Source organism: Chelon labrosus, assembly GCF_963514085.1.
Source record: "Chelon labrosus genome assembly, chromosome: 9".
Lineage (NCBI taxonomy): Eukaryota > Metazoa > Chordata > Actinopteri > Mugiliformes > Mugilidae > Chelon > Chelon labrosus.
Window position 1 is genome coordinate 2953318 of NC_140359.1, and position 72089 is coordinate 3025406.

Sequence of the window (72089 nt, forward strand, 5' to 3'; positions counted from 1 at the left end):
GTTCTTTACTTTTAGAAAAACAAGGATTGTCACATATCAGAGGAATGATGATGTTTATCTCCTCTAATATTTAATGAATGACTGATCTCTCCCTAACTTGTGGTGAGCTCTGGCCGGAGCAGTGCGCTATGTCTTCTGCTGTGTCCCTCGGTATTGACGCGTCGCCGGATGAAGCGGGAGGACTCGTCTCTGCCTCCAGAGGTCATTCTCACCACAGCTGCCACTTGTTGCCAAGAGCAGTCTGGGGCTCCGGCGTTCAGACACACTTCAAGTAAAGCCCTCTTCTTCAGCCCGGGACCCAAAGAGGCCACCTGGATGTTGACTGCGGGACGTTACCTGGACTGAAGAGAAGACTCCTCTAGATCCTGTTAGTGACATTTCAGCGCGTCTCACTGAGAGAAGCATGGTCGACAACACAAGTATAGCAACTAACTCTGCTCTGGTAAGCTTTATTTCTCTTTATTTATCACATTGGACTGTTATAACTTTAAAGTGGACTCAACCAATGTCACCCTCTGGGTAACTTTGCATTTGCGCACTTCATTTATGCACGGATATTAAGCCACATGTTGTTTTTCCTACTTCAAAGTAAGAAAACATGAACTTCATTGAGAGTTTGAATCCTCTAAAGTAATATTTAACATCTTTTTCTCTTCGCAGCAAGGCTCTTTCTCTTCCGCCAGCAGCCTTCCCCTCCAGGCTCCCTCCGCCTCCTCCCACTGCCCGTTCCCCGGGTCACAGTCTCACCAGCCCGGCGGCGGCGGCATGAAGCTCGAGGCGGTCATGGAAAACCTGCAGCGGCAACAGGCGGCGCGGCTGGCCCTGGAGGAGAAGCTCCGGCAAGCGGAGAAAGAGAAGGACCTCCGCTCCATGGTGGAGACCCAGATCCACCAGCAAGCCCTGGCTTTCCGCCACTACCAGGCGGCGGTGCGCGGTGCCCTGGCCGCCGGAGTTGGCGGCTCGTCCCCGGGGTTGACGTTTTCTCACATGGAGGTCCGCAGATCCGACGAGCGCGGCGGCTCCAACCCGGGCAGCGGCGACAAGGAGCGGGGCGAGGAGGGAGACGACGCAGAGGAGCAGGAGATCGCGGATGAAGAGGAGGAGGAGGATGAGGCGGAGGAGGACGGGGTCGCGGTCGGGTTAAACCACTACCAGCACCGGCAACCCTCGGTGGCTTGTCTCTCTCCGAAGAGTGCCACGATGAATCTCATGGCCAGAGTCCCGGCGGCCTTTGCCTCGGCCCGGCGCGGAGAGTCTCCACCGGCGCACCCCCAGTCCCAGCACCATGAGTGGACCTATGAGGAGCAGTTCAAGCAGGTAAGGCACCGCTGATCCACGGAACATCTTCACCTCCTGCACAACACCTCAGTCTGGGAAGTTTCTGCACGAGTGGCCCAAATAAGACTTATGAATATGGCACAGTTTGTAAAGTAACTTGAGGCGTTGGTCAAAGGTTATAAAGTCATTAACTAATAAGAACTGAATAACCACATAACCATTCCGTTTTTACATTTCTCTTTGACTGGACATTACAAACATTAACCTCCAAAAAAATCTGCAAAGGATGAACATAAATATAACCTGATTAGGATTTAATCAAGGATCCATCATTCAATCATTTATACAGCAGGCACTAAAAGAGTGTGATTTGTGTCAGCCCTTTTAATTTGTCAGTCATAAACACATATAATAATAATGTGGATTTAATTTAAAACTTAATTCCTGAAGCTTAATAGTAATAAGATTATTTAATAACCTGGTGACTAAAAGTCATTTTACTTGTCCTTCTTGTTATTATTGGCTTATAATTGGCATAGAAAGCATAAGTGAATAAACTGTTAACCAATATTAAAGCAGTTATAAATCCTTAATAATTGTAGTGTCTCTTGTGAACATAGGCTTCACTCCAGGCCTTTCTCCTGAAGGGCTCTTTTTGCTCTGTTAGTGGCTAGTTAATAACAGTAAGTTATTTGATTGCCATACAGTTGTCTGAGTATGTTTCCCGCCCGCGGCAGACAGATCTATACTCTCTGAGCGATTGTGGATGCTCCATGTCATCTTTTATTTATGGCGGATCATTCGCAGGCTGCCCCACAAATGTGATGTGCACATTAGCGACTGCATTAGCTCTGCACATTAAAGAAAACCCCAATGCATGGAAATGCAATTTAAATAGGGGCAGAAACCAATAGCCTCAATAAAGGGTCAATTGTGCTTGGAGGATAGCGAGATGTGGACAGAGCGCTCATCCTTCAGTTCCTTTGTCTTCTCTTTGCAACTTTGATTGGTTAAAGGCGTATTTAGAATTGTTCTTCACGGCATCAGCATCATCCGTGTTTTATTTAGGAGTTCCATGCTCAAATTATTCAGTCATCAGTAGAGCTACTGTAGAATAATTTAAGATGCACATTGTTGTCTTTAGAAAGCATTATTTTTTGTTTGTTGAAAACTCACATTTTTAACAAGTATGCATGCTCCTGGTAAAAGTAGGGCATGCGCCTCAAAGATTCCTCAGGATGTGCAGTCATTGTGGGGGTCATTTGTATGTAGTCATTGAGTGTAATGGTCATGGGACAATAAAAGGATGCTTATGGCTGCTCGGCAGACAGAGTGGAGCCAGCATAGTAAGCATGCTAAAGCTGCAAAACAAAACCACATTTGAAGGCAGTAAATGCATCTTTGGAAATAGGAACAAGATGTGGGCTAAATATAAAAAAGGGCCCCACAGAGGCGGAGAAATTTTAATCTGATCGGAACCAAACACGGAGTGGCTCATGGATCACTTCTGTAGACTTCAAAAACATTATCAGTGCTGGGAAATGCACATTTTATTGTTAAAAATCTTCAGCTTATTGACATCTGCTTTTTTATGCCCAACATTCTACAGTGCAAAAATGGTGACGGGCAGGTTTTAATGACACAGCCGGAGACGACGTGCCACATAGTCTAAAGAGAAGAGACGATGGGATATAAAAGAAATTCTTGGAAAAAACAAAAGGAAGTTGCCTGGTAGAGATAACAATAAAAAAAGAGCCACTGCGTGGTAGTTCTGGCAGCGGCTCAGAAAATAAAAGACCCAACGGTGTTGCACTCTGGCACCCACCCAAAAGTGCAGGGATCTCCCAGTCTGGCTGCGTGTTGTGTCTGAGTGTGTGTGTGTGTGTGTGGCTGAGAGGCGGCTCGTTGCCAAGCTATTACAAAACACAAACAGAAATCCCGTGCTGTCACACACCCGGCCATGCTCTCTCCCTCTTAAGAAGCGTGTTCGTGTGCATGTGTGAGCCTGCAGGAATTTGCAAAAAGCTGTATTCTTGTGTTAATGTGACATGCCTGTTTCAATTTTTCCTTGTTGACTATTTTGTATTAAACTGAGATTAAAGCAGATGTGGTGTTCACTGCGTGGGAATTATGGAAGCAGGCGGTAAATCTCTGCAAGTTGTACAGAAAGCATCATGCCGCGCTTAAAGCAAGGTTCAGAAATCACCCATAGTGTGTGTGTAGTGCTTTTGTCATTTGCTTTAAAATTCTGGACAGATTCAGTTGAGTATTTTCGGATATATAGTAACTATATATATATATATATTTCCGTTTAGCACTTCTGTGGTGCTCTAAGGACAATGCGCATACACAAGAAAATGCTGTGACTGTGCACTGTGCTCCTAATCCGATGTGTGAGTGGCCAAAGGATCTGCTCGGCCAGCTAAATCATTTGGGTGGGCTTTATGTGGTGAAAGACAAAAGAGTAACAGCGACGTAGTCATACACGTAATCTGAGTGCTGTGGAGTTGAATTTGTTCACAACAAAAATGCTCTGATTGCTTGTAGCGCTATCCAGTTACGTGTAGAGGTATTCATTTCTCTGTATCGGTTGAAACATGCCCCCTAATGAAATCCAAATGGCGTGCTACCAGACTCATGTTCTGATAAGAAATGAGTCTTTCTACATTCGGCTAGATTTGTCATGTTGCCGCTGCAAGCAGCTGTTGCAATGAGGATGTCAAATAAAGAGGGAGGGAGGACATCCTTGTCTTGTCTCCCAGGTGAAGTATGAATCTTTGTGACATGACCCAGCGTTCAAAAAGAAATTCCCATTTAACATATGTGATCTTCATCAAACAAATGCCGCAGATAACAGAAACAGTAAAATAAATTCCCTGGATTGCCTGTATTGATTTGTTTTGTTTTTTTTGCCCACATTTTCAGTACGTGTTTTGTTAATTGCTTTATTTCCGAGTTTGGAATGCGTTCGTTTGCATCTGTGTGTTCTGTCTCGTGTGTGAATCCTGCTCTGTTTGGTTCATCGTATCGGATTTGGAGAGTATTTTAGGAATGTTTTGTGTTTCAGTGTCTGGTTTGGTTTACTGACACCTTATCAGGGATACAGTGACCTATTTCGGTTTTTGTTCTTGGTGTTCACACGGTTTATCCACCTTTGCCATGACTGATGCAGACTATACTGTCTGTCAGTGACAATTATTTCCTGAATTTCAGTTTTGTTAATGTTCTGATGTACCTTATACCACATAAAATTATAGAAAAAATTATTTGCTTGCATCTTAAGTTTCTCATGCGAATGGTATTTAAGACAAAACAGCGGTGGTAGAGGGATTTTCCTGCATTTTAGGGCTCAACATAAAGAACTGACAGCTGAATGGTAGCGTGTTCTGTTTTGTCGTGTTTGGTGATGATTCTCCCGTTTGGACAACTCTGTCTTTTTGGTTCCACACTTGAATTTTGAAGGAACTAACTTATATTCAAAAGTGATTGTGTCAGCTACACAGATCCAAATTGATAAAATCGTGCTTTAAGATTTTTCCATGGTCAGTGTTACAGTAGATGACAATGAAATCCAACAAAACAAGTCCTTGCTTTATATTATTGCTTAAAATTCTTCACAGACATTAAAGCAAACTCGGGCAGCATTAGACACTCATGCTACCATCACATGATTAACATGTCAGTATGAGGGCTTGTGTTTGGGGAGCCGCTCCTTTTTGTGGATTGTACGTCCTCCAGCTTGTTTTTCCAGCAACTATAGAGAAGCGGTGGAGGAGGGAGCTCCGGCTCTGCTGGTGTATGATTTCACTCCCCCTCCCCCTGCCACTCAAATCAGCCACACTGCAAAACTATCTATCGTCACACATTATGTGGTGTACGAGGGCCTTTTGAGGCATATTCTCTGGAAATAAAATGTCACATCTCAAGGCTTTTTTTTAGAAAAGCACAGTGATCCTCTTGTGTGTGTTTGAAAATGCTGACAATTAACACTTCATATTTCACTAAAAGCAGGTTTTAAGAGACCAGTATCAGAGTAAAGGTCAAGACTAGTTCATATGTCTTTGTCAGTGTGGTGTAATTTTCAGTCCAAAAGCTAAAGTATTAGTTTTCATGATCTATAAAATGTGATATTCAAAAATGGTGTTTCACAGCAAACTAAAAGCTGTAATAATAAACTGGTAATAAGGAATAAAAAATAAAATAAAAAAATAAAAAAATATAATAATAATAAAAAAGACAGAACAGCTATATATAACATAGGGTCAATGTCATCTGTCCCTGGCATTCGTATCATCTGTGAAGGTTAGAAATAGTTGCAATACGCCATAAAACCTCTGAGCACAGTCAACATTTCTGCCCATCTGCAGTTTGCTAAACATGATGTGGACAAGTGAGAAGACTATTAGGAAGATATTTGGTGGACAGATGAGGCCAAAGTAGAATTGTTTGGTTTCAATAAGGGGCACCATGTTTGTAGATGAAAGAACACTGCATTCCAGCATCAGTACCTCATCCCGTCCGTGAAACATGTGGGTAGTAATGTCCTTGTTTGGGCCTGTTTTGCTGCATCTGGGCCAGGGCGTGTTATCTTCATTGATGAACCAGCTTGAATTTGACAAGCAGATGACATTACCTCTGTTCCAGACCGAAGAATGGGCGAAAATTCCTTCAAGCCGCTGTGGATGACTGATCAGCAGTTACCGGAAATGTTTAGTTGCTGTTATTGCAGCACAAGGGGGTCATACCAGATACTGAAAATGAGGGTTCGCTTACTTTTGCATCTCACAGATTCATTTTCATACATTCATTTTGGGTTCTCTTTGTCTAGTTTCAGGTCTCGTGTGGAAATCTGCACCACTGAGTTATTTTTATTCAGAAATATAGAAAATTCTAAAGGGTGCACAAACTGTAAAGTAGCACTGTTGGTTGTCTTGCTAAAATAGATGCAAAGACTGTTTTTTCCTGCTCTTCCAATTATTGCAGTAAGTACCATGGGTACTTCCAGGGCCCCTGATAGGGTTTTAAATATTGACTGCCAGACGATTTGGACAAAATCAGAACATGTGTGTAAGCATGGCTGGTGATCACCTGCATCGATCACACAAAAAGTCCACATTAGGGATGAATTTAGCTGGTTTTACCATAGATCAGTGAAGACAATGCATGACCTTGAACTGACCAACCATATGTCCCTAACACATTGAGAGGAATGGAAGATATAGGCCTTCCCTTCAACCATCTTTATATCCCCAAGTTTTCCTCCCACTGACTCTTTAACAAGTTGTCCAAATTATCCAGATTTAGCAATGAGTAGATTACTCCAGTAGACCGTTTGGAACATTCCTAAAGCTTTAAAATCATGTCGAGATGTGAAATCTGTCACTGATGTTGTTCTCTTATATTTGGCTGAAAACATGAAAACACTGAAAGGTTTCATCTTGAAAAACAATCAGCCCCACCCTCCTCCTTTCCCATGCACCCCTGCACCACCCGATTTAATGTGACCATAAAACCTGCCAGGGACGTCCTCTTAGAAAGAGGCACATTTCTGTTGCGCCACAACTCCTTCCACTGTCATGAAGCTGTTGGAAAACATATGACTGAAAGTTCTGCATCAAGCGCTGCAGCTGCAGCCCCTCACCAGGAACTGACAGTTGATTTTTTTGTTGAATTTGTTAACAACAAAATGGCTCTGATTGGTTGAAGGACTATCCAGTTGCGTGCACAGATATTTTTTTTTCTCTGAAATCCAGATGGAGTGTTACCAGACTCATATTCTAATGAGAACTGACTGAGTCTGGCAACAGCAGACTAGTCCCCAATGTCAGTTAAGTTAGGCTCTGTGATAGTGTGCATTACAGTCCTGAGACATAGCAAGATGAAGGTCAGTAGAGCTTTGATCCCAAAGCAGAAGAATGAGGTCTTAACTGATACAGAGATATTTTTTCAGACATGTACTTTGGGAACTCAGGAAGTGATGCATCAGTAATGTCTTTTGAATGGAAAGTTCAGCTTCAAATTCCTGCCAGATGCTTCTCCAAACATGCTTCTTCTTGCTGACCAACCACACAGCTGATACAGACAGCCTTCCACCCCTCACCAGAGGCAGACCATACTGGATATATTTTGAACGCGCAGTACCAGAGGCTATTGTGGACTGGATGGTTGCAATAATAACACACCTTTACATAATCGTCCACTTCTATGTTAATAAAAGGATTAAAAACCTGAACAATATCCCTTCATGTAGAACAAAAACAAAAGGTTCATGTAGAACAGAAACAAAAAATGTGCGATTAATTTGTGATTAATTGCGGGTTAACTATAGACGATCATGGGATTAATTGCAATTAAATATATGAATTGATTGACAGCCCTAATAAATATTACTTTTTTGAGACCTTCGATCATTTAAAAGATTTTGTGCCATTTTTATGGATGAGATTAGTTGTTTTGATTTTAAATACATTTTCCAGCACATGTCTGACTAATTGCTGAAACCATGTGAGTCTACAGTTTCCAGTGATATGGAACATAAAAATACCTTTGGAAGCTAGAAATCAGTGACTATAGATTATCAAGATTATCTGTAATCATTATCAACAAAACGCTAAGGCTATTTTTCTTACATTTTAGGTGTTTTCAAACTTTTCAATTGTCCGATGATCTTCTGTTGCACACTCGCATTTATAGGCTCTTTGAGGGTAAACATCTTAATCCATGTCAACTTCACAGACACATCCCCATGCGAGTTCCTGTGCCGAGTCGCCAGCGTGCCTGGATTTCGCTCTCTATCAGTGCAGGAAGGGACTTGGAATTTGTCATGAAGTGAAATGTGGGCTTGGCACAATGTGCCATTGAGACATACTTGTTTTTACTGCAAATGGCTCCTCTCTTTTCATTAAAACAGGGGCAGGGTCAGCTTGTTCAAACACCCTCCCCATCCTCGATGTGGGTGTTACTTTTTAATGGCAGTGGCCTGGAATTTACCACAGCTGCTTGCAAAAGCCCCCCTCACTGTTTACGAGACCTGACATTGGGCAAACATTGCCTCACTGCTGCATATCGGACTTGCTTTTGGCAATGTTGGCCTTCAGGATCACCATGGTGATGTGTTATCTTGTGCCGGCATGCATATTTACATCAGTTTTTAGATCATGTTATTGCTGCAAACATTATTAAAGTAGATGGAATGCAGTAGATTGATGTACTGCCTCCCAACATGGGTTATGGCACCTAAGTGGAATGACTTATGCACACATATCAGCATGATATAGTTTGTATGTGCACCGGCGATTTGGCAGCATTTGTCATGTGATAAAAAAAGGATAACGTATAAATGTATAAATGTGTGGGAATCTGAAAAATTCACTTCCTCACAAACTTGATTCATTTAGAGATATTTTAGTTTTGAAACTATTTTGCTTAGTAATTAAAGACATTTTTACCAAACTAACAAGAGATTTGCGGTAGTTCAACAATATTTTACTGCTAGTTTCACATCTTGTATATGGCTTCACTTTTGTCCAGCTCTTCTCTGTTGTCACACTCCGCCATGGTTTTGAAACTCCTCACTGGTGGACTAATCTTAATCCAGTGGTTTTGCATGATTTCCAAGAGACTGCAAGAAATGGCATATATTAAAATAATTGATTTGAGGATTTTATAAATCAATATCGGATCATTCAAATCAAGATCAACTTGAATCTGAATTTCTTATTTTTTAGTTTTTTTTTTATTTAAACTTCCTAAACTCAGCCCTACTGTGGAAAGTGAAAATTGCTGTGGAAAGACGCTGGACCATATTTCACTCTGTGTTATTATGAAATTATGAATAAATAGACTTTTTCTGTGACATTTCCTTAGTCGAGTGCAACTAGGGCTATCCCAGCCACTGTTTGAAATATTTGAAGAAACTCACCAGTGTTGACAAAAAAAGTTAAAGGCAGCTCAACTTTTATATTGCGCATAGTGACAAAGAGATTTAAAATCCTCAGAATGTAATGAGTTGCAAAAGGCAGTGGGACACCTTCCTATGTAGCTTCAAAATAGAGCTAAATCAGTCATATAATACATCTTGCAGGCTTCAGAACATTTAATAACTGTGTTTTTCGTTAAAATCTAATTTATTTAAGAGGAAATCTGAGGAAAACTCTTCCATTGAAGACACGCCGGCAGCTAAACTCCTCATCTTACAAGAATTGGTACGGCAGAGCCTCGTCAATACAACACAGAGACCTTGACTTACAAACACAGGCTTTATTGCAGAATCTAATTTGCTAGCTTGGCATTTGTCTATCAATGTCTAGGCGGCTCAGTCTTGTTAGCTCAGGGCAGTTACCCAAGTGGCACATGCAAATCTCAAGTCATTGACTGCACAGCTTTGATCACAGACACTGGACCAAAAGAAAATTGCTGAATAGGCCGTTATTGTGAATGCAAATGAGGTTGAAGGTCACGTATATTGAGGAATCAGTGAATTTTCTGCCCTGGATTTGTTATCTGCAGCCGCTACACACAGGGTCAATGTAGCGGCTTTAATAGTCTTTCGGGGAAAAACATAATACTGATTACACAGGAGAAAAGATGACTGAATAGTTGACTAAATAACAAGGCTTGCTGTGTGTCTCACAGCTGTAAAAATCTGCCTACTGCTGCAGGGACATTTAAATGGCTGTTAAAACAGCAACATGATCAAAAACCTAAACCTCTACCATGGCTAACCTCTCCCCTAATTTATTAATCTGCAGATGAACTTGGCAGGATATAGCATTAAGAGTTTAAGAGAATTAAACAACATCAAATAAAGGATGCAGCTACTTGACTAAAGATTTTGCTAACAAATGTAGTTCTAAGGCTGCAACATACGATTATTTTTTAAGCCAACGAATCTATTGATTGAAAAAATGATTACTGTTCAACTAAGGTTTAGATTTATTGAGCGTAATTAGAAAAGGTGTTTTTGCCATTAATTAGCATACACTGAATATGATTTAACTTCTAGGACTTGTGCTGATTGTAATCAGAAATACATCAGTATTATCCTGTATAGTCCTGTCCTGACGTGGTGCCGCGTCAACTCCAAACCCCAAACATGAACTGAAACATCAACTGGTAGAGTATTTTGGAAGCAAGAGGGACATGGACGATAATACAAAAAAAAGGCAACTAGCTAAGAAAGAGATACACCATACCAGTTCATCTGTTCTACCTCCTGTCATAGATTAGCGTGTTTGTGCAGGTGTGTGTGCACGCACATAATACATGCCGTTACATTCCTATTGAAGCTGGAGGGGCCTCTCTGTATCAGTGCACTGCTGTCGTACACACTCACCCGTCAGATAGCGGAACAGACGCGTGTTTGCAGATTAGCAGCCTCGTTGAAGTGTTTCTGCTGCCGCTGCTGCTCCAGATTGAGGGTAATCTTGACCTATCCGAGATGATCTGCCCGGGCCAGTGGGCCACAGTTATCAGGTATAACATAAGTCAGTTAACCTCTCGCTTAATGCCGCTCTCTGAGGATTTTCATAGTGTCTTGCATACACCTTTGCTCCCTTGACATAATGTGGTGGATAGTGGGAAAAATACGAGAAGAGTGACATCAACTGTGTGCGGGAAAACAAAGCAGACAGACAGAAAGACACTGGAAAAAAATAGGAGTTTGAATTTGTTCAAATTGTGTTTTCATTTTCCTTGATGTCAGCTTTCTTTGCATGTGCTTTGCATCGGGTACTCCATAGATATTTTGCATTGATTTTGTTTTTTAATACCCTTCAGTGGTTACATTTGAGGAGTGTATGGAGTTGTTGGTCACAGCTTTTATTACATGTATTCTTTTGGCAGAATTCCTCGATTCCTGACACGTGATTAAAAACACAATTGTTTTGCTTCTTATCCAAGAAGCAAATGCAAAATGAAAGGACTTAGTGATTTCTTTCTTTGTCTGTCATTATTTTGCTACTGTGCAGTGAGATCTGCCTTCAAGATAAATTAAAAAAATAATAAACTGGATTTGGAAAATCTAGTTACAAATGGCAGTTCAGAGCTTCGGATTCACAAGGTCAGTAACCCCAACCCTCCGTCCCTTCCCCCAATCCAAGTGACAGGGCAACATCAGCCTAACAATAGCTTCTGGTCATGTTTCATGCCCTCCTCTCGCACCCCTGAAGCCTGACGGGAAGACAATATTCTCTCTGGTTGATAGAGAAGTGTGAGGTGACACTGTGAGAGAGCTTCCCCGGTCAGTCCGCTAAGAAAGGGAAGCCATCAAGTGGAGATGGAGACAAAGTGTCCAGTTACAGCTCACTTCAAGTGCAAGAAAATAAATTAGCAGCAGACTCCAGTATACCTGACCAATACAATGCAACAGTGACAGTGAGTAGACCTTAATGCTTTTACAACACCTGCAAACAGTAGGCACCATAGCCTGTGAACATGTTAAAGCCCAAAAACAAATAGAGTGCATTCATCAGGTGGTCACAAATACCACTCCCAGTGAACGATACTGTGTCTGCTGGATTTGTAAAGGGGTATTTACAGTTAGCTCAAACTGCAAAACAGATGGTCAAAGAGCATTAGAAACTTCTTTCCAATGCAGGCTAGAGTTGGCTGTTTGGTTTTTAAAACCAATGGTAATCAGAAGTGCAATCAGAACCATACAGAGCTGAGAGAAGTGCTGGATGTTGGAATATTTTTTTTTGAATTTCAGTCCTTCTGAGTGAATGAAAGATCTCCTTAATTTAGTTATTTCTGTTTGTGCAAGAAAAATAAGCGTATAAGCTTTGAAATCCGTTGTTCACATAAGATAACCCGCGTGCTGCTATAAAAAATGTAAATCAATTAAAATGCTGAGGATTATAAGCTTCCGAAAATGAATGACATAAAATTGTTGAACTAATTTGCTTTTCTAACTGATCGACAGCCCTGATGAGGGGCTCAGAAGACAGTCACTATCTAATGATTGTGTTACCTGACCTTCATCCAACAATGAGCTGAAAGCCAGGGTGTGTTTGCTTGTACAAATGATTAAACCAACATCACTCCACAACGGTCTTCATCTGCAGAAACTGTTGTTTGATGGTAATCTTCAAGCAATTCTGCTCAGTTGTATTTGTTCAAACAGCTCTACATTATTCTCTTCATACAACACTTCTGTTTTCAGTCACAATAATAGCTAGAGGTTGTGTGAGCATTCTTCAAACAAAAGACTTACTTATGAAGTAAGAGGAGTCATTTATTTCATTTTGGTCGATTTCAACTTGTGGCTGGTTGGAAATTTACAAGAGTGAAGCTGTGATAGCGAAGGAGTTGGTGTTCACAAGTGAACAATGCAGCAGAGGATGGACAGGTGGTTTGTATTGGACTGTCGTGGAGAAGAGGGAGCTGGAATGTGTTGCTAGGGAGAGGGATGTCTTGAATTCCCTGCTTGGCCTGTTCCCAACGTGACCTGACCTCGGTTAAGCATACGAAAATGTATGGATGGATGACAACTGAGATATTTGAATACAAGTAAATGCTGTGACAAGTGACACATCCTAGACTCTAACCCTACCCTAAGGGAAGCTATTTCTGACTTCTTCATGTGCAGTCAGCAGTAGTAATGCAATGGTGCGTTCATACTAGCAGTATTAGAACAACAAGCCACAATTCATTTTTAACAGAGGTCTAATATGAAGCATCAAACTGACGTCCGGCTGTTGTTGCCACGTGACTTCACCTTGTCACTCTAATGACACTGTGACACATCAGCCAATCATATAGGCTTGTTTCATCTGTTGACTTTTAAACGGATGGCGTCAACAACATCAGCGAACCCTCCTGCTGCATTCACACTACAATCAACAAAAGTTATGAAACCTCGCTAGTTATGCACTCGTTAGATGTGAGGATTTGTGTTCACTGGGAGGAATTAGCAAACAAGCAAGCTAACTAGTAGAAGACAGTATGGGACAGCAGTCAGTGTAGTGGCAGGGTTCAGGAGAGGACTCAGGGTTGGTAACAGACCGTTTTCCACCAGCTGATGCTAGCTGTTCCTACAACGGGCAACACCTCTCTTTGTGTTCTCCTTGCCCCATCAGCTTTCTGTGTTCCCGGCTGCACACAATGACTGCTGTTTTCTTTTTTCTCTGCACATTTATGTGTAGAGTTGCATACTTCCTCTGGCAGAAATACAGAACAACTACATGGATAGCGTTGACAGTTGATTGTGTGAGGAACGTATTATCAACATGCCTGACATTCTGCAGACAAATGCACACAAAGCCCGCCCGAACCGTTTCTTTGGATTGGCGGTTCTTGGCTGGGAGCTTAAGCAGTTCCCAACTGAGCGACTCCAGACCAACTTTCCTCTGCAAAAATTTGGTGCAGGGGGAAGTCGGTCAGTCTGGCTCCCAGGCTAGTAAAAATCACTAAAACCACTAAAAAACACTCGCTCCAAATCACAAACAAAAAGGCACATTAATCAACAGTGCAGTTCATTCAGCCCATTACCTCCAAGTTTACACGTTCACCACACTGTCAGATTGAGGACCTTTGGCGTTTTAATCAGCATTACTGGATAAATACTGGACATCTCCTATAGTTGGCTTCATGTGTGGCTTCACAGAGAATGAGTGCCAAGAGGAGCCAGTTCAAATCCTAAAAGAACACATTCACGCCAGAAGTTAAGTCTCTGAGAATCCTGTTGTAGACACTTTATTAACACCAAGCTTTGTGGCAACAAAGTCAGTGTCTTTGTGTTTTGTGCCTTTGATACAAATGAAGTCTTCATGCCAACCTCTTAGTACGGAATATTTCCCCTGGTCCAGATAGTCAAAATAGTCTATGAACCTTCTGGAAATATCCTTCAAGATGTGAATCATAGTTATCTGAGCATGACAGGATTGTACATCTGTGTGTCTTTTTTTCATTGAAATGTTCCAGAGGAATCCCTTGGCTTGATAGCATATGGAAATGTCTTGCATGGTCCTTAGTCCAGACTTTCTACAGACACCGTAATACACACATTCAGTGTTTGAAACGATGGTGATGAATAGTAGACGATGGCGCAAATAAAAGAGAAAAGTGTTTTCGCGGACAATAAGCAGTAAATACAATCAAAACATATTTCCAATGTCATTTTAATTGTAACATTGATAGATTCATGCCAGAAGCATGTTCTTTGTTCACAGGGTCAGAAAAGCATTCAGTAAATTCAAGCTGAAGTGCAGCTAAAATCAATACAAACTAGGTATAGTTCTTAATGTGCTTATGGATTCCTCGGTGCGAAAAAAGGAAACAGTTGTACTTCCTGTCTTTGTTTTCTTCTGTGGAGATTGCTTGAGAAAACACATTGTACAAACAGAGGAAGGCAAGCAGCGCTGCAAGAGGAGCTTTAATTTATGGTTGGCTTGGCAGGGGGCCATGGGGAAATAAGTTGGTCACTTTGATTCACCCACAACCAGGACGGTAATGAAAATGTAGGTCGTTATTAATACTGTCTCAAATGAATCCAGGTTTATAGCTTCTGAAAAGGTTTGACACAAGCAGCTATAATTCCTGACACTTGAAAGATGCCAGCACGCACCACATTGTCCCGTCATGTCCAGGATATGACCTAATGATGCTAAAAAGAAATCTTAATGGGTTTGTTTGCCCAGTTTTATCTCCTGCCCTATCCAGTCGCCTGACAAATGTCTCAGCATTGTAAGAGATGGACATGGAAAAGATAATTCAGCGTTGCTCACATGGGAATGAAAAATCAATATTGACCCTGTTGGAAAAAAGCCAAGGGGGACCTATATAATTTGTGAGAGAGTCAGCAGTAGGGAAAAAAAATGCTCTTGTTTTGTTGGAGTCAAGCGGCGCTCATGCTTATGTGAGGAAGGATGTTAGTGGACAGAGGCTTTCTTCAGAGAGCCTTCCCTCACACATACTCAGTAATAACAGATAAGAATGTCGTGAGCCGGAGTAAGCTTTGCTGCTACTATTATGTTGTGTAATATTGATTTAGATTCCTTTGATGAAGCAGAAATAACTCACAAGCAGACAGTGCCTGTTTAGTTTGTTCCTCTGACAGAAAAATGGCTTGGACTTGTCAGGGTGTGGATGCTGAACCTCTGGGGGTGTCCTGTGGTGTCTGTCATCAGGACGTGGGCAGCAGATGATTTGGGTCCTTTGTGGTGCAGGGTGGGGCCTCTGTAGATCAAACTTGTTCTTGTGCATCTTGCGGATGCGCTTTCGTTTCGGTGCCTCGTCAATGCTTTGAGCTCTTGTTGTTTTCTGATATTGCAGGGCACATTTCCCAGCTGAACACTGGATTGTAACTATTTGGGAAATGTTATTCACTTTACTTATGGTGTCTGTGAAAGTTCTCAGTCATCCAGGTCATGGTATATGAGGGCAACTGCACTTACAGTGTTTCTTGAAGAACTGAAGAAGCGACTTGGATGAGTAGTGAAATGTCCTCAAAAAACTCTTCAGCTGAAAGTTCAGTTGCACTTGTTTCAGCTTTTTTTGGATTCTCCTGTCGTGGCTGATGCATTTCTATAATGGCTGTCAATAGATTTAAATATTTAATCGCGATTAATTGCATGATATCCAATTAATCACCCTTTTTTATATATATCTGTTTTAAATGGATATTTTTCAAGTTTGTATTATTAACATCTCAGCTGCTCAGAAAGGTTCCTGCTCAGTTCATAACTCAGTACACATCGGCACAAATAGAGAAGCATCTGGTGGGACTTTGAAGCTGAACGAAAAACCCTTTTGGGGGCATTTATCAATATCAAGTATGAAAACTTCGGACTTGCGTACTTGGTAATTCAGAAAGGAAGCAGAAACAAGAGCCTATATCAATCTGCGTTCTTGTCTGTACTAGTATTCTTGTGAAATGTCATCAGTAGCTGCCCAAGTACTGTTCTGATTCAAAGTATGCATCTGATCAAGTACAGTCCAAATACCCGGATGTGTTCTTGCCTAGCCCGTTTTACTCAAGACACGTCAGGAGGTAACTTGTGTGGATTTGGTGCGGTTCCTGATTTCCCAAACTACAGTGCAGAGTGAGGTCATAATAACAGAACGTGCATGTTTTAATCGGAAGACAATTCATATGAAATGCTCTCCACAGGAATTTGCATTAATGCATTATTAGTGTTATTATTTTTAATGTTTTATTTTACTTCTATTTTAAAGCCTATTTTGTATGTCTGTTGAAATGTGCTTGACAAATGAATTTCCTTCACTTTACTCTCGCATACCATTAAAAAACAATGCGTGACCTATAGTTACAGAGCAAATGTACTTGCTTTGTAGAAATTTCTAGTAGTTGTAGTTGTCAGTAAGGTCAACAAACAGGTCCCAATAAAATATGGGACTTTGGTCACATGATATAGTCATAAAACTAATGACAGTTTTCCAGAATTCAACTGAAGCACCTTTAGTACAAAAATTGTCCTACGAAGACAAAATTAGTTTGCCCCGAGTGAAAAAACCTTTTGACATTTGGACACTCTGAGTTTGTTCAGAGAAGCTTCAACCTTTGAGGGTGATAAGAGATGTGAATGTGTCTGTGCTCTCTTCTTGCGTGAACACGGCAGGTGTGCACAGTCATTCAGGCACTGCAACTTTAAGAATGTGGACGTGCCATGTAATGTGATCCTTTTTAATTGGCGTGTACTCCTGTGAAATCTAACATGAGCTCGTGGACACTGTTTCTGTCCAGCAGCCTCTGACCTACTTGCGAGCCGCTACCCATCACAATGCTGCTTAGGGCTCCCACATAGCTAAATTGGTCAGAGATCACCGTAGGGATCAACATCGGATTAAAACAACAGATTAGCGCATAAGACTTTGACCATTTATGTTAAGGGTTGGGGGTGGACACGCTTCATTTTCTTCTTAACATTTAGAAATCAAACTTCTCTTAGGCTGCAGATGGATGCATTTCCATTAATCATGTAAAAGTTGAATTTACAGTAGAAGTAGCATTCTTGAAGCTTAGACCTCGTAGGTGTCCATATGGTTATTATCATCTCATGGCAGCTTATCAGCTTGCTATACTAATCCTACATCCCATTTCAGTGGTCTCAAAGCCCGGTGGGTTAGCTCTGTGTAGGGTGACGTAACATTTCCTGGTTTATATTGAGATATAAAGAGACGCTCTATAAAAACAAGACCATTTACCATATTTATACTGTTTCAACACGTGGTACTTCACATGATGAAATACTTCATGCACCAACCAGACAACACGTCAGAGTGCAGTGTCTTCAAATGTTTGGACTGTAACCTATAGATAATCATGATTATTTATACTTTGCAGTTGAATTTGTTTGCGACGAAATGGCTCTTATTGGTTGGAGGACTATTCAGTTGCGTGCAGAGGTATTTTTTCCTCTGTATCAGTTGAACCACGCTCCATAATGAAATCCCAATGGTGTGTTACCAGACCCATATTCTAATAAAAATACATCAGCTTGTACTCCTGCACTGTTTGGCTGGCTTTCTGATCTGATGGCCTGAGCTAAAGCAAATGGCAGATGCAAGTCACAGATCTCATTCGGCTGTGTCTGTGGTGAGAAGTTTTCACCAACATTATGAACTCTCTCAGATATAAGGTTTTCTCAATTTCACTGACTTGCATGCTTTCCCTTTTGGAATAACTAGGAACCCATGAATTAAAACGTTTATCCGTCACACCAAGTTGACAATTAGTCATTTGCCAGCCACTGGTTTAATACCTACAGTAAATTGCAACTGTGACACAAGATGGAAATGCTTGTTTCTAGTAGCGCATGTTGCTAGCATATCAAACGGCACTCCAATTTGTCTGTCATCCCAACTCCAGATTGAAATCCTGATCAGCAACAAGACACAATTAATTTATTTGTTGAAGTCATGACCAACACAGTCTCGCCCAGTGAATTGTGTGTTCATTACCCTTTGCCGAGCCTGGTAGCATTTTTTCTTTTCCTCTGGTGAGATTTTAATCGGATTACCATAACCTGATTAATCTAATAGATGGTAAATGGAATGACAAATCAGACCATGAATCAAGTTTACATGGCAGGAAATTGCTTGGCAGACTCATTACTTTATTTAAGATTTATTTATACCAAGACCTGTTACTGTAGGCTGAGTATTGATGACAGCATTCAGGTTTTACATTGTTCGCATAACAGCCAAGTAGAGAAGGTCAGTGGACATGGGTAAGCGAGATGGGGGATGGGGTAAACTGAGCGGGGAGAGGAGGGGGGAGGAAGGTTAAATTTATGACTCAACGTGCCACATCATCACACAGAGCTGGTATTTCCTGCCAGGATTCCAGGCAGCACAGACCGGAGTTTTATAATGAGATGGTCAAGCTTGCACTGAACACTTGCTTACTATGCCTTATGGTCATCGATGGTATGTTCATTAACAGAGACCGCACCTTAATTTATGCAAGGTAGTTTATTGGGTGACAGAACATGAGAGAAATAGTCGGAGGGATGAGAGGGGTTGAAGGGAAGGGATGGACAAGGTCTTTAGTCGTGGAGGAACCAAGGGAGAGGGACAGGATGGAGACACATCTCAGGAAGCTTTGGCCCCTTGTCCCCTTGGTTCCTGTAATGAAAGGCAGAAGTATAAGAAAACAGAGGGATGGTGAGGGTGGGGGTTGAGAACTGAACAGAGAACAGTCAGAGAGGGGTTGGACACAGAAAATAGAATTACATAAGGTTTGGTTTTGTTACTGAACATTTCTTTATTGGTTGTGCAGTCTAATCCTTGACCCACAAATTTGCCAGTTCGAATGGTTAATGGCAGCCGTTTATAGCTGCTCCGGTTTTTAGGGGTGTGATGAAGCACCTTCTTCATATATGTTTTATGAAGTTTTACTGAATTGAGAAATTGTCATTTTGGCCCTTCCTGTACAGGGGTGGGCGGTGCAATCCTTAAGTAGATACGTTCAATTTGCAAATTGGTCTGTTGAAAGCAGCTACCGCTCAGCCCTAGTTACTACAGACCAAATACCATTTCTCCTGGGCCACTTTTCCCTGCTCTCGTCACCAGACAACCTGTCACTGCCAGTCCTCTACAGGACGCAATGCCACTACTACAGTCAGAAATGAAAACCCACACAAAGAGGTTGCCACAGCAGGTGCTTGCTTAGTCCAGCGGGCAAGTGAAAAAGCCCAGGGCAAGAGCCTTGGCAAAGGGGAGATGTGTGCTTGCAGGTGGACTTAAATACAAGGTTGCTTTAAGGTTAGCAAATAGGAATGAATCAACACACATGCAGTTCACGGGACTGAAAATGATTTGACGACGGCACACACATAACACAAGTACACCACTTGTGATAAAACATAAATGCTGAATTAGTCTCAGGTTTAGCGTATGTGGTTTCACTCCTCCTGTTATATGTGTTAACTATGCAGATACAGCACAGGATGAACAAACACTAGTGTTCTTAATACAGTATTACAGTACATACAGTATTTAATCACAATCAATGGCATGCTCTCCGTAGAAAACATGCAATTAATGCAAACTGATACACAACGTGATATTATTTTACATGTTTTTAATTCTCTTATCAATATGGGAGTGGGCAAATATTGCTTTTTTATGCAAATGTATGTTATTATTATGGAAACAATCTAACACAATGACTAATACTGTCCTGAAAAATTTCCAATGCGGTGTTTGGAACTCGAGTGCTCCAGTCTTTGCTCAGTTCAGATCTGTTGGGTCTTTGGATCTGTGATCACCAGTGCTTAGCAATGATAAATAAATTAATTTACTGTACTGTAACGTATAAAATGAATCAAACTGCACCTTTAGTATATGCTACAAAATGCGATCCAGTAACAACATAGCAATAGTTCATACAAAGCATTTAATAATAATAAAAAAAAAAGAGAGTTATTTTAAACACTGTATTTTGCATCATAAATATGTTCCATTCATCTCCATTGTGCTGGGGTGGAGGCAGAAATCTCTGAGATAGATACCCTAAAAGTTGGACTAACTAAACCAAAGCTGTCTGCACGGAGAGATAGTTTTTGGAAGAACGAATCATTTAAGAGCAAAGCTTTTTTTATCTGCTGCTGTATAGAAAACAGATATAACAGTAGTGAAACCACACACGCAAAACCTGATACTACTTCAGCAATTATGCTTTTATCACAAGTATTGTGTTAATGCGTGAGTTGTCTGGGAAACAGTTACACGCCGTTTCTGTTACGGTTGGTCAGATATGCTGATAAATGAACAAATGAGGTCTCATCTGGCTTTCTGATCTGATGGCCTGAGCTAAAGCAAATGGCAGATGCAAGTCACAGATCTCAGTCGGCTGTGTCTGTGGTGAGAAGTTTTCACCAACATTATGAACTCTCTCAGATATTTGTTGCTTCACTGGGAACGTGCTCTTTTAAGGAAGAGATTGGCCTTATTCAACTACACTGACATTGAACTGAGAGCATCACTGCTAGTCATTTTAAAATCCACACTGTCTTGTTTTCTACTTTTAGAAATGTGTTCCTTGTCTAGCTTTTGAAGCAAAAATGATTGGAATTGTATTGTATTAATTGAGAGGAGATTTGTCATACCAAACTCCTATAACTTGTTAGTTGAACCATCTGCAGTTTTAAAAGATTTTTCACTTCTGTTTTAAAGCTTTACTCATATTAAAAATAGTCTAACATAATAGCTGGACTGTAAGGTAAGTTCAAGCATGTGCTAAAATGTGACAGAATCAACGATGGCCAATGCATCTGCAGCTGGGTTGAGATAAATGCTGGGGCTCCTGTTGCTCACTGGGGGCGTTGTTTGTTGACTCCTCTGTGAAAACAATGGCATTATGGGAATGGTAGCCATTTGGGGTTGGCTTGCCTGGCCCTATAAAAGGTCACACACACATGGATCTACTGTTGATTTGGCAAAGCTCCGGTTCTTTACTGCTTGGGTTAGTGGCACGCTCATAAACGCCAACATGTAAATTCCAAAGGAAAAAGGAGGGGGAGAAAAATGTCGCTCTTCTTTGTCTGGGAACATCGGACTTACTTTGCTTAGCCGAGCTCCATCCTGACATTAGTTAGGACAAAGCTAAAACTGTGACTCTAACCCTGAAAACGTCCACACACACAATAGTTTCACTGCTGTGCTCTTTGAAGCAGTGGCTGAAAGATCCCCAGTAATAAAGGTAAATAAAGACACCGGCCATTATTCATTAAGGGGTGTGTTTCAAGAAAAAACAACAACATCTGCATTCAATAGCTTCAACCAATCAGAGCATGAAGTATGAAGTATGAAGTATGTAACATTAAGAGAATAAGGTGTTCTTGACAAATGCTTTAATGCTATAAATTGTTTGTCCATTAAAGACATGTCACTGTCAATATTTTTTGCAACACAGCCTGCTTCTCTGATGGCAGCCATTTTGGTGTAAACAAATTCATGCCCGCAGCACTCAGACGACGTGTATGACTATGTCGCTTTTGCTCTTCAGTCCATCACCACAGAAAGCCCGCCCTGGTGGATTTGATTGGCCCGGCACATCTCTGTGGGAACATAATCAGTTCCCGGGGGAGAAGTTCTATACCAGCCTTCCACAACAAGAAAAATTTGTAGGTGAGGACGTTGGTTTAGCTCCCAGGCTACAGTAAAACAAAGCTACATCGCCAGTATTTGTGAGACAGTGGCATCACTGTCGGCTTCTTTCTTGAGCTTGATAACTAGGTTGTATCCTTTAGCTAACAGAGCCCAATCCATCCACCGCTGGTTGTGCATTTGGCAAGAACGACAAGAGAGTTGAGATCATGGTCAGCTCAAAGGGAACTGCAGGGCTGCACCGCTGAGTAAGCAGAGCAGCAACCACACAACCACAAAAAAAACAAAAAACTATAACACTTCAATATCAGGCGCACACACATTACTAGGTGATAGTACATGACTGAACGGGATAGAGTGAGAGTTAAGAAAGTTGTGTGAGCTGATTATCAGGAAGTTAGGAGACAAGTGCATTGAATGCGGCCTGATATGCCATCGAGCAACCCTGACCTGTTGCTGACTAGTCACTTGATGGTTTGCTGTGTTGACTGCTAACCACTCAGTGCTGCCATGCTGATTCATCACCACCACCGAAATAAAAAGGTGATAATCTCAGAAGCGCTGCTCACTCCTAACACTGCACAGCTTCCCTCTGCCCATGTCTGAAACTGTATTCATAAAGTATTACTTTCTGTAGAGCAGAAAAAAATAATTTATTGCCTGTGTGACAGATGTATCCAAATAAAAGTAATGGTCTACGATGTGATCAAGAAGTATTGGGCTTGGTTGGAAGGATTTTACGAACAATGTGACTCCAGGTAGGCTAAGGCTTTCCTGTTCTAGCAGATGCCACGATGTAATAAAATCATCTGCAAAAATTTAAAAAGGCACTATTGACAGGATGGCTGGGACTTTAAGTAAAACAATACTCACACAGAGTAAGAAATCTAGATTTAGGTGGTGACTCCTTGAGCTTTTTTCAGTATTACAATAATGCAAAAAAAAAAAAAAAAAAAAAGAAATCAGTAGTTGAAGTCTTGTTACATAAGAAATGAGTATGACTGATTTTTCTACCTGCTGGTCTCCTCCTTGCCTTAACTATACTGAGTGTGTCTGCTTCCTAACCACTTGATGCCATGCCTCAGGTCCCTTCCTGCGTCCATATGTTATCTGTTTGCCTTTCTGTTGGGAAGTGGTGAGGGAGCCCAGCGGTGCCTTGTGCTAGGAAACGTCTGTGGTGTGTTGTACTCTCCTGCATCTGCGTCCTCCAGCTCCTGTGCATCTGCCAGCGCCAACGTCACAGCACACTTTGGTTGACCCTTCTCGCTGCACTTGTACAGCTGACTTCTTTGCCAGAGCTCGCATTGGCCTGCATCCAGCTGGCTGAGTCCCATAGAGATGCCTGAACAGAAGAAAACCGAAATTTGCTTACTCAGCAACCGTAGCAACGTGCCCCTATGTTTGGGGTTAACAACTGTGGTAGTTTTATGAGTTTAGATTTCAGATGAAAGTCACGAGATTAGATTAGGACCCTACCTGCAGAGGCAGACAAGTGCTTGGGACCCCCAGATCAAGAGGGGGCCCCTAGGCCGGCACTTTAAACTACAGAAGTAGCAATGTGCTTGGATTTCAGTGACAGTTTGAGACAGCTTGAGAAGTGACATCTGTAATATCAGTCCAGTTACATGGTGTTGTGTGCATGTTAAGTATGACAAATGAAAAGTTATTGCTCTAGGAGTGAAGAAAGAAAAATGAAGAGGAAGTGAATAAAAGAAAGTAAGACAGTGGTAAATGAAGCAGATAATGATACTAAATAGCTGACTGAATGCTGCCAGTCTGCTATAGAAACATTTGAATAAAATAACTTCCACTAGCATCACACTATTTTGTTTGTTCTTTCTTTGACGGTTAGCATTAGTTAACTTAGCTAGCAGAGCAGTGTGGACATTTTTGCCTAGGCAAGTCACCTCAGTGTGGTCCATTTAGCACTGCTTTTTGCGTATTCTTGCTTGTATTCATTTGTCTGAATGTAGTGATTTGTCTAGGAATTTTAGGAAGACTTGAGACATTTGCTAACCCAGAATGCAGATGTCTACAAAGTCTGAGTGTCACTTAAAGTGGGATGAACTGTTCCACCACCACCACACCCACAAGCTCCCCCAATACAACTCCAAATTTAGCTTTCCCATGCAGGGCTGGGTCACTGGTGGAGAAAGACGGGAAGCTGAAGTGCCTTATTATGCTCAAATAGCACACAGGTGAAACATGCTGTGGCATGTTAGTGGGCAGACAGTGGGAGACAACAGAGGAGCTGTGGGAGCAGCGGGATTTTGTTAAAGGATGAGTGAAACTGTGTATCACATTCTGTGTTCTTGATTGATTTAAATTATTTAAGCTTGGTGTAGCAGGGGCTACGCTGTCGAAAGCATTTCTACCTGCGCGCTGGTGTGTCTGTATTGTTCTGTCATAACACCACTGAAACACTAGTGCACTAGTGCTGGAGTTGAAAATAATAAACGTGGATCAACAATTACTTTGCTGAAATCACTGCGGCACAGAACATAGATGGTGTGTAGGAACCGAACCTGAACAAAGATGAACTCCTTGTACTTGTCTGACCACTCAATCTCGTGAACAATGAAAATCCTTTCAGACCAGTCATAGCCGTTGCAGTCGACGTAGTTATAATACACTTAGTTATAATTCAAATCACAGTGCAAATTCTTGTTATTAGACAGAAAAAAAAGTATTAAAAAATCCTATTTTAGTTAGTTATTTTCAGCCAGTTTAGAGCAAGCAGCGTTCCCTTCAAAGAAGCAGGGTGAAATTAGCCTGGAAGACAGACCATCTTCCCCGTCTACAATATTTTTGCAGCAGAGAGTTGGTCTCTCTGTTGGGAACTGTTTATGCTCCAGCCAAAAGATCTGCCGTATCGTTTACACCCAGGCAAGGGTGGATTACCATCTGACACAGATGAGACCCAGCCCCTGAAAGCCTCAGGTTCAGTATGCATGCTGTCGTTTTATTAAATTCCAGTTCATTTACCCAGTTTGGAATATGTATTATAAAAACACAATATCTCAAGGCACTCCAGCCAGGGATGCAAACCTGTGACCTACGCCCAATGTATATGTGATAATAATTATCTTTGTCACTTGAGAATGATTTTAGGGTTGTTGAAATGCTGATTTACACTTGATTAATAGTGCAGGCCTGCTCAATGGTGCATACAATGGTAAAAGGATCTTGAATGGAACTTTTTGCACCCATATCCAAAAACTAGAAAGTTTGGAGACACACACTAGGCAGCAGTAGCAGCAGCTGTCCTTTATTTTGTGGCGTTGATGGTTCTGAAAGTTGTATATGAAGTTTTGGCAGTGATGAAAGCCACATTAGAGAGCAGAGGTGGAAGCAATATAGCACGCTTATCTGATGTGAAGAGAGTTGATTTGTTGCTTTGTGAGATGTCAGTAAAAGGTAATCAGGCATGCAAGGGAAATTCGAGCAGCTGATTAAAGCAGCAGCAGATTAGAACGTTAACTTCAGGGCAGGGGTTGATGTCGTAAACTCGTCCAGATAGGTGGAAGACCCAAGATTTACGGCAGCGCTTTGTGGTCACACACAATTTAGTTGATGAAGGTAATAATTTGTTAAGAATTGCTTCCCATAGAACAGGTTAACAAGTTGACAAAACTTGTGTGGGTTTGGAAAGTTCAGGCTGTCTTCCAGGCTATTAAAATGTTCTTTCCACTCAAATATTTTCCAGAGTCAAAGAAGAAATTCCAAGCCATCTTTAGTACCCCTGGGTTTCATTCCTGATCTCCTGAATAGATTTGATTCAATTCAGAAGTGATTCATTTGGATATATTTTCAGTTTTGCTTAGTTATGAAAGAAATGTTCACAAAACTAATGCTGCAAGTTTCACAAAAACTAAACTCTGACCAGGTGCATTATTAAAAATGTAGCTATATGTCTTTGCTTTTGTCCAGCTCTTCCCTTTCAGGCCTAACAGTGTCCGAACCTTTAGTGGGATGAAACTTGACTGACGTGACTTAAAGCTAAGGATAGAATGAGGTGGAAACAGACTCCTCTAGATTCTTCATCCATGGCTAATTACCCCATCACCATACATGCCCGTGCTTGTCACATGACGAGGAGGCATGCTCAAATCTAAACAAGGCTTTTACATTGTGCCTCAACTCGTCTTTTTCTAGTATGGCGAGAACCTAAACAGACCTAATCTTGCGTTTTATCACCCTAAGACATTGCTAGAACTGCAGGCAGGTGCCTCTCGGTTCTGTTGACCAGTTGTCAAGAACACCCATGGAATGATCAAATCAAAACGATCTGGAGCAATGACCTGTAGCCTCAACATTGGCTCTCTGTCTATAGCTTGTATTCATTTCACACACAAAGCAGAAACAATATCTGCTGCCACGATAATCGCTAGGGATTGTAGGATGTTGTAGTCATAATATCCTCTGTGTGCTTTGGAAACAGCATCTTTTTTTTAAATGCTTTGCCAAAATACAGGCGTAGTTGTGATAACTGGTGTAAGGTGGGTGTCACAATGCGACGCATAGAGATGTTTTGTAGAGTTAGTCAGAAAACACTTAATATAAGACAAGAACGTCTGAGCTGCATGATACTAGGTCTTTTTTCCCAGCTCCAGTTTCTGTGCAAATGATTTTTATTTTCTAGGAAGCAGGTGTCCCTACAGTAGTATACTGTATGAACACACACACATTAGTTGACACTCCTGGTTTCCTCCAGTCTGTCATTAGGCTGAAAATATTATAGGATGGCTTATTTGGTAACAAAAAAGTTTGAAAAGCATTAGCGTACTTAGAAGGTCAGTGTTTGACGTGGAAAACACAAAGGCTATATTTGCTTTAATGGGATTTGCTATATAAGCATGTAAAACTATGTGGAATTATAATATAAATACCTTAAAAATAGATTGAAAGTCCATTAGTCCATAGTAAAACGTTCTAATGTAACAGTCCTGCAATAAATCTTACTTTTGTGAAGGTTCTAGTGTTCAGCATTAGTCTCCAATATCAGAGAGAGTCGTTGATTCCAGTGGGTTTTCATTGTGGAGGTTTGAATTGTATTGTGTTGTACTGACACATGTTTCTATTATTTTGGCAAACCCATATTAGTCAGAGGGCTAGGCTAAATGACAGATAGACTTTTAATTCAATCCAGTTTAACAGCACCACAGACTACATCCTCCAGAAATGGTCATCAATCATTGATCAATGATGACACATTAGAGCAGTCATGAAGGAGGATTTAGTGCTGGACTGTTATATTAGAATTAATTCACTAGTGTACCCAATGTTTTGGCAAACGAGTATATATGCCAGTTGGCTGAGTATTCAAGTACAGCTTTTTGGAAGTGAGGACATTTTGGAGGTTTTTGGAAATAGTGGAGATGTTTGGAAGGACGCTGGGACGTTTTATTTCATTTGAATGAATCTTAGACTCAGAGAAAAATGATTTAAAAAAAACACATAGAAGTTTGTTTTTACTTTCTATGCTGATTCTTTTCCCACTATCTTTACATTTAGTGGTAATGAAGGGAGATTTAGAGCAAGACTGTAGACAATACTAAGTAATAACAAGTGCACGTGCAGTTGTGAGGCCCCTTCATGTTGAGCAGTGTGAGATCAAATCAAATCAAATTCTATGTTTTTGTAATTTGTTGTGATTTAATTAGATTAAATCACAACAAATCCGAACCAGTTCTCAGACTGTTTCTTTTGTAACCATTTCCATAAACTCCGACGTTCTCTTATCCCCCTGAGGCAGTGCCTCATTTATTTCTGGTTCCACTTGTAGCGTCCAACACTAATGCAAAGCACAGGGCCTGCAGGATTTTAATCGCACCTTGGTCATTAAAGGTGGAGTTAATGTTTGAATGGATGCAGGAGTGGACACAGTTAATCACAGAGGTCAGCTTGGCCTCGGTCAGGTAGTAGAGCAAGACTAGAACGTGTCCACAGGATGTTGTTAATTAAACATTGAAGAAGTAATGTTTTATCACTGCACATTATACCAAGCCTTTAACAATAGCCAATCATTAAACAATTAATGGCTCCAGGCCAAGACACAAATACCTCCCCTTCTTTCACTCACTTCTGATTTCGACACAAGAAAAGGAAAAGAAATAGGGAAAGGTTTGTTTTGTTTCCATTTCTGAGAATGAAATGATTTTATGAGAGAGAGAGATGTGTTGAGGTCAACTAAAACTAAGAAGCTCCTCCTTCAGTGCACAAAGATTGTTTGTCTTGTTTTGTCTTTTTGTGTGACCTTTCTTCACTGCAAGATGTAAAGCACTAGCTATACTTTGGGGTATTTTAAATAGATTTATGTTTAAATTCAATACTTGTCACATTTAGCTATTCCCAAAAGTTGTTTTTTGTCATTCAGCTTTTTCTTTTATTTTCAAACATGAGCGATCCAACAGCACCACCCTTAAACGTAATAAAACCAAAAACAACTTGACAACTACTCATTCTTAACACTACAATAAAAAGAAAGACACCACACGGTAACAACCTACAACTAAATGATTATAATGTGACAGCTATATTGCAAACATAAACATGTCCCCATGACCCTCTTAAAGGTCTCACCTTCATTGTTAACTAAAAAGTGTTCATATGATGCAATTTCTGACACGGCTAAGGTGTATGTTGAAATATCCGTCAGTTTCCTTCTGATCCCCCTGGAGACATGGCCTCTATAACTTACGTAGTTTCATACCTACACACATCCCTGTATGTTCTACAACTTTATACCAAAATGGGTTAACAAACTTACAGTATATTCCCAAATTGCATGTAAAAAGGTTCCTGTTTTTGTCTAACACTTCCAGCATAGATCGTACGTCAGCATCCTATGAAGCTTAAAAGGAGTGAAGTAGACTCTATCAAGTACTTTATATTGAGTAAATTGTCCAATAGCTCCCATATCACATATTTTACGGTATTTGATAATATTTTCAACCATTCCTTATGGTGATCCTTACAAATATCCTTTTGGAACCCAATAAAGGTTTTGTAAAACATAGCTGTATGCAATGAAAGGAAAATTCAACAACTCCAATACTGGGTTCTTATCCTGGATGAACTATCCCTTGGTAATACAGTCTCTGTTTTTTAATGGTTAGGGTTAGATACTTACAAAAAAGATCTTTGCCTTCCAAATCATACATACGGGTAATACACATAAAATAAAAAGATATAAACACTACATCTAAGTACAAGCCTCTTATCTTCTAAATCCCTTTCGAGATTCCAATAAAAAGATTTATGCCCAGTAGGTATGGCTGCCACACTATGTTCATCAGTCCATGTACCATGTGGTAGATTGTCATCGGTTTGAAGGGACTGGTTAGTTCCTGCTCAGTTTCCATCCAGCTTGGCTCTGGATCTGTTTCAGTCAAGGTGCCCACAATGAATGAGCTGGAAGTCACAGCACAGAAACACATTCCAAAAAGCTGAGGATGTAAAAAAGGTATGGCTGACCACTGGAGCTCTGTATCTCCTAAAAAGATTCATTTTACCTCATGGAGATCCTCAGATGTTGGAAGACTGTTCAGAAAACCCGTCTGTAAACATTTAGAGACTGTGCAACAGTAATATAATCATTCTCAGCACCTCATCTTTGTATTTGTAAAAATGCTTTACGTGGCATTTCTCAATAACAAATGTGTGTTTTTTTCCTGAGATATTCTTCAACTAGCCCAGGTAACAGATCAACTCATCAGCTGGACTTTGCGACCTGTGCTGCGCTTTGAATCCTGTTAAGTTAGAATTAGCATCAGCTCAGGTTTGAATGACCTGCAGTATCACATGCCCCTTGTTTAGGTTTAACTTTTATAAGAGCCCTCACTTCGGGTAGGGAATACATTAATGAAGCCTGAGAAAGGAAAACAGCTCTATGAACAGGACATTATGCAGTCACATGGCTAAATTAAAGGGATACGGGGAGGGTGGACTCTGTCAGACATGAGACCGGTGGCTTTGTATATTTAGTGCCCATAGTAATGAAGGACAAAGCAGCATTTAGTTTGAACAGCAAAACGTATGACTGAGTTTTTAGTTCCAAATGTAGTAGTCTATGTGGATCAGCTAACTATGGCTGTAAGATTCGTAAGATTCTGACAAATAATGGGTAGGTCACATTCATGTCCTCTCTCTGGAAATCAGGAAGAGCCTTCATATAGCAGCCTTATCAGCCGTATTTGAATGTATCATGATCAACATTATCAACCAGATAGCAAGACAACTCACCACTGGCAGCTCGTACCGTCAAGCCTTTTCCCTAAATCTAAAATCTGTGTACCTCACTGGCAGTAGAAATCAGAGTTGGTGGCTGGTCACAACGGCAAACTATATATTATATGAGATAAAATGTGGATCAGGCCAACCGACTGATCCACATTATATCTCATATAATGTATAGTACAAATCCATCCGGTTCGATCAGTGCGACAGGGGCTTGTTATTGTGTTACTGTTCTGAAATCTTAAATATCCAAAATACAAGCTGAAACAAGGGCATTTGGTCTTCAAATGCTGTTGGGGAGTTTAGGTTTTTATTAGGAACATCTGTGGGTGGTGCCCACCTCAAACACACAAACTCACATGACCCACATGGTGGAAGGATAATAATACAGGGGGGACAGATATTAATACGGTTTTGTAAATTGATGGCAAATTGCATGTCACTCCAGCTCCCCTGTTCGGAGAGCTTTTCCAATTTGACATCCTTTACTCCCCTTTCAAACCAGCTATCTTCCCAGGCTAAAATGCAAACATTGCTGTCCACTCTTCTCAACTTGTTTTGTTGTATGTACCATGAGCTGAATGACTAAGATACTTCACAAACATGGTTAGCTCATAGAACCACCGTGTCTGAGTACATCCTCACAGATCAACTAGCATGTCTGTGTTGTGATAACGAATAAAGTCAGGTGTTTATTCTTTGCAGCACCTTTTGTAGAATGGTAAGTTAACACTTCAAAGGAAATAAAATGGATTTGTGGTGATGTAGTGGGCTGTTTGCAGCATGAAGTGGCTGGGCTGAAGGCTGAGTGGTGCAGTGATGGAGAGGGAAGAGCCTCTGATTAGAGGCTGGAGATTCAGTGAATTGAGAGTGACCTCAGTGTGTCAGCAGATCATGTAACATGGAGCAGCTTCCAGCTAGCCTCTGCCATATTGTGTTGAACACACTGCCCACTGCTCATTGACTGTTCATGCTGAGCCTGCAGTTACACTCCCAGCAATAGAAAATGTGCATGTGTGGGTTTCCTTAGTGCCACAGCCTTTATTTATCCCAGAGAGTGCAGAGAGTAGTGCATCTTTCCCAATATCGGAAACAAGACGGTCATTTATAATTTGATTTATTTTGTGAGTTTAAAATAAAATTGTAAAAAGTAATGTTCTGACATATTTTATTAAGAATCTCCCCTGCTGAATAAGTTGGATGCTGTTTTGACTTGAATACAAATTCATCCTGCATTAATAATGAAATATATTTACACAGCAGTAATTCCATCAATAGAAAAAGTCAAACAAGTCAAATCTGCAGCTTTGACTTGCTTTCTCTCATGTGATAAATCTTTAGTTGAACACTTACATAATAAAGAAAAAAAAGGTCCTTCGTTTTGTCAGCAGTGATGAAATGATTTGATGGTGCACTCAGATTGACCAGAGTTAAGAGTCAGAGTACAGTGGAAGGAGTCGGTTACCAGGCTGAGCACCTGGAGGTAGGCAACTCTTTATCTAACACATTACTCACTTGAGAGCCATTCTCAGTTTTGCACTCTGCATTAAAGTGCAATAGAGTATTACAACAGCTGCTGTCTCTATCTACCGCTATATCAGATACATAAACAGCTGTTTTTTATGTGTTACTTAAGGAGATGATACATATTTTGGAACAAGCCTGTGAGTTAGTCATTTATTCATCTCTGCCCTGACATTCTTTTAGAGACAAAGCTTAGGTTGTAACTGAATCTTGGAAGCTTCCATAAGTACAGTAATTTCACTGCTGTGTTTTTTACATCTTGTACATCAGCATGATCATATAAATAATTAACCACATTTTTTTTTTTAACAACAGAATCACACACAGAGTACACATTAAATAATTTGTTAATTCTTGTTTAGATTTATTTATTATTTGGTTAGGTAGGTAGTCTTTAATGTGACCCAGAACTCTTTGTGTGTTCATACCATAGACTGCATATAACTTACCCACTTCCTTACACTGGCCAAACTGACTATTTTTGTGCTGATACGGGCAGCGCCACCTCCAAAATGTGGTGTTCAGAGATCCGATCATTCTAATGTGTCCTCTGTGGGTGTGTTCACACCCGTACTTTAAGCTGGGCACTTGCAATCAGATGGCCCAGGATGGATATAAACGCAAGGTCTGAACAGACCTGCGTTTGTGTAATTACTCTTACTACCAGAAGGAGAACATAAGTTTGGCACTGTAGCTTTAATCAAGTATTGTCACTGAGATTCACATCTCTGTTCCTAAGACAGACTTGAGGACAGGATAAGGAATCATAGTCAGACAACCAACATCTCAGTGCTCACAGTTAATGCAGTGATGACACAAAGTGCATAGTCCCTTTGTGGGAGCAAAAGGAAGAGTTGCCTGATCGTGTTCTGTTCTAAAGGTGCTTATATAGTACTGCAGGAACTTGACGGCGTGACCTATGCAGGCAGCCAACGCAGACGTGAGCCATTTATACTTGTGCGTTCATCAGTCTTGCTCACTCTGTAACAACCAAGACCAGGATTAGTTCATCATTTCTGTGACAGCTGCCTCTACACACTCATTTTTTAGTTGTTTTGAATAATGCTACATGCACAGGCGCTTTATTTGAAATTTTCTGGTAAGTTTGTTCCCTTTTATGCTTTTAATGTGCAGGATCAGCAGGATGTCTTATTGACAGCAACTAAGCGCTAATCAAAATAGTGTACCAATAGAAGCAATTGAAATTTATTAGAGGGTTAAAAATGTATCTCTGTCGAAGCAACAGATTGGAGACAATGTCCTGGTTCTGCCGTTGTACTACTGATGTTTACCCAACATTTAGTAGTGCCTCATAACTGTGTCTCTATGAGATACAGTATATGTATGAGAGTATATTTTTGGTGAGACAAAGGTGAATCATTCTAGATTTCTATAGTTTTCATTCCATTTAATCCCTGCAGCAGGTAACTGTCACATACCTCTGCCTGACATATTTAATCAATGTCCTGAGCTGTTCAGGACTCACCCCACTGACCCGAGCACTAAGATTAGTTAATGTTTCATTAGACAAGATTATGTTCTAATTTAAGCGAATGCATAGAGACACAGTTATGAGGCACTGAGCTGTGAAACACAACAGGAAGTGGTAGAGGTGAGAAGTTAGTTTTGGAGGAGCGAAAGTTAATACATGTTGCATCCTGGACATGGTTAGCCTGGCTTAGCCTTTTTTTGTCAAACTTTTTTTCTGGGACGGTACCAGACTCGTATTCTAAGACCTAAGTGTGGCTAAACCAGGCTAGGACGTGGTAGTTTCAAGGGGATAAACTGCCTTGAAAGCTGTGGAACAGGTTTTATGCAGACTCAGCAGAGGAAACGAGCCGTTCATAAGTGGGAATTAGGAAAATGCCCCGTGGTTAAACTGGTTACAGTCTATACAGTAGCAGATTTGCAACTGTAATCAACAAGTACTAGCCGCTTTCTGTTGTTCGGTTCACAACGGGTGAATGCGGGCGATGCGGTACATTACGGTAGAGTACAAATATTGCACCAAAATGAGTATGAAAACAGTATGAAAGCATATGTGTTTTGCACTTGAGAAAAAAAAAAAAACAGAATTACTCAGGATGAATTAATAAATTGATAAGCCTTCCTATCGATTTCATTATTGGATTTACAGAGAGCCAGAGTGAAAGCAGGTTTTGCTCCTGGAGTAAGAAAACATTATTCAATGTTCAGCTGACATTTGACTAAAAATGTGACAACATAATTAACAGTTTTGAAAGACATGTAGAAATTTTTTTTAAATGAGACTTGCTCATCCTGGGTTTTTCACATCTAATGGAACTGTCACTAGAAGATCAGGACTCGGGGAATGAGATTTGTGTGAATATAATCAAGTTTTTAGAATCGAAGAAACTAAAATAACACTCTTTTTTGATTATCTGTCACAATCCAGTGGAACTAGACAATCAGCCCGTTTCAAACAGGCATGGTGTGAACCGGTATTTAGGAAACACACACCATAATACTAGCTGCAGACAACTGACACTATCCCTGTGAGCCGTCTCCCAATGCTTCCCGATAATGACGATCCACTGAGGAGAAAGACACTCAGTCCCGTCCACGATCGGCCAACCGCTTTGCCTGCGCTTCAGTTTTTCAGCAAGACTCCAGGTGTGTCTGTACATTGTTTGCTGTGTACCACGGCCTTTAAAGAGAACCTGAAAAACAAATACGGCCACCTGAACAAACCGCAAACAACACTATGAGAGCAGTGGGAGTGAACCACAACATTTTAATGACAGTTCTTATGACAGTATTTACAGTATGAAAATTCTCTGTGGTTTCATTCCTACCAGATACCCTGTTCATTTCACATTTGAAACTAAAACGTTTCCTTGTATGCAGATCTGTAAGGTCTATAAATATTCAAAGTATTTAACACCAGATAACATTGTATTACATTTAACTTGCAGACGTCTTCATTAAAGGGGCAAAACATCAAATTATTTGCTAAAGTATATTCCACTGATTGAGACAACAGCTGTTTGTCATTGGAGACATAACTTGGCTGCTGGCTGTCACCGATTGTGTCCATGTGTTTTTGTGAAAGAAAGCGCCCTCTTTTGGGGACATCCTGCAACTGACTGAGTGGGGTGCGTTCACAGTGAAATCTGTGAAATGCCCCGGGGGAAGAAGGGGTGGATGGAAACCGACTGACAGTCAGTTTGAACTCTGCATTCAAGTCTCTTTCTGCTGTTTTTTGTTGTAAATCAAGTGCTCGTACTGCTGCTAGATCTTTGATGTTTTTTGGATCTGACCTTTAGATTACTACACAGAGAAATGAAGAAACATTGTGGCTATTTTTCTTGCAGTGTCTGCCTCAGTGGCCGATGGTGAAATAACACTTAGAGTTGCCAATATGTGGTCAGCCTGTTGCCACTTAATTGTGTAAAGGCGCAGAAAGCCTCTTCATATTAGCTTCCACATATCCTCTCATTGCTGTCTGCGTGTGAGAGAGACAGAGACGGTTACTGGTAGCATCCAGTTGGAGTGATGCCAGCACGAGCAGACAGCAGCACCGTTCTCCCATTCACACACACTCAGCAGTCACTTACAAAAGACAACATTCAATGTGTTGGACCCAAATCCAAGAAACAGGAAATAAAATAATTTTAATGAAACTTACTAAAAAGATGAAGGGAGTTGCACTAATGAGCAAAGAAATCCAAAAACAAGAGTGTTTATAAATGTGTGTTCTTGTGAAACGTCATCAGTCGTGGGCAAAGAAAATTTCAATTTAAAGTACCACCTGACCAAGTATAGTCCAAATACCCGGATGTGTACCTTTTCCCGCATGTGCATCTGGAGGTTCCAGGTATCCCGGAAAGTATGCTGCTGTTTCAGTTCCAGTCCGTCCTCCTGTCTGTCCTCTGTTCTCAAGAGTCTGTTCTTTAGAACCAAACTTGTCAAGTCTAGACTACTGAGTACGCAAGTAGGAAGTTTGTAGGCGCAAGACCAAGACAGATAGATAGATAGATAGATAGATAGATAGATATGCAAAGACATTTGCAATATACGAAAATAAGAAAATATGGGGTAATATTACATGTATTAACATTTTAAGTACAAGTACATAATCATATGAACAAAAATCACAATTGAAATCAAAAGTGATCACAAAGGCAGGAGGTAAAACTAAGTTAAATGCAGAGCAATAAAATAAACTCAACATGGTGATGGGCTAAAAGGTTACAAACTCAATACCATGATGCAATGTTTAGACAGACATTTTTTTATCCATCACAAGCTCACTGTCTTGATTCCTTTCCACTTTCTACTTTCTTTGATTTCCTCTCTTGATTCCTTGATTCCATTGCTGAGGTGCCATTGAGCAAGGTGCCTAACCCCACAAACCCCTCCCCAGGGTGCTCTCTGTTACCCTTTAGGGTTGAATGCAGAGAACTAATTTCCCCATTGTGGAATCAAATGAGGGATGCAATTTATTTATTTTATTTATTTGTCAATCCCCGTGTCTTTATTTCTGAAGTGAGAATATGTTTCCATATAACACACCATCACTATATTGTCGATTTTTCCGTTTTCAGCTTTCCATTATTGTTAAGTTAGATTAGTTTTCTTCCAAGCCCACCAGTTTTCACAGAGTGTATCTCAACTTGAAAGGAGAAAGGCCAAGAGGCATTTCCAAGCTCATTGTTAGCCGCCTTCCCTCGGCTGACCCCGCTGAGTGACAACCTCAGACCCTCCAGGTTCAGCTGAACTCGGTGTCCTTCAGCCTGCCCCAGCCTGTCTGTCTGTTCACTCACTTCACACACACAGTCAGAGGCAGAGAACAAAAACCATGGCCTGTCGTGTGGTGTTCAAACACACAGGAACTTTGCCCCGTGACTTTCTGGTGACTTTTGACGATAAAAGGTCCATTGCATGAGAAAGACATTCATACCAAACTGGTTCTAATGAACCAAAACATAATGTGTAGACTGAAACTCATTCCTGGTAGCCAAACAAAATCTCCACCCATTGTTGTCTAGAGTCTGGGAGGCTCTGTCCATCTATCTGTTACTGTCATCTGTGGATATGACTTCTCGTTACATACATATGTTATTGTCTACGTGGCGTCTGTGGCTTGGTAGAGCGGGCTGTCCAAGAAAATGGATGGTTAGAGAATCATTCCTCACAACATGCCACATGCATCTACGAATGGGTTGATGTGTAACTGTAACTCTCTTTGAGTTCCTATAAGTAGAAAAGGCCTATTGAAAAAGTAGACCATTTACACATAGCCTAGATGCTTGATCAAACTCACTGCCTATTCTCCACTTTTGATTATTTTCTGAAATCCAGGGTTAGTACTTCGATCCTTGGTTCATGGACCACATGCCAAAGTGTCCTTGAGCAAGACACTGAACTCACCGTTGCTTCCAGTGCTTGTGAATGTAGAAAAGTGCTATATCCATCCCTTAATAGTCCCTTAATAAACACACAGAATGACTGTGCAACACACATTAATGTTCTGATCAATATCTTCAACATTTGCTTTGGTCTGTGTTGATTGAGTTTGGAAGGCTATTCTGTTGTTAACATTTGTATTAAGTACTCGCAATCTGGAACTAATAATATTCTATTCATATTTTTTAAATCAGGTTTAATGAATGTGGCTTCCAGTGTTGGTTGTGTGTTGCCTGTTGCCTCATGTGTCTACTCACATGGTCATCGTCCTCTATGCATATTGTGCCTTATATCCCTTTGCGCTCCGTGCTCCTCACAATTGATCCCACCGCATTGTCATCTGCCGTGCATTCATGCACTTAACATTTTTGCAATCGCTTGCTGTTCCTTTACCTTTCAATATTCCCTTCACCAAGGACTGCCTGCAGAGCAGCACTCACCGGCACTTACCCCTCCCCCTCCCCCCCAACACAAACACACACATACACACACCACCTCCCACCTCCGGTTTCCTCCTGAGTGCTGACCTGCACTGGTCCTTTAATATTGGTGACAGCTAATACACTTCTAAATGATCAGTTATTATCTCAAGGGCCTCGTCCACAGGGCCCCACTGATTCCAAAGGTCAGCCCTCTGTCTTCCAGTATCGATTAAGTGGGCCTGTTAACATGGCTCTGGGCCTTACTGAAAGTGAACATTGCCACTAACATATTTCCATCAGCTGCATCTCGCTGGAGAGGCCTATTTAAAAGCCTCTTTGACTCTGCCGCTGCCCTAGTGAATAGGGCAGGATGAGGAGCATAATGGATATGCCAATAAGGAAAGTAGCGCTACTAAAACATACAGAGGGCCACGAGCAAGACGGACATGAGGAGACGTCCTGCTGAGATATTATAGGATTTTATTCTGCCTTTTCATTTACCCTACACTTTTCTTTCAGGGAAGAAATTCACTGTAAAATCCAATAAATTGACTTTACTTTAAAAAAGTATGCAAACTAGTTGCTTCAGATTTAATTCTACTCACTCAATAGTTCAGATTCGCTTAATAATCTCAAATATATGCTTGAATCTACATAATCCTGTAAAAACAAAGCGCTGACATCATTTGCATGCCAACATTTATCTTCCTTAAATATTTAACATCACTGAAAACGCAACAGATCAGGAGGGAACAATAAACCAGCGGGGTATTGCAATTATATATATACATATATATCAATGCAGTGGAGATGAACTAGAGATACAAGCACCCTTTTACTGTACTCACCTGTAGTTGTGGGATTGGAGACATAGACAGAGTGAGAAAATAATAGTGCTGGACACTCCAATGCAACACAAACAATTATAAAAGCTTTAATTGTTAGTCTGGCGATCAAAAGCTGTTATGATCAGATCAACTCCGAGGCTGAGAGTGTTGCTCAGTGTCTGTGTTTGTGAAGCGGTTAAATATGACAAAAGCCAACAAAGGCATGTCTTTCTTAGCCAGCCAGATGTGGAAAGCTATTTATGGCCATAAAGCACTTTCCTGATATTGTTCCAGCTCCAGTGTGGCACAGTGTGTCTTTGTGTTCAGGTTGTAAGCCGGGCCCTGTGCTGATTAGTAATTGCCGTGAGATACACTCATTGTGCTCAAGGTTAAATTTTTTTTTTTGTGAGGAAACTCCTCGCTCTCTTCCATGCCATCTGTGCTCACAGTACTCACAGGCCTCGAATCACTGCTCTATGATAGGTAGGATTGTCTGTTTCATAAGTAGTTACGAGATTTTTCTTTCTTTTTCAGTTGTATGAGCTGGATGACGATGAAAAGCGCAAAGAGTTTCTTGATGACCTTTTCAGTTTCATGCAGAAACGGGGTAAGTGATTCCACTTTTTTGTATATTCCTTACCATTAGTTTGCCTAAAAGCTTCCAGGGTTTGAGTTATAATCTGAGCTTTGTGCAGCTATCTAAAATGACTAACGTGAGGATAGAGATCCAAAAATAAATAAGGAATTAACATAGGAATAACCACATCTATCAGACCTCCAAATGTGGTCTGGTGGAGGAGGTCATTCCTTAAGCTGTGTGAACACACACTGTGAGTCAAAGAACGCAGCAGTGAAATTAGTCAGCGTATAAAAGCTTCCAGGGTTTCGGTTCATATCTCTAAAATAACAAACGTGAGAGCAGGGATCAGTTAATAAATAATAACTTAATGTGTGGACGTAAGAGGGACTTTACAGCTTGTTTCAAACTCATATCAGCTGTTGCAGTATTCTACTTCACCTCATTTGATAACTGTTTATTTGCATATCGACCTCAAACCTGAAATTGGTTCTCAAGTGGGAGAGGCCAGGTATGAACACATGGACTTAAAGCTGGTCACTTGGGGTCAGATCACTCACAACACATATTAATACCAGGTCTGAACAGGGCCTTGCAGAATCAGTGAAATAGTTTCAACATGTGTGAACAAATACTCCTTTGTTCCTCAGCTTAAACAAAGGGTCTGTGTGTATTATTACCACGGAGACATGACCATGACTCGCCCTGCTTCTTTGTTGGTACACACAGATCAGAAAGGGAGACATGGTTGAGGGCATCCCCCTGGCATTTACCTCGTCACAATATTGAGACTTCTCTTGTTGTACTGGTCACCTACACTGTGATGGTGTGTGCTTTCCCAAAGCAGCCGCTGGTTTTATTGGGGAAATAGATCCATGTTTAGACTCTTGCATAATATGAGGAAGTTAACCACCCAGCAGAGAATAAAAGCCATGACGAGTTACAATGAAGAGGTATTTTTGGAGCACAAGGCTGGCATGCCATGTTTTTGTTATTTTTAATTTCTTGTTCTGTACGTAATGGTTTTGCACCTGCCTGTCCTTGACTCACAATGCAGTGGTTGGAATTAGGGAATTAAAAAAAAAAAAAACTGGTTTTGCAATGATAATAGAAGAATAACATAATATTTTTTAAATGCTTAATCACGCTGGTTTTCTGCACAATATAAAACTAACAATATCACAGTTAATGTAAACACATTCAACGTGTTTCACTCAGAGGAACTTACATATACATACATATGGTTACAATCTAACATCTGCTAATCATATCTGAATACCCAGTATCTGGATGAATCAATAACTATTTGCATTAATGTCCAAATGATGCTGCCAAATTCAGAATGCATTAAAAAGTAGAGAGCTGGATGAAACAAATTTTACACCCCCGTGAGTTATATCCACTAAAGATAATATGCAGTTTCTGACATTGATGTCTTGTGGTTTTTCAACATCAACCATGGACTGTAAAAAATCTAAATCAAAAGTGAAGCCAAAGCATGTAGAGCGCCCCCTTGTGGCTGGCTGCAGTATATGTCACAAGCTCCACCTCCTCCATTTTAGTGGATGGGACTTGTGCCAAGCTAAAAAGTTAAAGTACACTCAAGTGATTACGGTATTATTATTATTATTTTTTTTAGGATGGTTTCCGTCATTTTAGGTTTTTAATATAATGCTGATCTAAGTGTCAGAGAAGTTTTAGTAGTTTGATGTATTTAAACAGGATGTGATGCCATCATGACTGACAGTCGCCACTGACAACTGCTCAGTGAAGCAGCCCATAGGAATGTGACAGTTGAAAAAAGTTAATAAATAAGTACAGTGTATAATCCAAAATTCCAACATGTAACTGGTGGAGGAAGAGCGGAGCACAGTATTAATTAAACACAAACGCCAGTGAGTACTATTGATAACGTGGCTCCGCTCTCAGACAGTACAGCTCAGACTCTGGACATGCTGTTTTAGGTGCATGTACGTAAAATAAAGACCATAAAAAGAGTTAAAACAATAAAACACACAAAACACCATCAAAACCGCAATTAGAAGCTTAATTAAAAGCAGAAAAGGCTCCTCAATAGACCTTTGGCCGATGATCTTAAGGTACACACTAGCATGTATGATGCTAAAAGGTCAGTTGATATAACCAGGGACACGGCCATGAAGAGCTTCAAATGTGATTAGGAAGATCTTAAAATCAATTCTAAGACCAAATATCAAATTTGCTAAAAGTCAAAAACTAAGCTATTCAGTTCTAGCAGGTATTTTTTTTTATATGTCAAAGGAATACATAAATTCCACTCTGACTTACATGTTTCAGTAGATGTTTTAGTTTGGACGCTGCATTCATGAAGATCAGAATATCCCAAAAGTTACAGTCCTGTTTAACCAGAGTCCAGCTGTGTGCTGTGACAGCTGGAGAAAAAGCGCACGTTGATGGAGTAATGATGTAGTTGGGTGGTCACTTGGGTTTAGAGACAGTATAGATTGTTGTTGGAGCATTCAATTAAAGATTGATTTTGGACTTAGTGCAGGGAGACATTGTCAGTGTGAAGCAGATCAGCAGCAGCCTATCTCCACTGCTCGCCTCTGACAACTGCGATCAGAGTGGACTCCTCCAAATATCCCGATCAATGTTCCCTGAAAACATCACTGTCATTCTGCACTGAAAATGTCAGCCGGGCGAACTCGCCGAGCAGAGATCCCAGGGAAAAGTGTCAAAAACACAATGCTCCTGTAATACTGTTGATTTAGTGGCTGGCTAAATTGAAGCACGGTAATACTAGACACATAACATCACACTGTTAGTGCACAAACACTCCTTATGTTTGTGTCCAATCTTATGATTACATTAAAAAAATGGCACAAATGTTGTGTTTTTTTATCTGAGACCAGATTGGCAGAACAACATTAGTCCGTGGCTTCCAAAAATAGTAATTTAATTAAAAAAAAATTTTTTCGCTGTTTTAAAATCATTTATATTTTCTCAACTGTCTTGTAGCATTGGTCTGGAGATTTGTGTATAGTACCGCATTGTTACGCAGCAGTTACACAACTAATGGGACTGTTGGTCTAAATTGCTCAATGACACACCATGGTCAGGCTGGTTTTTGGTGTTAGGCCTTGAGCAAGCAGACATTGCGCTACTATGCATAAAAACAGATCGACCAAATGCTGATTTCCGGCTGTTAGCTGTATGGGACTGTACTCCTTTTGTTAAAAAAATGCATTCATTATTTAAAAATAGCACTTACCTCCCTTTTTGTACTCTGCACTGTTGGCAATGCGTCACAATTCAAAGAAATTTCCATTTTAAATTTCCAAGCCCAGTGCCAAAACATTTTTTTTTTCCTAATTTGGGGATTGATAATGGATAAAAAGGATGTAAAGTGATAGACAGATATAAAGTATTAATGTTATAAAAACCTAGCAGACTGTTATTAGAATAAACGTTAACATAGCACATTGAACTTTATACAGGTTGAGCTCAGAGCATCATTTTTATATGTAGTTTTGGTGAGAAAAGATATATCCAAGTTTGCCTGTCGAATGTCCAACAATCTGTTTTGCCTCCTTGTTCACATCAACAGTATGTATGTACTGTCTTAATTCCTGTGGCGTTGTCCCTGTGGTTGTGTTGCAGCACAGTCTCACTTGGGTACTCTAGTGAACACGAAGGTATTCTGATATTACAGTGGTGCACAACAACTTAATGTTTAATGTTCAATACCATAATGCCATAGCATGCTGTTTCAACATGAACTGAACATTAGAACACTCATGAAAGGGAATGCATTCGCTAGTGTACCTAATGAACTGGCCTACTTTCTTGTCAGGCGAACCTAAAGAACTTGGTCAGGACAGCTTTGTGTAAGTTTTTTTCAGGCTCAGAGGCAAAGACAAGGAATCCTCACTGAGAGATTCCATCAAAAGCTGAGCAGACAATGACCGTGATGGCCTCCATTGTGTGTTGATAAATACCCAGGATGATTTACTGTTGCCCCGGGGCTGTGGTTATTAATTGATTATTATCTCTAAGACCTACCATCAGCTGCCTTTTTCAAATAAGTCAACTTTTGTTGCCGGGCTAATTACTTAAGGATACTACGTTCCAGGGGAAACAGCTCCTGAACCGCTACCTTAAGAAATGTAAGAGTCTTCGATCCCTGTGACAATTGCTTATCTTGCTGCTGTATCTGATTTTTGTCTTTGCCTCAGCTTCCCTTTTTCTTGTTTTTCTATGTACATTTTAGCATTTACTTAAGTTCTTTTAGGTGAAGTTTTCACATAAGTTCACACTTAATATGGTGTACAGCTGCAGTTCTCCAAATTAGGAATTATAAAAAAAGTATTGTCTTTATTTTTAATCTGTGCAGGCCATTTCATATTCGGCCTAAAATTAATTATGCAGATGCACAGAGTGCCAAAGAATTCAAAGGTGTTGACTCAGTGCAGTTATAATGGCAGCGACATAGCATGCAAATACAAACTAGACACTGTTCCTGTTACATCCTCCTCGATGCTGTCTTCCTTTCCTCTGTCTTCCTTTCCTCTTCTTTATACGTACAACATGGTTTCAACAGCTTCATTGTGAGGTCACCTGGCAAAAGGTTTCAGGGTCTACAGGGGTTTAAGTTTCAGAAATCTATTAAAAAATAGATGGAAATACCAACTTTTCAGCTAATACCTCTCGTTGGGGTCTTCCCTTCAGTTTCCTCAGCCTTTTCCTCTGAATACTACAATGCACAGGCAGTTGGACATGTAGATGGCTGACCTTATTATAACACCATAGATAGCACCCACAGATCTTCCTATTTAAAGCCCAACTCCCCACCAGTCTTTTAGAAAAGAAGAATTAGATGAAACACCTTCAAGAAACTCTACAAGTCCAGCCGTCCACTTGCCCTTTTTTTGGATGTACCATGACCTGGATGAGAAACTTCACAGGCACACCATTGAAAATATTGTGGGCATGGCTGCATGCTGACATGATCCTTAGCAACTGCCCTTTTGCAATGCACCTGGGCAATTCACAATTCTGTGCAACTGACTGATCTGTAGGTACTATTCTTCCTAAACACTCATGGAGATACGTTACGAATTCAGATTAGTACATACACTATCAGGTATTAGCAAAAGTGAGTTATAACTGCTGCTTATTCAGTTATTTTCCCACAGTGGCTACAATGATCAATTGAAAAACACACTCTCCTTCAAAAAATACTCCCTCATTTGGTATTCTGATTAGGAATGTCCTGATCAAGTGTTTTATGCCTCCCAGTCTTTAAATATTGAGTATCAGCTCATCTGAGTCTGATCTGATCTTAAATAAACAACACGTCCTTCCCTGGAGATTCCCAAATTATTTTTTTTTCTTCCTTGTATTCTCCTAGACGTGACTGGATTCAGTCCAATAAATAGAGCTGTCAAAGTTAATGTAGTGTGGAGAGGGTAGCTCGTACCTTGGCTCTAGCAAGCCTGCATTCTCTACTCCAGAAATGTTCTGGTCATCCAACACCATAAACTCCCTAACCCTCTCTGGAATATTTTTTTGGGACATTACTAGTTCTGATAACACCATCATAGATAAGACCACTCCTATTTGTTTACTCAGAACAACTCTGCAGTGACCATGCCAGCAAAATAACCTCCTATTCAGGTGCCATACACCAGTTCTCTTGGCGTACGGCACACATGCACTCACCCACTTGGCAAGAATATAGTGATTCCTCGCTCACAGTTCCCTTTGAAACACCAGCCAGCTGAGCAGCCTTTGTCGCTACAGCTCCCTGTCCACAACAATAAACCTTTTTTCACTTAAGTCTTTTCCTCTTGCAATCTTTGTCTGTCAGTGGGACGTAATATTTATCACTGTTAGATCCACACTTTGAAAACTCAAGTGTGCCTGACTTATACCCTTTTCTTACTGTTAACAAACCAGATATACTTTCCTTTGTGTGGCAGCTTCAAACCAACTAGATCCTGCTGAATCCTTTTAGTTATATATGAGTTTCACACTATTTTTATAGTTTGATGCTCTAGTGAGTATTTGGGGGAGCAAGCAATTTGCCGACGTAGGAACATAAAACTCAGTGCGACAGTGAAGCTCAGTAATGTGTTGATAATAATTTTGGGACAACAGTGGAGCTGTTTTGTTGGAGATATGTTTGTATGTGCTTTTATAGGATTTCATCAGATTTTTAGAGGAACAAAATTGTAGAATATCTTCAGACCTTAGGCAATTACAGGCCCCCTGAGATCCTCTTCCAGCCCTAATCTTCATACACTGGCGTAACCGCTTCCTCCCTGTCTTGATTTAGGGAGTTAGCAGATAAACAGTTGGTTTCCCCAGTGTCCCTGCATTAATCGTTCATTTCATGGGTTAAAAGAGCAAAGTCAATGAGGAGGAGAAATTCTCATCCCATTATCGGCTCAGAGGTGCAAAGTGAATGCTTCAGCGATGAAGCCAAGCATAAAGATGATTACTGCACTACTAGAAGCCCTGATGTTCCACATTGTTCCAATTACAAACTCCTCCTCTCGTAGCAGCCGAGAGATTAACTGAAGATGACTCTGTGCAAAGTGGATTTCTTCCATCTTGTCCGCCATTGCTCACTGTCATAATGACACATGGCCTGATGAGATAGGTTGTGCTGACAAAAGGTCCCCATTCTCACTCTTTTATTCCTTATATCTCTTTCAGGGAATCAGAGAGACAAATAGATCACCCTCAGTATTGAAAGAGCATAAATCTTGTTTTAAGAGGCTTGTGTCTCCTCTGACTCTGTCAGACAAAGGCTGAGGCTTATATTTACTACCTCAATCTTTGTTTGGTCGGCTACTATGTTCTCATCAAAATAATAGTTTTATAGATCAGCACGGGCACATGTTTTAATCACTGGTAATAAAGATAAACTGCACAGGTCTGAGGAGTTTTAGTGCTGGTTTCCTTTGTGGTCGTACTGTTTTACTGTGGAAACCAATGACAGGGGAGTGAAGGCTGGCTTGTGTTCTGATCACATCAAAAGTACTGTAGTAGGAATTGCTGAAAACCTTAATTCTGGCTGTAGAAATGTGTCAGACTACATTGCTGTGAATGGGGATTTAATAGAAACAGACTAGTCAAGTGCTCAGGCTGACCCTTGTCCACTGGTGATTAGAGATGTGTAGTTTACTCGGGGAAGACATGGCAGCTCTATGTTCTAGGCAAGCTGGTGGATTCAGCGTGGTGGTCTGAGCAAAGTTCTCCTGAGAAACCTTGGGTTCTGGTGTCCATGCGGATTTTTCTCTGACACACTTGTTATTCCCTGCTGGTAGAATATCCTCTTTTAGCGGGACGACACGCCCCGCTACTCTGCAAACATTGTTCAGGAAAGGTTGGAGAAACATGATAAGGAGTCCTAACTTGTCTTGCAAATTCTCTATGTCACAATATGATTAAGTATCTGTGGGATATGACTTCAAGATCCTTGTGCCTGAAACCACATCACTAAAACTCTTATCAGAATCATGAATTTACTAACACATGTTTCAACACCGCTGCATGCAGTTGGATAGTGCTACAAGCAATGTCATACGTGACATTAAGGTATTCCTTGATCGCAGTTAACTGTACATCAAGTTATTTTGCTGTCTGCAACCATTTTGTCGTAGACTTATTTAACAGCCGAAGCGCTCAGGTGACGTATGACTACGTCGCTCTAACAATCGGTCTCTGTCAATCACCGCATAAACCCTGCCCAAATGGTTTGACTGACCCAGCAGATCTTTGCAGGAGCATGATAAGTTCCCAATGGAGAGACTCAAGACCTATTTTCAGCCACAAAAACCTGCAGGAAGCTGGTCTGACTTTCAGGCTACCGTCTTTAGAGGTCTGTAGAGTCCATGCTTCAACTGTTTCGAGCTGTTCAGACCTACACAAAGTTTCTCATGTGTTTTTATTGTTGGTTGATCAGTGGACAATTAAGTAGGAGGGGGTTAAGGCCGAGGCTTGTGGGAGAGACTTTTGTCAGTCTTTGTTTGCTGGTTTTGAGGCGGCAGCTGTATCCGTCTTAATGTGCAGTGCTCTGGCTCTGTGTTGCTATGTGTATAGCTCTAGGAGAGACTTCTGCACTGATGGTGCTCTCAGCTGATCACACTACTGAAGAGCTTTGTGGTCCTGGTCTTGGTCCAGTGCTCTTGTTATGCCATCATTATTTATTCCTCCATGTAAATTTTCAACAACACCAATGTGGGAATTTCTTGGGCTCTTTTCCGATATTGGACAATTTCGGTTTGAATTAATCCGGTGGTGGATCATCTTCCATCTGCACAGCCCACGGCATGTTGTTTAAATCTCATCAAGACTAATTTTGTGATTTGGACCAAGATTTGTGATGTATTTTTATAGCTTTTATCAACATTTCACACTGATATAATATATAATATAAAAATAGTTTTGGGTGAGTCCATTCAACATTTATTGGTACGCATAGAGACAAAAAGACCAATAAGCAACATAAAGCAATTCTTTTCATATGAAGAGAGAAAACTTTCTCATGGCACGCATTGTCTTCCTTTCATTTCCACTAAAGTTTTTTTTTTTTTTCTAAATCAAGCCTGTCCTGCACTTTCTTCTCCAAAGAGCAATGTCGGGGCACTGCAGCTTCAGACTTACTGCTGCCATTGTCTTGCAAGGAGAGGGAGAACATCAATCTTTTGTTTAATAGTGTCTCATTCATTCACATGCCATCACCGCAAAATGAAGCCGTAATTACTGGCCTTAATTGATGTGGCTTCACTACCGCAGACGATACTTCAGAGCTTTTCTCCCCCCACACTGTATAGGCCCCACTGCTGTTGTTTGCACTATATTTCTGCAGCTATTGATCGCTATTTTGGTAAATCCGATGGGCACAATGGAACTCTGTCAGCGAAATGCAGGTTAATTATCTCAGGGTCAACCACTTTGGAATCTTCACAAAGAGCCGCCCATTCTCCCTTTATTGCCCAGCATTAAATTGCAAATAGAAATTATTATCGGAGACCCTTTATTTTACTAATAAAGGGGCAGGTTGACGGCCATTAATAGATGACTCCCATTTTCTACAGATTATAAAGAAGTTTTAAACAAGTCAAGACTAATTTATCTGTGCCTGCTGTTTTTCCCCGTTCTAATTGCTTTTTCTTAAAGTAATTTGTGCCTTATACATGCACTATGTTTTCTCGACGTTAAATAAATGATATGTTTTATCACCACAAAGATTGCTTCATTATCTCATAGAAATAACAATTTATAATGAATTTAAAAAGTTTCCGGTGGATACACGGGTAAAACATTACAAACTTTTCCTGAAAGTTATATTTCCTGCTCTTAACAGAGCTGTCAGACATTTGACTGGCTCAAGATAAATTGGCCTTATAAGAAGGTGCAGAAGCCTATTGATGGGAGGAACCAAAGTTAATGGAATTGATTTTGGATATTGTGTTTGCTTTCTGCAGGGACTCCAGTGAATCGGATTCCTATCATGGCCAAGCAGGTGTTGGATCTCTACATGCTCTACAAGCTCGTCACAGAAAAAGGCGGCTTAGTGGAAGTCATCAATAAAAAAATATGGCGTGAGATCACCAAAGGCCTTAACCTCCCTACCTCTATTACCAGTGCAGCTTTCACTCTCCGAACACAGTGAGTACAAGCACAGATGATAACCCCAGATGGCTGATAACCTGCGCTCACACACTGTTACATGTGTACCTGAGATGATTGAGATACTTTGTTGTTTATACTGTAACAGTTTTAGATCAAGTATCCCTTACTTTGTTTTCTTTAAATGCCTGTAACAGTTTGATTAGATTTATCCAGACAGGTAAAAAGCACAGTCGTCTTTATTGCAGTAAATAAAGACAAAAGGACTAAAAAAACATCCAACAAGAATGTGAAGAATGCGTTAGAGGCAGGATACACCAGACTTGTACTGTACAGTGTTAGGTTAGGTTCACCTCAAAATGTGTACAACACTGGCTTTCACAGCATTAGTTCTGAATGGATTTGTCATTGATCAAAAACGACACAATAACGCGGAGCAGGAGGATTTCACAGTTAGTCAGTGTGTGAACAGATGGATGGCGGCGAGCGCAGCGCTGGATTTAAGAGAACAAGTACGTCAGGGCTTCAAAGAGCCGATCACGCCCTGTCTTGGTGTGCCGAAGACAGGCTCCCATTAAATATGAACACATGAAACACAAAGTAGTATGCTGTTAAAAAACACCATGTCTTCTATTTGTAATGAGCACAGAGTTCAGGATAAAAAACACACCCGGAGGTTTTCTGATTTTAGTAAGAATTAAGTGTGACATTTCAGATCCTGTCCTTTTAAGTTGTAATCAGTAGATATACTCCTGTAGATTACTGTGAACGACTTCCAGCGTCTCAAGACAATTAATCACAGTGGATTAATTGCTTCATTTGCAAAGATTTTGAAATGTTATTTATTATCTGGAAAAACAGTACAGATGTGCGTTAAACTGAATGCACCATCTCATAAAGAGTAGGGCTGCAACGACTGCGTAAATATTTGTGTGGAATAAGTCGGCGTGTTGCATCGTTTTACTGGAAAAACCTGAGCCTAAACATTGAAATTGAAGAAATGAATTAATCTGAGAGTCTAATAATATGACCAGTAGATAAAAACCTGCCAAAACCCCAAAAGAAGAAGTAGTTGCACTCATACTAAAATAGTGCCCCTCTGAGCTGAACTGCTGAATATTTGGACTACTCCAGTGAGTTCAGTCTGATGGTTGGTGGGTGGTCAGACCCTGGGAGTTGTCATGGTGTCTTTGTCTTTCTATGTGGAGTTTCCACGTTCTTGATATGCGTGCCGTGTTTCCTCTCACACAGAGACATGCATGTTAGGTTCATTGGTGATCCTAAGTTGGATGAACATGTCATGTGAGTGTGAATGGTGACCATCTGATAATGCAACTGACTTTTCAGTTACAATCAGCACTACAAGTCACTGAAGTTAAATCATACTCAATGTTAAGTGTGCTAATTAGTGAAAGAATATAGCAGACAAACATCTTTTCTAATCACACAGAATAAATGGGAACTTTTATTGAACAGTATCATTTGAGAAAGGTTCAAATCATGATTATGTTTAATTAAAAGTCTATTAGGGGAAGTCCTGTTTATTATTTTATTATTAGGCAAAGGCTAATACAAATCAACTGCTCTGAATATAGTCGATGCATTCACTGAAAAAACAATCAGTCGATTAATAGACTGAAAATATAATTGTTTGTTGCAGCCTTAATTGAAAACCAATGACATGATTTTACAACCTGACAATCAAGGTCCTACCTGACTAAATCTAATTTTGTAAGCCTAGTTTAGTTTAGTTTTATTATTTATACTTACATTTTTTTCTTTACCGAGACATTAACACACAACTACTACTATAACTGCAACTACTTCTGCACTACTTCAGTACTCTATCTGCTCCACTGCAACATATTATGACACAGAATACAGAAAGACTTTCTAAACAGAGATATACAGAATCTACAAGTGAAACCTTTAACTATACAGAATGTACAATGTACACTTCTATTGATATATACAACTGTACACTGTTATTGATATCTATCACTACACATGATAGCTGTACGTACATTGGTACTGATGACAGTACTAAAGAGTTTAAATTGATGCATGTAGTGCAAAATACAGTATATGTTTAATATAATATATTTATAAAAACTGTACAAACAGGAACATTTGTCGTGCAAAGTCTACTGGTCAATCATACTGATTGTCAATTGATAATAATATGTGATAAAGAAAAGGCAGTTTAAATCATTTTTTTTTTTAAAAAGTGTTTCTTCTTCCCGGCAGATATATGAAGTACCTCTACCCGTATGAATGTGAAAAGCGGGGGCTGAGCTCCCCCGGCGAGCTCCAGGCAGCTATTGACAGCAACCGGCGAGAGGGCCGCCGGCAGAGCTATGGCTCCGCGCTCTTCAACTACTCTCCCGTGGGCACCCCCTCTCTCCTGTCCTCGCCAAAGATACAGATGTCCCACCTTCCCATGTCCACCCACCACAGCGGCCACATCTCTCAGGTGCCTGTGATCAAGAAAGGTAAAATGGAATGAGACAAGACTGAAGTACCATTACCTCAGCTGTTTATTTGAAACAGTATCGCTGTTTCCTCTCCTTTAGTATATTAATATATTTTGACAAGAAGTTTGTTATTCGCTCTCTTATAAATTCAGAGCGTTCATTTCATTTTTAGACTCCATGTACTGTGCCACATTAAATGCATTTAACTGGTTCAGTAGATATATTGCTACATGCCATGCAAAATGTGCAAACAGTGTTTTACTAAAGGGATTATACTAAATGTGCAATAGGCATTTATTTCCTAATTTATTGCTGGAAACTAAGCAAATGTGTATTTCTGAAATTCAAAGGTACCCTCTTTTTAGGAAACATTTCTTTTTGGAGAAGTCTGGATTGCAACTAAAATCAGTGCGCCTCGAAAAGCCGTCACACAATTTCTATTTTCAGACTATTTTAGAGTTAATCTTGTACGTCCTGCAGTCAGGAGGCCAGAGCCGAAATAAGCAACTGTTTTTCTGTCACTCTGATTCATTTCCTCTTTTACGAATATTTTGTCGAAGAAAAAGGTTGCACGTGATGTACTGCACGGGTCCTGGCATCTTTTGGAGAAATGGCGGCCAGGTCACTCAGAGAGAAGTCGGCCGGGTTTTGCGTGTCAGAAATTGCCTTTCGCAATCGCAGCCCACGTTTCCATTTATTCATGCTCATGCAACGTGTGGGTGATGTGGTCATTCCCACCAAAGTGGAAACATATTGCAGGACTTCCTCAATTTTTTTGAGACACACTGATACACCACAAAATGCATTGGGAGCTCTCTGAAAGAGAAAGACAGCAGACATATCTAAAAAAAAATTAATAGAGTTTTAAGGAGTTCATATTAGTTAACAAACTGAATGATTCATATCATCAGCCTCTAGGTATTCCTTGGTTGGTTGGCACCTCTGAACATCTGAATGGATGCTCATTGGGGTTTCAAAATGAAGGGAGTCATTTATTCTATCTGCTTATCATTTATTTTATCTTGAACCAAAACAAAGAATGACCCGAGCTGCTTCAGCTGAGCTCAAGCTGTTCTCTACAACAGCGATCACAGCCCTGTGCACACAGTTCCCAGTTCTGCCTTCTGCTCCCTCTGCAGCCATAGCCGGTCTGTTTCCTTTGCCATCATTCTGATCCCTGATACTATTTTGTTGTATGCAAATTCTTATATCCATTCAGGAATTGACTCGTGTGACGTGCTGTTGCCACCGTTTCTCAGGATAAGTTATTACATCTGATTGTGGCGATGTCAACCCTGTGACGAAGGGCTTTTAAGCCTTTCAAAAGCCGTTGTCATGGGTAACTTAACATAAGCAAAAAGTGTTGTCACATGCATTATGAAAGAAATACAGAGCCAGTTTGGGAGTATGTAAAAGAGCTATGGGAAATGATAAATGCTTGTATTTATATAGTGCTTTACCTAATGGTACTCAAAGCTCTTTACAGTCACACTGTCACATTTACCCACTCGATCACACACACATTCACACACCAGTGCCAAGCCGCCCTCTGGTTCATTTACAACCTGCTCTACCTACTGAGCCACAGCTGCCTTAGCGTACAGCTAGTTTAAATCCTGTAAATTACTTTCAGTGTTTATAGCAAAGCATAATCTACATGATCAGACTTATTTATGGACAGTCACCAGGCGCAGCTCAGTTACATGACTTCAGACATGACTGTACCATACAGGAATGAGAACAGATGATCACGTTCTGAAATTGTGTTTTTCTCTCCAGAAGAGCCCCTGGTGTCCAGCTGCCTTCCCGGCCGGATGGCCATCCCCTTGTCGCCGAGCAGCCACCACGCCGCTGCTGTGGCCGCTCACGCAGCGGTGGCTCAAGCGGCAGCCGCGGCTCAGACGGCGGCGGCCGTCCAGGCGACGGCCATGGAGCAGCTCAGAGAGAAGCTGGAGAGCAGCGAACCGCCGGAGAAGAAGATGATGATGGTGGCAGAGGAGCAGCAGAGGATCATGCAGCACGCCCTGCAGCAGAACCTGCTGGCGATGGCCACCCAGCTACCCCTCAACATCAAACTCAACAACAGAGGTGGGAGCACTCACTGGAGGTTTGAGAGTATGGTATGCACACTGCACTATGTGGACTTCGTATGTTTTGTGCGTGCTTTATTGTCTGGAATAATTCTGACCTTAGTTTTCCTTGTACGCTCTGTATCATTGGCACTAGTCAGACCAGTGTCAGCAACTTTTCATCCAATTCACTATTGGCTATTTATTCTAAAGGGACAGCTAATGTCACATCTGTTACAAACACCAGTTCCCAGTCTAAATGATTGCTTCAATTTAAATATCCTGGTTGAGCTTCTTTCCTGGGAAGCCAGCCTGACTTCCCCGCCCACATTTTTTTTTGCAGCAGAAAGTTGGTCTGGAGTCTCTCCATTTGGAACTGATTATGCTCCAGCAAAGATCTGCCGGACCAAATGATTTGACTGGTCCATCAGATCTTTGCTGGAGCATTATCAGACTTCAGAGCAACTTTAAGGGGAGTTGGGGAGGGATGTTGGTAATCCCTCGAATGAGGTTCCCAAAAAGGACACGGGGTGTAGGGGAGTAACAATAAAAGATTCCTGAGAAGAAATAATACCATCATAACTCATTCAGTAACTGTGGGTCTGATACACAGAGATTTCTAAAATTAAATATGCTGATTCAGTTTGATTTTGATGTACAATTTAAAGTGTTCCTGTTATTTTTGTTTTACTGCCTTAAATACCAGTTTGCCCTACCACAGTGTGTCATTAACAGCTAGTGGACCCATCAGAGAGCTCCTCTGTGAAATGCACGAACCACTAATGTGCACATACTTCATCATATAACACGTGCAATTTGAAGTTCAGCGCCATAGGTGTTTTGAAGAAATAGATTTTCCCGACCGCAGGCAGAATCCAGCTTATCATGAGTAAAAATGCCTGTCTGGCTGGGCTTTGGCTGCAGCCAGCGCGGCTCATTACGAGCCATAAGTCACATATGACTTAATGATAGAGGCTAAAGGAAGAATAAGGGGTCCACCTGCTCAAGTGTGATATCATTTCTGTCTGCTTCACCGACTCTCTCATATTAGTCATAATAGTGGGCTTTGTGCTTGATACGTGATGGAAAAATGAGTGAGAATCTTTCTCAGGTTAATTCCCATGCTGGTCGTCTGGCTTTGCCCTCACACCGTAACACTGTAATTTAGAGATTACATCCAAACACTATTATTTGTCTCCACCCAGATGCACTCAGATGGATAAATTTGTGTTTACAGATGGTTTGATATCCGGACAGCTCGCTGAGATCACTGTGTGTGTACTGTTGGTCTGTTTTCTTAACACGGGTTCATTTTGTTTAAGATCTTTCATGTTTCGTGTCAGAACTAAGAACTTCCTCTCACCAGGTTTCCCCGGCTGAAAGAAGGTTTGACTGAATAAAAAAAAAGAAGACATTGTGTTATTTAAAAACCAGTCACATTTACTGTATTTAGCCAAGTTTTCCAACTGTGTTGTGACAGGATTCATCCATAATTGACATGTGCAAATGGCTGTAACCTCTTTTGACAGTTCTTTCTCCCCAGAACTCTTTAATAAAGCTCTCCTTATCCTGTCACTCTCTGAATTATCACCAATACTCCTCTTGCTTCTTCTGTTCCCTTTCTAAATGCTCATATTGAGTTTTTCTCCCTCTCCTTCTGTGCCTCCTCTCTTGACAGATGATAGACAAGAGACCGCATTGAACCTGTCTACCAACGGCATTAGCAGCATCAACATGTCAATAGAAATAAATGGAGTTGTCTACACAGGTAAATAGAGGGGCCGTTTGCTGATGTAATTGCAGGCAGGAAATTCAATAAGTTATAGCAGCACCCTGGTGCTTAGTCCTCTACGCAATTTGATGTCTTTGCTATAAAATCCATCATAATGAAGTGGCAGTCCAATAGAGTTAAAAAAGTTAAATATCTCAAAATTGGGCCTGTGGATTTGAGGTCGATGAGGCTTGTTGTCTTATGTGCCTGCCGTGTGTGTGTGTGTGCGCATAAACAGAGGTAGCTTGTGGCTTGAAGTAATTGCTGCCTCTCTGCTTTAGCGTAGGCCGTTCAACTTTGTGGCCATCACATCATATCTGAGCTCTTTCTCTGAGAGACAATGTTCAGGAGATGGCACTGCTGGTTTGATCTAGTTCATCCCGTCACAAGCTGACACTCACTTAAATCTGAAATAAAACAACTGCCGCACAGTTGACTGTCCGTATATCTGTCCATGGCGGACAGCTACACTATATATGCAATAGGTTGTGTTTACAAGTAGAATTAAAGTCTAGTTATATTATAGAGGAAATACTCTGCAGTTAAAATAAAGATGTTTATACCTTCAGCAAATACATATTAAGTCAGTTTTTCAAAATTCATATCATTTTAATTCAACTAAACTTTCCTTGTCTTAGATGAAGGTAGGCAGTTTTATGAATGAGAACCATCAAAATAATAGTAGAGGATGAGTTATTTCCTTCCAGTGGATCAGAAGTCTACATACACTTAATATTAATGTGTTCTAAAGTACATGTCAAATAAAGGATGGCTTCTGTCATTTTAGGTAGTTACTATAATGCTGATGTATGTTTAAGCGTCAATTTTTCAAGAAGTTTAGTTTTACTTGGTTATTCCACATCATAGAAATAGTATGTTTTGTCATGATGATTGACAGTTACAGATAGACAACCGCTCCATGAAGTGGTACCATGTGAATGTGAGAGTAGGAAAAAAAATGTATAGCTGAAATAACTCTACTCAATACTGTACTCACAGTATTAGCATTAAAATATATATATATATACACTATATTTAAGCCACTATGCAAACCACAGGGGGACATTTAAATGTTTTCAGATCCTATACAGGGCAACTACATATGAAGATAAATCTGAAAACGACAATAGAGGTCACGTTAAAGGAATTTGTTGTAGTCAGGATAAATATATCAGATACTGAAAGATTTGAAGTCAGGAGAGAATTGGCTCTGAGGCTGACTTCGGCTTGATCTCTGCTCCGCAGGCATCCTGTTTGCTCGGCAGTCGGCCATCGCAGGGATAACTGGACAACGTGTGAAACACAGCAACTGTCAGACTCAGGGAAAGAGCAGCCCCACGCACTTCCAGCCCTCCAGCTCCTCTTCCTCATCGTCCTCATCCTCGTCACTCCATGGACACAGATACTCCTCCCCTTGAGTTTTCTGTCTCGTCCCACCTCCTCGCCTCAACTCCCCCGCCCCGCACCGGATCCATTCTCTCTCAAAGACGGCCGGAGACACGGCCGTCGAATAAACTGCAGTTGTGTTTGAATGAGACTTTCTCTACATCCACTCCATCAGATTCCTTTAGATCAGCAAACAACAGACTGAAAAGACACAAACTACTCCCAGCCAGTAATTTGATGAGAGGTCTGCCTGCCCCCATGTTCCACTCTTCCTGCTCTGAATTAGCATTGTGTTTGAGGACATGTACCCTTTTATGTGTTGCCCTTCAGGTCCTCAAATGTGTCTGCTCAATACGGAACAGTTCAAAAGTGGTCACCCGTCAACCTAAGGTGAACCTGAAAGAAGCCAAACAAAGATTCCCTTTGAATCAAAAGATGTGGCAGTTGAGCAGTTTTTTCTGTAGAGTTTGTAGGCTTTCTGACCAACCTCAGAAATTCACTGTTTACAGGAGATACCAAAGAAGAAAAGAAACCTACGCCAGTTCAACGTGCCTGGCGCTAACGATGAGCTTTCATGCCAATCATCCATTCTAGCATGGACACAAACAGACAAAGCACATCGGAAGTGGGAATCAACATGTGTTCTGTAGGATCGCCGTCTAGACTACTTAGCGGTTTGTTCTCAGCTGATTCCGACTTTCCTCTGGAGAGTTACTGATTTCTTTCTCGTGTAGTCTTGTCTCTTGAACGTGGTCATCTCAGTCCTCTGCAAATGAGCAGCTGGTGTTATATTGTGATCAGGCCCGTGGAACCAAGCACAGTGTGTCCCAGTCGCATACCATTATGAATGTTATCATGATTAGGGATTCCCCAGAAACTTGTTTTCAGCTTTTCTTTGGATATACAGTGACCCGGATCACTGATAACCTTCGGAGAATCATTAAGCAGAGTTGTGTAAGGATAAGCACCAAAATTATCAATCTAAACATGTACATTTACATTTGATCCAGCAGGGTCCTTCAACAGATCGGGGCCTCTAAATTGGGCTCTACAGTAGCCAGTGTAACCCTAGCCCTGTGGCCTTAATCTGGAGCCCTGAGAAAGCTGCAGCTTCCTTGCAGACCTCTGGCCTATGGGGGAAATGCTGGTTGGGTTTCAGATTGCAGATTTTTTTTTCATGAGGTCTCTGTTGTGTATTGCATTTGGGACACCACATTCAAAAAAAAAAAAAAAAAAGGTTCTTCCCACGGAGTTTATATATTATGGATTTGGGACACATGTATTAGCTTTAAGCATGTAAACTAGTGTTCTAATCATATGTATTGCTGACCAGAAAATTAGCTGAACAGAGAATTATTATCACGTATCAGTGATGAAATATTCTGTTCCCAGCCAATAACTGCTCAGTAACTAATCAAACCAGCCATGGTGTTTATGTAAAAAAGCAAAGAGCTGTCCAGAGCTCTTTGGACACGTACATTTTTTCCCCCTTGTGATCACAAAATCAGTTTTGCTTGAGGACATGAGATATCTTGATCACAGAATAAATTATTTATTGAGTTTAGATCACGAATTAATAGAATTATATTACAAACAATCTTGTTAGTGAAAATCATAGGATGTTTTTCTGGAAAGGTAAATTTCTAAAATGAGTGGTGACAAGCGTTGTTCCAGTCCAGCCACTTTCCTTATTCATTTGGGGAAATATTGCAGTCAATATCATTGCTCCACTGCGTTGATTGTGGACAGAAACACTTACAAAACCTCTGCCGAGGCCGAGTGTGGTCGAGCTGCTGCATGTGAGATTGTGATGTCCTTCGACGCAATCTTCCACGGCGCACACCAACAAGAGCCAGAAGCACAATTGTGTGGAAAACTTTGGTGTTAACATACGAAGTGCCAGGCTTGTGGTGTTAGTGGACAGTTGAATGAGCCTCGGGCAGAAACGAAACAGAAAACAGTCCTCACACGGCTTTGGATTATCAGAGAAAGGACCGGAAAGAGTTGAGCACTTCAGTCAGTGGGCGGCAGGGGACAGTAGAATAGGGCGCAGTCATCAGTCACACAGAGGTTTTAGATTTCAACTAGAATCCAAGTCTCTATTATAAGTAATGCACTTGTGTTTAACATCAAACAACCTCTCCTACTTTCTTTTTTCTTTCCTCTGCTTTCAGAAAGATATATATTTTCTTTATTGTGAAAGGGAAACGAGAACCAGTCTGGCGGTATGGGTTTCTAATGTGTCTGTTAAAGCATTTAGCTGAAGATTTTATTTATTGTGTTTTATATTTGATCCTGCAAACTCTGCATTCAGCTCCACTGCTTGGACGAGAGTCATCTTGAGAGCAGATTCCTCGTGACCTGCTTGTATATACGGCAGGCAGAGCGAAATATGAATACAAAATATACCTCATGAATTTCTTTTATTTTTATTGTGCATCCACTTGAAATCAATGTTTTACTGCAACGGATCACTGGATTCTTTTTGTTTTCTTTTTCATATTTTGTATGATTATACCAAAGAAGGGAATATTTTATTGACACACATCTACCTCATTTGTTATAGACTGTGCCAACAAGCATGTCCACAATCTTAATCACCAGTGTGCTCATGATGCTTCATAACATGTATTTTGTGTGCACAGAATACTTTCCAGTAAAAAAAAAGATGGAGAAAAAAGAAAACAAACAGTGGATTATACTAAAGAATGAAGCGATGCGTTCAAAGTGCTTTTTACATTGGGTGTTGTACCAGCACGACACCAAATGCCTTTGTGGGACAGATCAGAAGGGATGTGAAAATGAATTCTGTCTGCATGAAATCATGAACACAAAGAGGAAGAAAGCACCTTGAAGCCATGAAGGGCCCTCGTGTTCTATTTGTGTTTGGGCCCTGAGGATGACGGGATCAGTCTTAGGGCTGGAGACGTCCTGCCATGACGGAAGTTTGATTTAAAACAAGCAACCGATCGCATAAGGTGAAGAGAGCAGAGAAATCAATGAACAGGCAAATTGATGAACCAGTGTATCAGCTGATATTGTTGTGTGTCCTGTTTAACACACTGGTTGAAGAAACAAGATGTATTTGAGCAGCTCTAATACGAAGAGATTTTTAGGGAGACCTTCCAGAAAAATCAGATGATCGAGTCACGATGATAAGCCCTAGCTGGTCTGTTAATCATCTGGGGTGGGTTGTACTCTAAATAAAACACGGGGAAACAGGCCCTTGTTCCACAGCTTGTTCCAAACATTTAAACACTGGCCAGATTTGCAACAAATCTGCTCTTGCTCATGGTCCTTTCGGAGACATTGCTTGCATAAAATAAATCAGCCGACAGTTTAAATTCTTGAGAAAAAACAAACATTTGGAACTCCAGTGCTGATAGAGCTCCACATGCTTTCGTCTGTCTTCCTCACTGTGCGGGATGTTCATGCAGACTGTTAACAGCTGTCGATTTAAAATGCTACCAGTTCAGTTTCATCATGGCAGTGTAGTGCTACAGGCTAATTAGTGGTGATGAAACTAATAATATATTGTGTGACTGTATGTATATAGATGGTGATGTTGAAATTGTACAAACACAGTTGTGCAGCAGAGGACAATCCTCAGCCAATACGAAGAGCTGACTCTGACGTCGGCCGAGTTGTTAACGGTGGTTGTGCTTTATAATTCTTGTGTTTACTTGAAATGTGTTCTTTAGCAATCAGACAGATGTGCAGGTTGATTCAGCAACGGTCCAAAGGTCTAATACACACACTTGATGTTGTGTCCTTGAAAAAAAACAAAAGTTTAATATTAAGGGACTTTTCTTAGTAGCTGGACTAGACAGATCTCCCAAATCTGAAAGATGTGGAGCACAGTTTCAGCCACGGTAATGTTCATATGGTCCCCTACTAAGACCTCAGATAGCTTCATTGTTATCTGTGTCAGAAGCATGCACACGTTTCTCCTACCTTCACGGAAAGTGGGATTTGTTTTTATGTACACCAACAGGGTGGCCAGTACATTTTCTCAAATATAATGTCTGAGATCATCTGTGGACATTAGACTCTCCTGGGAACAGTATTCCAGTGTTTCGCTAACTTAACCAAGCAGCTCTTTTAAACATGACCACAATATAATTATCATTTATGATAGTTTGAAGGCAAATAACAAAGCCAACAGGGGCAGCAGAAGTACGTAAATGAGTAATATGGGTTGTTTTGGCTGTAGTTTAATTGGAAAAATATATATTTTCACGTCCAACAGCAACCCTGACTTCTCCACGGCAACAACACGTGCGGATACATGGGGGTTGTAGTCTTTAGATCCATCTGCCCGACCAAAGCGTGAACAAAAAAAGGTTTATTCAAAGTGATAGGCACAGCTTGAGGAACACTGAGATCATGGGAAGAGAATAGCTATTTCTGTGGTTGTGAAGAAAGAAAAAAAAAACTAATTTATATCTACTACAGTCAGGCCATGATTTAAAAATTACATTTCTTTGTCATGGTAAATCATTTATTTTTACCAGAGGTGTGGACTAGAGTCACGCAACTTGGACTTGACTCCAGACACAATTTCCATGACTTTCTGCACACAAAACCACTGACTCACGGCTTCATTTGGACTTGAGCCTTTTTACTTGATACTCCAGCGAGATTAGAAAGCATATTACAGTATTTAAAATGCGCGACATATAGCTCAGTGGTGGAGGCAGTAGTGAAAAGTCCTGCATTTGAAACGTGACATAAGTAAAATGTTGTATAAGACAAACTTCTGAAAATCGGAGAAATGGCATCATTCAGCCCAAAGTGATACCTTCACAGTGCTTGTATTGCCCATTAAAAATTAAATTAAAAGTAATTAACAGGAAAAAAACAGCAAATTTTCACATTTATGGCACAAAATGTTTATATATGGAAATGTCTCTAACATTTAGAATTTAAACAGTGAGGCAGTAGTCACAGATTAATGGCATAAGACTCGTTAAGACCTGGGACTTGTCCCAGACAATGACTTGGTCCCACCTCTGCTGATTATAGTTGCCCACCTTAAACATTGCAAAGGTGGTTGCCCACCACCCAGTCAGGAGATATTTTGACTTTTCACAGTATGTTCTTATTCCCTGTCATGTCTTACTGGAAAACTTCTTCCAGTAAGGCATGGAAGTGACCATAGATTGTATAAAGAGATGGGCAAAGTGTCTCCACTTCATCCCACTGGCTAAAGTGAAGCTAAAAATTCAGAGACACTGGTGGCACCATCTTGTTTGTTTGGAGCCAGAGTCAGAGTGTTCAGAGGTGAGGTCGGGGTGCTTTGGTCAGACTCGGCCGTGGGCACAACCCCATGAACCTTTGACATAGGGTGGCTGTACAGTTGTTGACAGTCTTTGCCCACCTTTGGCTTGATGATACATACTGCTAGCTTAGCCTGGAAGCCAGACCACAATTTTTTTGAAGCAGAAAGTTGGTCTGATCTCTCCATTGGCAACTGATTATGCTCCAGCAAAGATCTGTTGGGCCAATCAAAAAATGGCTGCTGTGAGAGAAGCGAGTTGTTTTCAGACACCAAGGAGAGCCTGAAATGTGCAGGCTTCACTTTTAAGAAGCTGTCAAATCGTCCATTTTTATATACAATCTATAATTAATATACCCTTTCTTTCCCTACTGTGAAAATTCAATATATAACAACTCTCTAAATCTCTCTAAATCTCTAACGTCAACCCTGGTCCAGGTCAGTCAGGACAGTGTTTTGTACTTCCATCATGGTCCAGATGTTCCTGGTATTACAGCCTTGTCTTTTCTCAGCCCTCTACCTGTACATACTGCTGAATGAGGCCAGTCACCAAGCACTTCAGATAGCTGTGAGGCCTCAGCATGGAATCACTGGCGTTCTCCTGACCAAAGAGTTTCTTAAGCTGTGACTGCACTCACTTGATTTTTAGGTTATAATCAACAGCAGAGCAAAGAGGAAGCAGCAGCTCTGCATGCAGAAAAAAACAAACAAAGAATTAAATCGACTTATGTAATCAAATAACATGTTGCTTACTTTGTATTTTAGCTATGCCATGCTTGTAGTTTTTAGACACAAATTGCTTTACTAGCTGTGTATGAAACTTTAAATGTTTCTTTCCTTTCATTTTTGTTGGATGAATCCAGTGCATTATGGGAATGCTGGATTGTGGTGCTCAGGGGTTAAAAATGTACAAAAAAAAAAAAGAGTTGAAAGAGATTTTCCTGTTTTGCCATTTGACTTGTAGCGTATTCATAAATAAAATCATGCTTTTAACTTAAGTAAACAAGCTTTCTGTATCACTGTTGTTTCTGTCATTGTATTACACTATGTGGCTCATGATGCAGAGCAGAGATGGTAAATGGTCTGCACTTTAACCACCATCCCTGCAATTAGTGTACAACCACTTATCACCTACGATGACTTGCATTAACTCTCTATACTTCATACCAAGGAGGCTCAGCAAAGAGCCGGCCCCTCTTCACATCAATGAAGAGCCAGTGGGGCACCTGAAAAACCCACTTTGCAGGTTCCCTGCTAGCTCCAATGCACAGGGAGTGTATGTCATTGGTTGCTTTCTTTTAAATGGATCTTTTTAAGTACATCTTCTTGCTGACCTAGAGGAAGGCCAAGAGCCAAAAAATTTCAGTCTATAATAAAGTCTAATGCAGTCCAACTAAACTAAATACATCTGTATGCAGCTGGATAGACCTCTACCCAATCAGAGCCATCTTGTTCAAATTCAAATTCAACTCCGCGTCTCTTAGATGATGTGTATGACTACATTGCCATTACTCTTCGGCCCATCACCATCCTTGACACCACTCTCTCGTCCCAATCTAATATTAACAACATCACCCGTTCAGCCTTTTTCCACCTGCGCAATATCTCCCGTCTCCGTCCATCCCTCTCACCCGACAATACTGCCACTCTGGTCCATAGCCTGGTCACGTCCCATCTGGACTACTGCAACTCCCTTTTATTTTGTTTACTGGACAAATCCATCCATAAGCTACAACTGGTTCAAAACTATGCCGCACGTATCATCACTAGAACCCCCTCCATGAGTCACATAACACCTGTCCTGCAGCAACTCCACTGGCTTCCTGTCAAATTCCGTATCACCTACAAAATCCTACTTCTCACCTTCAAGGCATTAAACAACCTCGCCCCTCACTACCTCACTAACCTGCTCCAAATAAACATTCCTGTCCGCACTCTTAGGTCATCCTCTTCACAACAACTCACCATCCCACCTGCTCGCTTGACCACCATGGGGTCCAGAGCCTTCAGTCGCTCAGCCCCCTGCCTCTGGAACGCCCTCCCAGAACATATAAAAAATTCAGATTCTGTCACCACCTTCAAATCCCAGCTTAAAACTTATTTATTCAGACAGGCCTACTCAGTTCCGTAGTCTGACTTTTATCTGCTGTCATTTTTATGTAACTATATGTTCTGTATATATCTATGTGTGTATTTTAATCATGTTTTATTTTAACAATTTTGTGACCTTGAGTGTCCTGGAAGGCGCCTATAAATAAAATGTATTATTATTTATTTACAGCAAAATGATCTGATTGGTCTGGCAGATTTTTGCTGGAGCATAATCAGTCTCCAACGGAGAGACTCCAGACCAACTTTCCGCTACAAAAAGGCCTGTCTTCCAGCTACATCCAGTCATCCAGATGAGGTGATTTGTTACAGCAGGGATTGTCCTGCCCAGGTCAAAGGTCACAGTCAGAATCAATATCCACTGAGAGAGATAAACATAACTATGTGTTTCAGATATCGATGGCTTATTATTTAAAAAGAGCAATCTGTTGTCAGTTAGCTCAATGACACACGGAGCCATTTTGTTGTAAAGGAAAGCAATTTTTATGTGTGATTGTTATTGCAAATCAAGCTGTTCCACCACAGGCCATTTTCCTAATACCTATTCATGAACATTATGGGGGGATTTCATTATGGGGCATGTTTCAGCCATAGCTCTGCACCAACTGAATAGTCCTCCAACCAATCAGAGCAATTTTTCATGTATTCATTAATTTTCTGCAACCGCTTGTCCTCTGGAGGATCGTGGGAGGGCTGGAGTCTGTCACATCTGTCATTGGGTACACCCTGTACTGGTCTCAGTGCCATTTTGTTTTATATAAACTCAACTCCGACGCTCAGATGACATGTATCACTACGTCACTGTTACTCTCCTGTCCATCACCACATAAAGCCCGCCTAAATGATTTGTTGGACCCAGCAAATCTTTGCCGGAGCATGATCTGTTCCCAACAGAGAGAATCCAGACCAACTGTGACAAAAGTGTCTTTACATTGATTGTGTTCCATGAGTTGAAGTGACTGTTCTTCTGGATCATATTGTAATTTGTATGCTAAAACATAACACCTGAAGTTTGGCGCTTTGTTTTTGTGTGTTTTATAATTATGCTGCATTCGTTCAATCATCCATTCATTCACTGGATTGCTGTGGTATGACTGCATTCTATATGTCGTGAGCTTTTCATTTGATGGAATGGTGCAGATAAATGTGTTACAATTTAACAACGTTGGTCGGTATAACCATGCCATGGCATATTCTGTCGTTTTACTGAAAATAAATCTAAAGAACAGTCTTTTCTTTTCTCATCACGGCGACTGTAAAACGCTGACGTTAAAAGAAGCAGAGACTTTTGCTCCATGTGACGAGTGGAAACTCCTATTCAGCAAACACATGCATTTCGGTTGAGTGCAGCATTAAGCAGGTAAAACGCTGTAAAGATTGGTTAATTAAGACTGAGAATCCTGATGTAATTAGGAGCGGTAAAGATTAGCGGCCGTCAATGGTGCGTCTAAGATTTGCAGTAATAGACTTATTATTGGGGCTTGCTGAATGTTACCATATACCTCTGAATAAACAAAACAAATTAGAAGCAGTCATCCAATAATGGGTTATCTTGTCAAGGGCTGACAGAAATCCATGCCCCTATAACACAGTGTTAATTTTATGCACCACTGACAAGCACAATGGTAATCAATAACACCACTATAAAATAAGGTGAGGCATCAATCTGCGGTGAAGGTGTTAGATGGAGCCGAGAGCCGAGTGGAGGAAAAATATCAGCAGTGTTTTGGGAGAAATTTACCAGTTGCTGCGGGTATAATGAAGCCAGTGCGTTACATCCAGATACTGACACAGCAAGGACAGAACTGGCTGATGACCTCCTCCCTGCTCCATTGTGAGATAAGCCACCTATTCCTGATCTGAAAAAGTCAGAAAATAACCTGTAGCCTTCTCCACAGACACACTGCATACACTGTATAGGTGGGCTTGACTGGTGGGTACTCTGACAGCTTCATTTGTGTTCCTTTAGAAAATCAATTATATTTGACTCTCTGATTATATAAATATATAGATCCTGTTGAGAAAGCTAGCTGTCACAATCATTTGATATCACTCACAGTAACAGGCTGCTGTCTCTGACGGGTTGAAGAGGTAATTTGTTCCTCGGGCCTCTTTGAGAAGTGGACCATATTTTCCAAATCCTGACTGTGTTGCTATTATATATATATTTACAGAATAAATAGAATAAAATATATTTAATAACTTATATATCTTACAAATGCTATATCTCATATAGTTCAGATATTTCATACAGTAATTATATATTTTGTATATGTTTATGTTATAGCCATAAAAGGACACAGTAGCTCATGGATGAAGCTTTTTTCCATTGATCTTATTGGAACATGTGAACATGTTCGGACTAAAACTTTCCAGGAAATATGTAGATACGTTCACATTTTGATTTCTTATTGCAAGAAATTCACATTATTATTATTATTATTATTATAGCTTGGACTTATATAGCGCCTTTCATAGTACCCAAGGTCGCTTAACAATGGGGGGGGGGGGGGGGGTTAGGGGTCAAAGGACTTTGTGAAAAGAAATGTTTTGAGGTGCTTTTTGAACATGGGCAGGGACGGGGCAGAGCGAACATGGAGTGGTAGAGTGTTCCAGAGTGTGGGAGCATTGACAGAGAAAGCTCTGTCCCCAAAAGTCCGCAACCTGGTCCGGGGGATGGCCAGCAGGTCCTTGTCAGAGGACCGCAGGGAGCGTGACTGAGTGTAGGGGTGGAGGAGATCAGTGAGGTATTGTGGTGAGAGTCCATGGAGAGATTTGTAGGTGAGCAGGAGGATCTTGTAGGCGATGCGTGACTTGACTGGCAACCAATGAAGCTGTTGGAGAACGGGAGTGATATGCTGCCATGGCTTTGTGTGGGTTAGAACCCTGGCAGCTGAGTTCTGAACATACTGGAGTCTGCTAAGGGCCTTGGTGGGCAGTCCAGACAGGACACCATTGCAGTAGTCCAGGCGGACGGTGATGAAGGCATGGATGAGTGTCTCAGTTACTGAATGTGTGAGTGAGGGCCGGAGTCGTGAGATGCTTCTGAGGTGGTAGAAGGCAGACTTGGTGACACTGTTAATGTGAGACCTGAAGGAGAGAGTGGAGTCCAGGATAACACCCAGGTTGCGCACCTCAGTAGATGGGGAGATGGAGCAGCCATCCACGACCAGGGCCAGGTCTCCAATTTTCCTGAGCAGTGGTGCAGGGGCCACATCTATTCATATTAATGACAACTACATCCCACTTTGGCGAGTAAATGCTGCTTTTCATAAGGAGAGTCCATATTTAAAATACTGATATTCCTAAGGACTTCATACTTTTGATTGCTCCTTTGTATTTCCTACATTAAGTTCTGGTCTATAGCATGCTAACCATTGGCCTTGGTGGCTAAAAGGTCCATTAGAAGGCAGCGCAATTCTTCCTGTGCTTTTCCTGCTTTGCCGCGTCAAAATGTCTGCTCTGCTACATGATTCCGACCTCGGATGTTTTTGAGTTTTAAAACACCAACATTTTGCTCCCATCAACTATCAGTGGGAGAGATAAAATGGCAGCTAAACCTCTAGAAATGACAGAGCCTGCTCATTTCTCATTGAGATCAGATGTAATGCTTGAGTCTGCTGGGGCCCTTGGGAAAAATTCACAGGAATGACGTATTATAGGAAAAAGATATAGAAGATATATATATATAAAACAACATGTAAACCTCTAGAAATGGCAACATTAAAACAGTTAACCAATCACCTGGCATACATCAGTTCAATTAGTTTTCCTACCAGGCCTTCAAATCAATCATTTAAGGCAAGCCTAATCAGAACAACAATAAATTTAAGTCATTCTGTTTTTATTTTGAATAGTAATAATTTATTTTTATATTCTTGTGTCTTACTTTGTATTAATTGGTGGGGATTTATTTTGGGCTTTTGTGCCATGCAGCTTCTCCTCATATGTAAAAATGTGTCATCAACTGATGTTGTTTTACACTAATAAGCCATCAATATCAGAAACACAGAGTTTCCGTTTATCTCTCTCTCAGTGGATATTGAACCTGATGGCGACCTTTGACCTGAGCAGGAGAATCCCCGCTGTATAAAATCACCTCGTCTGTCAGGGAGGGATTTGCGGGGGTGATCTGGACGACTGGATGCGGCTACGTCAATACCAATTAGCAAAGTACTGCACACACCTGCAGATGCACACATCCTGACATATGTCTTAGCCTAGCTTAGTGCAAAGGCTCGAGGCTGGGGAACTTTGCTTGTTCTCTTACTTCCTTAGCTCCAGAATCTCTTCCCAACCTTTTTAGTTGGTGCTAACAAATGCAAAATATTGTGTATAAAAGCAACATGAGGGCAGCGATGGACAGACAATCCTGTTTCCATTCCTGTTTCAGCTGAGATTGTACTGGCTAGCTTCCATGTGTGAGAAGGAACAACTGTGAAGGTTTCTTGTTTAGAAAGTAGATCTGTCAAAGTCAAGGCGATAATGAGGCCTTAACGTAAATTCCTTTTGTTGCTTCATATTTTTTTTGTACATGTGCCTGATCCTTAGTTTGGGAAATCAGGAAGCAACGTAGCTGTCATGTCTGGGGTTCTATAAGAAACAAAACGCCTTGAGCAGAAATGGATAAAAGAAACACAAGTTCATCTTCAAAGCCCTGCCTGATGTATTTATCGTCGATGTGAACAACGATGTGAAAGAGTTGTTGATACAGTGAGTTCTCCTAACCATCCTATTCAAAACTTGAGAAATATCTCTTAAAGGTTAATTTACAACAGATAAAAAAATAATTATATAATTAATTTGCATTTAGTAGAAATCATGCAATTAATCACAATTAAAGGTTTCCATCGATACTAAAAAGAGAAACTTAACTTTATAGTAACACTGGTATAGCCTGAAAGCCAGCCTGCAGGGAAGTGTCTGCAGGGAAAATCAAATGGCTTTATGTGGTGATGGACAGAAGAGTAGTCATACACATCATCTGAGCACCATGGTGTTCAATTGAATTTGAATTGAACAAATGGTTCTGGTTGTAGGACTATCCAATTGTGTATGAACAGAAGTATTTATTTATCTGTTCTAGGGGTTGTACCGACTAGTCAACTAGTCGACTTTACAGCTGCGCCATGACGCTTTAATGCAATGCACACTCATCTGAAATGGCATCCTCTAACGCTAGCAGGAAATCCTCTAGACAGCAGTCAATTAACAACTTCGACAAACGTCCCAGAGCCTCAGTAGGTAGAGTGGGTTGTCCATGAACCAGAGGGTTAGCAGTTTGATCCCCGAATGTGCCACACGCTGATGCGTCCTTGAGCAAGACACTGAACCCCCAGTTGCTCCCAGTGCGTGGCACTGGTGTGTGAATGTGTGTGTGCTTGTGTGAGCGAATGGGTAGATGTGTCTGTGACTGTAAAGTGCTTTGAGTACCAATAGGTAGAAAAGCGCTATATAAAAGCAAGGCCATTTGACTTCCTTGTTAATGTTGTTAGACCTTTAGCTGCTATACATGGAAAAGGCTTCAGAGACATACCACATTTTTTTTTCTATTCGATCTAGGGTTAGGGTTAGGACACACTGTGGAGAAATATTAAACACTACTGACGGTAACGATTTATATAGGCTATACATATGTACACAGAGTAGGCTATTGATGAGCCTATCTCAGCTGTCATTAGGCGAGAGGCGGGGTACACCCTGGACAGGTCTCCAGTCTGTCACAGGGCTAACACAGAGAGACAGACAAGCATTCACACTCACATGCACACCTACGGCCAATTTAGAATCACCAATGAACCTAACCAGCATGTCTTTGGACAGTGGGATGAAGCTGGAGTACCTGGAGAGAACCCACGCAGACACAGGGAGAACATGCCAACTCCACACAGATGGACTCACACCCAGAGCCTTCTTGCTGTGAGGCTCACCAAATATTGGTAGACTTTAAAAAATCTGAAGTAGTACAACCCCTAATCTGTACTGGTTGATACACTCCCAGTAATGGAGTGTTACCAGACTCGTATTCTGAGTTTGGTTACGCCAGGCTTTATTAGTTCTGCTTCATAAGAAATTTGTTTGTATTTGTCAGGAATTTAAACAGTTAATCAATCAGTGCTGCAACTTTAATTTGTTTTACTACCAAGTCTTTAAATCAAGCATAAACAGAAAAGAATACCACATTCAGTCATTTTATTTTTAATAGCAATAGTTTCTCTTTAAACTGTTTTGTCTTAGTTATAATAGTTGCAGTTTCTATGGATTTATTTCCCGCCTATGTGCTAGTTAACTAATTGACAAGTGATGTTGTTTTTTACTAATAAGTCATCAATATCAGAAACACTGAGTCTTCGCTTATCTCTCTCTCTCAGTGGATATTGATTCTGATGGTGACCTTTGACCTGGGCAGGAGAATCCTCTATAGGGGGAATAAAATCACCTCATCTGTCAGGGAGGGCGATATGGACGACTGGATACGGAAGCCAGTCTGACAGACTGACTGAGGTATTTGTTTCTCTATATTGGTTGAAACTCAACCTATAATGAAATCCAAATGGTTTGTGCTGTCGTACAAAGACGTACAATGACAGACATAATAGAGACGCCTTTTTCCACATTAGCTGTAGGGTTATGTTTGTTGACACCCTTGTCGGAGGAGAGGAGCAACTGAAATCATTAAAAAGCAAATTCATTTAGAGAGAGACTTGAGAAGAGGTTACTTGTCCGGCCTTTCTTTTTGTTGATCAGGTGACACGAGACTACAGAACATATAGACGAAAAAATCTTGAACGTCTTATTGAGGCGACAAGACAATGAAAAGGTAAGAGAATGCTTTCGATTCAGCGGAGTCTGAAGGTTACGACAGACAATCAGAGGCAACCTAAACACACGCTGTTGTCACGCTGTATAGCACACTGACCACTGTAACCAGTGAATGGAGTGTTTACTGGCAGCTTTGTGTGATTAGAAGTGACGCAGAGAATGGCTTTAATCAAAAAGAAGCTCCTTGGTTCACCTAATGCTTCTGCCGTTGACAGTGCTTTAGAATTCAGAGTCACCATTTGTCTTTAAATCCCCTTTAGCGCTTACTCACATTCAAACTTTGACGCATTCAGCAATAGGATTTTTTCAAAATGTGAAAAAAACACTGGTTTAATCTCACCCTTGATCTTGCTCTGACACATGACACAGACTGAACATTTGATGGTATTTTCTCATAACCATTACCAGTTTCTGTACAATTCCTGTATAATGTCTGGATTTACAATGTGCCTCTCCTGCATACACTGCAAAAGAGTGTCATGAATCAATGGAGGTTACAATGTGCAAATGCGTACTTAGCAGATAATACAAAAGCTCCAGATGCTAGTTAGATGTCTTTTGTTTTTTCTCAAATAACACATACAAACCCTTTCCAGTTCATTAGGTACACTAGTGTAATATTCAGGTAATGCTGAAATGGTAACAGAAAGGTTGTAATTAAACTGGATGGTCATTTTGGAGGATATACTTTTTTCTCTTTTCTCTCTTAATTTAATTTTTGTACAACACTTCTATCTGTTAATCTATTTCTTTTTAACACCATTCAGTGGGACTCTAGTTCTGCTGCAGAACAACAGACTATGCTTTAGTCTATATGCTTTTATTTCCTGCTATTTAGTTGACACTTACTGCACCGGGAGGGTGTCAAAGCCCTTAGGATAAAATAAAACTACACTCACGAGACAGTTTATTAGGTACACTAGTGAAAATAGATGCATTCTAAGCCTCCAAAATGAAAAAACATCAACACTTAAATCAAAAGTTACATTAGAATGCTTTCACTAGTGTACCTAATGAAGTGGAAACCTCTTTTTCAACTATTATTTATACATATTAACTACATTGTATTGAAGGAGATAAATGTGATGTGGTGACAATAAACCATCATTATAGCCTACCAACAGAAATCAACAGTACAACACGATTCAAAAGAACTCTAAACTAGAATGCAATTATTTTCACTAGTGTATCAGAATCAGAATCAGAATACTTTATTAATCCTTCAAGGAAATTGTTTTGTTGCTGTTGCTCCCATAAAGTGACAGATGCTAGTTAACAGAGCAAATACAATAGAATAAAAGTAATACAAAAATATATAAAGAATAAAGTAAGATGCATTTAAAGTAAGAGAAACAATATTGCACAAGTGTTCACAATATACAGAGGTAAGAGGTTGCAAATAAATTAACAGCGTGTACCTAATGTTTTGGCAAGTGGGTGTAAGTAGAACATTTTAAAACTTCCATTTGCAGTGAAGCAAATCAACACCTTACACACTCCAGTGTGTGTAGTTTTAATCGATGTTTGGCTGATGACATGACTAGGCTGCACTTGAAAAGGAGCTTTCAGACGTCAACTACTAATTAATACGACTGCATCTGCGGCTTTAAACAAGACAGCAAGTCTGGAGATATAAATGTTAGCAAGTCATTAATGAATGGTGCCCAACTTACTAAATTAAACAATCTTATT

At 40.7% G+C, this 72089-nt stretch overlaps 1 protein-coding gene across 1 annotated transcript; it reads left to right on the forward strand.

Moving 5' to 3' along the window:
• Positions 1–403: 403 nt before the first annotated feature.
• On the forward strand, positions 404–56998 carry arid3c (AT rich interactive domain 3C (BRIGHT-like); the record flags this gene model as incomplete). The annotated part of the gene is made up of 8 exons (XM_084552369.1): positions 404–442; positions 661–1317; positions 38825–38897; positions 48344–48527; positions 50736–50980; positions 52742–53050; positions 54710–54799; positions 56048–56998. The coding sequence occupies 8 exons, from the start codon at positions 404–406 to the stop codon at positions 56218–56220; spliced, it is 1770 nt and encodes a 589-aa protein (XP_084408495.1). The 3' UTR covers positions 56221–56998.
• Positions 56999–72089: the final 15091 nt, after the last annotated feature.